Source organism: Centroberyx affinis, unplaced genomic scaffold (genome assembly GCF_046629955.1).
Source record: "Centroberyx affinis isolate AG114_WGS23_722 - 3 ecotype Tasmania unplaced genomic scaffold, CSIRO-AGI_Caff_v1 ptg004612l_1, whole genome shotgun sequence".
Taxonomy (NCBI): domain Eukaryota; kingdom Metazoa; phylum Chordata; class Actinopteri; order Beryciformes; family Berycidae; genus Centroberyx; species Centroberyx affinis.
Genome location: NW_027282223.1, coordinates 199,809 through 271,897, shown reverse-complemented (window position 1 = coordinate 271,897; position 72,089 = coordinate 199,809). Strand labels below are relative to the sequence as shown.

The 72,089-nt window shown below is 43.4% G+C and overlaps 2 protein-coding genes across 2 annotated transcripts in view; one reads left to right on the top strand and one right to left on the bottom strand.

Moving 5' to 3' along the window:
• LOC139665554 (collagen alpha-1(IX) chain-like) overlaps positions 1-10,536 on the bottom strand; it is a gene marked incomplete at its 3' end in the record, with an annotated part of 16,420 nt that extends 5,884 nt beyond the window's left edge. The window contains exons 1-14 of the mRNA XM_071544607.1: positions 10,473-10,536; positions 8,769-8,840; positions 7,692-7,821; positions 5,486-5,882; positions 5,011-5,091; positions 3,632-3,649; positions 2,603-2,692; positions 2,437-2,472; positions 1,705-1,776; positions 1,195-1,239; positions 1,048-1,083; positions 762-785; positions 589-642; positions 359-430 (exon numbers count right to left, since the gene is read on the bottom strand). Of these exons, the coding sequence (XP_071400708.1) occupies positions 359-430; positions 589-642; positions 762-785; positions 1,048-1,083; positions 1,195-1,239; positions 1,705-1,776; positions 2,437-2,472; positions 2,603-2,692; positions 3,632-3,649; positions 5,011-5,091; positions 5,486-5,882; positions 7,692-7,821; positions 8,769-8,840; positions 10,473-10,536 (1,191 nt within the window). The remainder of the gene's footprint in view (positions 1-358; positions 431-588; positions 643-761; positions 786-1,047; positions 1,084-1,194; positions 1,240-1,704; positions 1,777-2,436; positions 2,473-2,602; positions 2,693-3,631; positions 3,650-5,010; positions 5,092-5,485; positions 5,883-7,691; positions 7,822-8,768; positions 8,841-10,472) is intronic.
• Positions 10,537-25,927: 15,391 nt separating this feature from the next.
• Positions 25,928-53,942, top strand: fam135b (family with sequence similarity 135 member B). Its single transcript, XM_071544605.1, has 19 exons — positions 25,928-26,004; positions 30,205-30,284; positions 36,880-37,019; positions 39,342-39,412; positions 40,124-40,297; positions 40,934-41,060; positions 43,989-44,148; positions 44,263-44,312; positions 45,334-45,489; positions 46,822-46,895; positions 47,027-47,181; positions 47,311-49,321; positions 50,380-50,546; positions 50,860-50,951; positions 51,098-51,195; positions 52,145-52,296; positions 52,523-52,633; positions 53,170-53,283; positions 53,737-53,942. The coding sequence occupies exons 1-19, from the start codon at positions 25,928-25,930 to the stop codon at positions 53,940-53,942; spliced, it is 4,215 nt and encodes a 1,404-aa protein (XP_071400706.1).
• The last annotated feature ends 18,147 nt before the right edge of the window (positions 53,943-72,089 follow it).

Here is a 72,089-nt window from a genome sequence, read left to right as displayed (position 1 = left end):
GGAGAAGATGTCCAGGTGTGCCAATATAAGGGGTCAAGATTGACCTTTTATGTAAAAGCCAATATCGACCAATCAGTGTCGTCCACCTCTGATATGATGCAGTGTTGTTTGATTACATATTTATTGTAGAATTGATCAAAACAACACTAATACTTGGAATTTTTGGGTGTAAATGGTCAAATTCAAAGAAATTGGACATCAGCACAAAATATCATCAATCAGCAGCTTCAATCCCAAAAACATTGGTATCGGTCTCAGCCTTCAAAAACCCATATTGGTCAAACCCTAGTACAAACAACATGGAAAATGAACACTAAATTGCTACATTTCAACACAGAAGGTTGGATCCTCTCCTTACCGCAGGCCCTGGTGGTCCAGGAGGGCCAGGAAGCCCTGGGGCGCCGAGTCCTCCACTGGGACCCGCAGGACCCTGCCAGAATCACAGGGAACATTATCAAAAAACATGAAACATGAACTTTAAAGTATTTGATGGACAACAATGTCCAAGTTATACGTCCACATGTGCACAAACTTTTCACAATATGATATTTTCCCTCTATAACTTGTATCTTAAATTTGAACCCTGACCTCAGGCCCGATGTTTCCCTCGTCTCCTGGGATTCCTGGTTTCCCTGGTGGTCCCTGTCAGACACAGACACACACCAGTTGGCACAGCACATTCACTTGTACACCCATGTATGAGCTCATTTGAACCAGGTTTCAGAGTAGAGCAGAAAACCACAATTATAGCAAACACATACAGCGGGTCCTTCAGATGCTGGGCCCTGTGGAGTGAGACAGATCAAGATATGAATACTGAGAATGTAATATTTCCAAAATGAATACAGACTATAGTATCAAACAGTGTAGCTAAGCATAACCATTGGCTTGCCATGATTCAATCTTTTTACACAGCAAAATTGTCAGTGTTAATTTGACTCTGAGAGTGTAAAAATCAGCACATGCCAGGTTAGTCCTTATTATGACATGGACAATTAGCTGTGTATCCATGCATGCAGCTATGATAACAGAGATTTGTGCACTTACGGGAGCACCTGGTGGTCCAGGAAAGCCAGGAAGTCCCTGTGATCAGATAAGAAAACGTAATCAAAATCAGTTAAGATGGTCTCTGGTCAGAAAATATGACAGTTGTTGCAACTGGAGGGCTTTGAAGTGGTCTAAATGGCTACTCACTCTCTCCCCTACAGGCCCTCTGGGACCCATTGGGCCGGAGGATCCCTATAGAAAAATGACAGCAAATTACACAAACGTTGCAACCGTTTGCCCAACACTCAACACACACACTTACATGCACACACACACACATTTGTCTTGCTATATTTATGACAAGCTTCATTGACTAAATTCATTCTCTCACCCCTTACCCTCACCTAATCCAAATTAACCCCTAATGGTGCAAAATAGTAACCTCATTTAAAGTAACCTTAACCCTTACCCTAACCTAAACCTGATCCTAATTCTAATCTTACCCCTTAACCCAAATCCTAATCCTAATCTAGCTCCATGCAGAAGTGAGGACCGGCAAAATGTCCCCACTTTGGAGGTTTTTCTCATGTTTCTATCCTTGTGAGGACATTTGGACCTCATAAGAACACACACACGCACGCACACACACAGGCACACACTATGGGCACAGATTCTAAACAGTGTGTGTCAGCTAGTGGAGGAGGTGATGTTCCCTACAGCAGCTCCTGGAAGGCCAGGCAGGCCTCTCTGTCCAGGAAGACCGATCTCGCCCTGATCCCCTTTGCTGCCCTAGGAGACAGACACAACAAGAGAAAAACAGCTTTATCTTCTTCCTGCATCGCCCCGCGCTGTTGCTAAGATACACCGAGGCAGCGACAGTCAACATTTAATCAATGAAAGGTGGGCTGTTCTTGTAGATATTTAGATCAACAACAACCCGAGCTCGTGTACGGCTATGGAGATAACAAAGGCTACAGCGACAGTGAATGAAGTAAACATGTCGACCCCCTACAAATGATGCAATCACCCTCTGGGCCAATCAGTATCAAGTTATACAAATGTGAAAATTATGTTTCAAATGTGTAACAAACATTTCAAATCAGAAAACTGATTTTCAAGAAACCCAAAGTGGTGGAAAATCCAATATGCTGTAAAAGAACAGCTGGATGTGTGCACCAAATTTGATGTCATTCAAACCTGCGGAGTGGGAGATATGTTATAATTTTCAGTTTTAACCACTGATGACTGCATCCCCCTTCGGCCAATGCTCAAACACAGTGTTGATGTGCGTCATTACCCCCAAATTTAATCAAAATTCTGCTAGACATTGCGTGACAAACGGACAAACAAAAGAACGAGCGGACAGATGGAGAATGATGCAGACACCCCACGATGAAATTGAATTATGTGAGTGTATTGCAGCTACATCATTCAGCATTTAATACTTACGGCTGAGCCTGGACTGCCAGGAGAACCTGGAAGACCCTGGAGGGAAGAATAAAGCAACCAAGTCAAAGAAAGTACAAACGAAGACAGCATATTCTTTGATTTAGACAATCAAAGTAGAGTAGAAATCAGTAACTACTGTGTCCATTATAGAGGGGGAAATACTTACATCTCTGCCATCTCTGCCGTCCTCTCCCTGGGGCCCTCGGGGGCCCTCTGGGCCAGGGACTCCTGGGGGGCCTTGGATTGGTTTCTCCGGCTGAGAGAGGCGACAACCAGTCAGCACATGAGACACAGAGTACCACAGAAGACCACTCTGATATTAGTGGTATAATGATAATAATATTTTTTTCCAATCACACTTTTTTAAAACTGACAAAACTAACAATCAAATAAAAGCAAACAACATCCTCATAAAATAAATTAAAACATGTAAACACAAGAAGGCATCACAACAGAGGGTAAAAACAATATAATATTAAACATGATTGGACAAACAACATCACATACAGTAAAAGCAAGTCTATAAAATTAAGTTTTAAGAAGCAATTTAAAAGATGATAGTGATTCTACTAGCTTAAGCATTATATTCATGAAAGCCGGGCACATTTACACCTCAAAGCATCACTTAGGCTTTGCCTCATCCTACCATTTAGCTGGAATCATGAGATATTTCATATCAAATAAAATAGCAGTCTGGTAATTAATAAGATTATGCTCTGAAAGCAGACTAAAAGGACAGACTGTGGCTGGTATGGCCTCCAAACTGGGCGATTGCTGAATTTTAATGTTATCTTTATATGTATGTGATATAAAAATACCCATGAACTTAGTCTATTTTCAGCACTGGAAACTGTAGGCAGCAATAAGTAGTAAGTCCTTGAGATACTTCTCTGCTTTCACAGCCTGGAGGCATTTGTCTGCTTCTAATTTGGGCCATTTCACTTCGATTCTCTATTTCTCTACATGCTTTATGTTCTGAAATTATCCCTGGTTGCACTGTTAATTAGTGTAGGAACATATGAATGATTTACCCATACAACCCTGAAACAGCAAACAAACAAACAAACAAACTAAAACACCACCACACATGAGATACAGAACAAAGCAATGAGATAATTAGGCAACAAAGCATTGGAGTAGATTATTGGCTCAAAAACACAAAGAAAAAAAAAGAAGGGAGTAGAAAAATAAATACCTCAGCATTGGCATACATCTGAAGAAGCAAGAGAAATAAGATAAATGTAGAGTTAGTGAAAATAGTCACCACCCTCACCCAAAGTGTCAGCAGAAGCGCACCTGTTCAAAATCATAGCAGTGAGCATATCATGCTGTCATTTCAATACAGAGCCCACAGTACCAACAAACCCCATGTGCGCTCTCAGTGTCGGCTAGGCCTGAAAAGATACAGCTTGAAGCAGAAATGTTAGCCTTAAATCTAATAGAGCGCACCAGGCCAGGAAATACTCCTTTCTTAAGTGGATAGGAACATTTGCATCATGGCCGAAGTGATTAGATAAACAAAGCTATCTCTAGAATTCACAGCATGGATGACTTTACAGATGGAGATGTCAGCAGATTGGAGTTTCAGTTCTATAAACATTTCTGGGAGGCAGAGCTGCTCTGGGGGCAGAAATAATCTCATTTGTTGAGTTAACCCTAATGAGTGGAAACAAAGAACCACTGTTTTTTCTTGCTAAGTAACGTTGGCCTGAAGCCCAGTGAAAAAGACAAGAGGTAAGAGAGGAGGAAGCTAATATTATGAAGCCTAGCGCTCTGCTAGTAGCCATAAAAAGTTATCCAGGTTAGCTAGTTAGGCTAGCTGACCTTCCAAGTTCAAACTAGCCATACTAGCCTGTAGCGGGAGCATGTCTATGTTCCCTCAGTACCTCCAAGGTGATGTTTTCGCCCCTTTCGCCCCCTAACCCTAACCCTAACCCTTAACCCTAAACCTAACCCGCCCCCTAACCCTAACCCTCTGATGCTGAGGGAACATGGGGCCTAATTTGGAGGGGGGGGGGGGGGGGAATCATGAGGGAACATAGGGCTGAGGGAACATAGGGATGACCCCACCTGTAGCTATCTATGTAAGCTAGTTAACTAGCTGCTGACCTGCCGAGAAAATGGAATGAATACATTTTTATTTCATTTACATTTTTTATTTATATTTTGACCAGACTTCCTTCTTTGCCATTTAGTTAACTTGTGCTCCAAAAAACTGTGGTTCTTTGGCTCCGCCCATTGAAGATTTCTGCCTCCAGAGCAGCTCTACCTCCCAAAAGTGTTTGTACAACTAAAACTCCAATCTGCTGTCTGACAATAAATGTCTCTAGAATGGGCCAACTTGCCAAATTTGTTTTGGATGAACTGCAGCCCCTGGGTGCTACTGTAAGTGTGTACTAAAAGAAAGTGCTTGGCAGAATATTTGTTACACTCCATCTTAGCATTTCTGCACTGTTTCCTCTCAGCAGATGCAGATGCAGAGGAAACCTTGCTGGAAGCCCTATCAACCTGAACATAAACCACACTGTCAGACCGGAGCAGATGCCGAGCAGATCCGAGTCCTTGTTACTGTACCTCAGTGGCAGGCAGCTCGTTGCAGCTCTCTCTCTGGGCTCTCTTCGGGTCGCAGTGAATCAGCATCCACTGGAGTTCAAACTAAAAAGAGACATCAGCGTTATCGCGCATTCAGCAACACAATGGGATTCATTTGCATTTCAGGATTTGTAACATTTGAGCAAGAATCTGCGAATGCTTGGTCACGGCAGCAGTCATTTTTGTAGTTTTAAATCAATGCCCTCTGTGGGCTGTGTGAGTAAAAGCTCGATTTTCCACCACTGCGATTTTCTGCAGGGATTAAGGTTTTCTTTTATTCCGGTGGAACCCAACTGAGCGGCTTTGCTGTGGCAGCAGCACTCGAGAATTATAGCAGAGCTCAGCACACATATAAACCTGAAACCCTGTTTGTTCGCAGAGAGCACCACTTCACCGATACGGCTTGTAAGCAGAGTCGGTGATTAAATACAACGGGACACTCTGCGTCCCCGCTCACCACTACAGAGGCGTCGGAGTCCGTGTCCAGCCTGCCGATGAGAGTGTCTCCCTCCGTGTTGATGGGGCCTTTGCCCTTGATGGGCTTCTGGTCCACGGGCTGGCAGTCCACGTACAGGGTGACCTGGTCGCGCTCCACGCCGATCATCACTTTGTGCCACTTGGTGTTGAAGAGCACGGACAGGCCGGGGAAGGTGACGGTCTGCAGGTTGCCGTCGGCGCCCATCAGGAAGTACTCCAGGGCCTGCTGGTCCCCGTTCAGCCTCATGCCGGCCTGTTTGCGGCCGTCTTCGTCCACGATTTGCCAAACGTTCCACACCTTGTTGACCGTGTTCTTGATCATGCGGAAGGTCACCATGAAGGAGTACTCGTCAGGGAAGCCACGGGGAAAGTTCAGCCTGAGAGGGGGGAATTCATGAAGGGGGGAAAAGGGTTGGGAAGGGTTAAAATCAGGTGAGGAACCAAGGGCATTTAAGACAGGTGACTGTTGGCAGTGTGTTCAAGTTCATCCAACTCAGTCATGTTGTTAGATACTTAAAGTCACACTGAAACGATTTTGTTTCTGCCTTTTTAGCTCATTTAAACTTTCATACCATAGGCCTATTTCACAATTTATACCAAAAAAGAAGACAAAACATGTTTTCTTGTATTTTTATATCTTCCTTGAAAACAGAAAATAGTAGTGACATCATCGTGTCCCAGGAAGTTACATAAAAATTCCAACCAATAAAACCATTACAGATTTTTGAACAATCCCGCCCCTCCCATCAAATAAGACTGCATTTATCTCCCTAACTGATCTCCCATTGGTTTACACTTTTGAATGATCCCTCCCCACGTTATGTCCCGCCCCAACATCCTGTTTTAACAGGAAATGCATCACATTAAGGAAGTTTCATTGTGACTTTAAAGATACTGACAGGAACAGCTCAAACACAGCTCCTAGCCTGGTTATATTCTCAAAATAAGGTTTATGTCAAAGCGAATGCAATGATCACAACATGAACACGGCTCTCCACAACTACGATCAAACCGAGCATGAGACATGAATAAAAAAAATAGCGCTTTTAACGGTCAAAGCCTCACCGTGAGTCTCTTTTAGATTCAAATCCAAATAAAACGGGGTGAAACACTTCAAAGAAGCGAAGACTGCTTTTAAAACACGCTATTATGTTACAGATCAGACACTGTGAAAGAGGCTGCCCCGGCGCTCCAATCAACGGTTCAATTACTGCTTCCAGTCCTGCTTAACACAGGCCTGTCCACAGTCTAGTGCTCCCTGTGTTCTTAACAAGCCAGATTCTCCATAGGTGGCGTGTTCATAGATGGGCGCTGCAGCCGGCCTTTTTTTTTTTTTTTACCATCTTGTAAATCATCAAGGTGCGGCAATAAAAAAAAGGAGTTTCCTGTAACCCAATAAAACAAATGAAGACCACTCGGTGTCTTTGCCCGTTTTAGGTTTTAAGTAGAAAGAGAAGACGGACCGTGGCTAAAGCCTTCTGGCGACGACGAGACTTCAAAGCACGGTTTGCGCCACCGGACTCCCGGGGGGGGGAATAAACATGTATTTACATTCGGTGTGACAGGGCCCCTGATTGGCGCGGCGCAGGGTGCCAGCAGCGAGTTACATAACGGCTTCTGAGAAAAACGGGCCTGCTGGAAAAAAGGGATTAGACACAACAGACCAGACCAGGCCCACTGGGAAACACCACGAGATGTCTTTCAGTTATATAAAGTGCTAATGCGGTTAACCCGCACACTCACTCACACAATTCATGTGGGGGGGGGGGGGGGGGGAAGGTATGGAAACGCCTCACAGGAAGAAGCTATTGAAGTCTTTTTTTCCATGCTAAACCTTTTAATGAATCCATACAAGAGAGGATAAATCATCAAGAGGGAGCGCAGGATGACATATGTCTTTTTGCATTTCCCGGAGATATATAAAAATGGCTTCAAGTGGGGTCTACGTGCACGTGCCCCTCCCACCCCCCCACCCCACACACACACACACACACACACACAATCCCTTTACCTCGCCCTTCTCTCTGAGAGATGCCACATAGGCTCAGGCATGTTTCTCTCTCCCAATTATATGCTGCTGGCCGTGCAATAACACCTGTGCGGGACCTGTAATAATGTAACACCTGCATCGGAGACCATTCCTTTCCAACGTTTGTGTTTTTTTTTGCCGTCCTTACTGTACTTACCTGGTTGGAATTTGGAAGTTGGCCTCCCTGTCGAGCCGGTACGCCACCTGGAGGGGAGTGGAGCCCTCCACCTTCCTCACGCCTTTCAGAGGGATCACATCCAGCTGGAACTGGGTGATCAGATCAAAACCTAAACGGGGGAGAGAACATGTATGATGTACATGATGATGGTGATAATGATTATTAGGGTTAATATTATGTCATAAAATAATCATAACAACAAAAATAATAAGATTCTACTTAAATAAATCTACAAAAACAACAACAGTACCGATACTACTACTACTACTGCTACAACTACTACTACTACTAATAATATAATTATAAAGTATAATACTTTGAGATATTGATACAGTGCTGTGGATGCAAGTAGTAGCATTAGCATTCTTAGCGTTATTATTACCATTATTAGCATTAGCACTATTATTAGCATTGTTAATGTAATTTTTATTTATGATAACACATAACAAGGATTATTATGTTTCTGTTGTTGCTGTTGGCTGGAATCACATTCATGACTATGTGACTTATTCATGGTCACACTATCTCAAAAGTGGATCTTTGGACTGCAGAAAAAAAAAAAAGTACAGTGGGCCGTTCAGTGGACATCTTGGCAGCTATTATGATGAAAGAAAACACAGGCACAAAATAATCACGAATCCCACCTGAAATGAATTAGTTTTCTTCTGAAACACGCCTCCCATCCCACAACCACAGAGTCGAACATGTGCAGATGCTTTGAGGGAGCGAATGGTTTCAAAGACGGCAGTGGTGAGCAATTACAATCTTGCTGAGTTCGAATTGTTCCAACTAAAATTCTGTCAGGCTCAAGCGGAACATTTTATTTGCCTCATTTGAGACCTAAAGGTGTCTTGAGGCATTAGGCAGCCCACCCTGTTCAACTAATTAAAGTCACCACCTTCTTTGGGATAGTCTATTTTCTCTTTTTAGGGATTTAATACCGGGGCTGGTAGGTTTTACCACTGCTTCAGCTGCTGTTTTTAGTTTCGTTAGAATACACCCCCACTTCAGCTCGTTATTCCCCAAAGATAAGAGTATCAATGAAGCACATTTCACCTGGAAGGTCATCTTGTCCATTTCTCATTGGTGGGCAGACAGTATCGCCATCCAATCTGTTGAGATCTAGCTCTGATAAAGCAAAACAAGCAAAAAAAAAGTAATCTTATTATGCATGTTCGTTGCGGAATTTGACAAATGCAATACATTACCATTCAGTTTCATTCAGCTGAAGTCCTCCAGAGGACAGATACAAGGGAAAAAGCAAGGTCTCCAATGCCAGAGCCGATTAGCATCACAGCGCGGGTTTCTCTTACAACTACGCTAATATGTCACATACTTCAAAAGCACAAACACAGACTAATATCAACACGGTGTTTAGGATTTACGATGCAGAACCCGCAGACACCCCCTGTGATCCAAATATGTCATAAGAGATGGAAATATAATGTTGATAAATGTGGCGGCTACTCTCGCATGACTGCCGAGTCAGAAAGTCAAGGCCATATTTCTAATGTCTTCAGAAAGATGTTAGAGGGTGCATCTGGCAGGTGAGCCGCTTTCCTTTTTATTTATACGTGAGTGATTTATCAAGATGGAAGTCTCCTTTGGTGGAAACCGCAACCGGCAATACATCACATCGCCATTTTCTTTCGGCGTTTCATCATCCATATTTCTCAGCTGATTGAACAATCTAATTTTATTTTGGCGTGTTTTTCTGTCTTGTAAATTTATAAGACAAAAGGCTGGCCTAGTTTTTCCAGTGCCATCGAAGAACTCGGCTAACATAAATTATATGTGACTTCAAAAAAGCTTATCTTTGATAGAATGTGTAATCAGTCAATGTTTCAATGGAACACACTGCTCAATATTAAGTATACATGTACTGTAGCAGTTTCAAAGGAATTCAAAAATAAAGCTGCACCGTCACTTAGGTATTTGGGGCATTGGGAAAGGATGGCAGAGTTGGCCACTAGAGGGCGCTCTCCTTGTGTCCCTCTTTCCCCACTCTGAAGGAGAACAGCAAACCCCCGTGAAACAGGGATCTGGAAGTCATGAAAGGACGGCCGGAGGGGCTCCCCAGTCAATAACCTGAGTCAGCTCATTTGGAGCGAGCTGTGTGAACGCCGCACATCTGGAAGCCTTTCTCAGATCCCGCATAACTGCTGAGAAATGAGATACGGTAGTGAGACGGTATTTACGCTCCCGGATTTACTGCGCAGTAAACACTTATCTGACTGTGCATGCGGCCTTCAAGTTGTTAAAGTTACTGCCTGCCGTGGCAATGCGCGCAAAGACCCAGTCATTAGTGCAACGAGCGAGAGATGAACCGCAATTAAGGGCATCACATGTAGATGCACGTGCGCTGTGAGGTGAATTTCAAAAAGCAGTGCACCTATCCAAAACACTGTTTGCCTCCTCTTGTGTGTGCACATGTTTTCCTTGAGTTAGCGTGCATGCACTGCGCTGCATGTTCATACTCTAGATGCGGGCTTGTCGTCGTGATTATCAGAACGGGGGAGATTTAATCTGATTTAATCTCACAAAAGCAGACCAGCGCAGCTATTTTTGGCTTTTGCTTTGTGAGTTTTGATAAAGCGAATGACCTCACTGGAACAGTCAACATGCAGGGGGTTGGGTTTTGACACTAACACCAGTTCTGTTTGTCACTGTTTATATGGCAAACAGATTTGCTGCAATGGTGGCGTTCATACGGGTATGGTGACACTGAATGCACTGAGCATTGAACTGTGGGTAACTTACGTCCAAGTGCCGGAGCAAGCAGGAGAGACAGCAGAGCCATACAGACAGACGGGCACGCCGACATCGCCAGACGCCATGGCTGCTTTCTGTTCGGGAGAGGTGGAGAAGGTCAGCGTTCAGTCATTCATCTACATCACTTTCAGTTTCTTCACTTTCTGTCTGAATCAATAGAACATCACACCAACTTTTCAACTGATCTCTACGGTCATCCTGAGAACAAGGGGAGAGAGAAAGAACAAGCGCAACAAGCCACTCTTTCAAAAAATGTATTGGCTCTGCATTCCCACCCTGCCCCCAATAATGATGAAGAGGATTACAAATCACTGGCATGCTAAATGCCAAGTGCGTAGACGCAGCCAATGGCATCACATGGAGGTGGAATGATCAGTTTGACAAATGAAAATGATGATGATAACCCACGCAAGTTATTACTGCGATAAGGAAAAGAAAACCCAGCAATCTCTCAGGACGGAGAAAGGAATCATTGTGCCTCTCTACAAGAGCATATTGTTGTTTAGTGTTTCAGACATCAGTGCAGATCCCACATAGTCCATCATGCAGCAGATTGTACTTTAGCTGTACAGACGTTTTCTAGACGCAGAGCTGCTCTGCAGGCAGAATTAATCTCATTGGTTGAGTTAAACCTCAGTGGGCGGGGCCAAAGAACACAGTTTTTACAAGTTACGAGTACGAGTTTTTACGAGTACAAGTTAGCTAACTGGCAAATTTGAATGACAAAGGAACTCTGGTCAAAATATAAATGAAAAAATATAAATGACAATGACTTTCTTCATTACTTCGTGACCATGGTTTCATGTTCTTGGAAGGTCAGCAGCTAGCTAACTAGCTTACCTACATAGCTATAGGCTAGTATGGCTAGTTTGAATTTGGAAGGTCAGTTAGGCTAACTAGCTAACCTAGCTAACTTAGTATGGCTAGACTGCATTTTTTTTTTCAGTTAGTAGCAGAGCGCTAGGCTTCATAATATTACCTTCCTCCTCTCTTACCTCTTGCCTTTTTCACTGAGCTTCAGTCAGTCTGATGTTACTCAGCCAAAGTAACTGTGGTTCTTTGGCTCCGCCCACTCCGTTTTAACTCAACCAATCAGATTATTTCTGCCTCCAGAGCAGCTCTGCCTCAGAGAAATGTTTAACTAAAACTCCAATCAGCCATCATGTGGCTCTTTATGCTCAGGACAGGATTCACTACAGGCCTTTCAAACTGGGATGAAGTAATTTATAATTTCCTCCAGTAAAGATGGTGGTAAGCTTACTGTATGTATCTGTAGGTTTCTGCTCTGCTCAGGTCATGTCTGTATGTCTGCACAACACTGCTACATCTGAGAGACGGCGGATGATAAACGACATGAATAGCCATGCAGCTATCCCCAGGTGATCTTACACACTGGTACATGTGTCAACACAGCAGTCACCACTGACTCTCTCTCTTCCCTTGGCTTGGTTGTGTTATGCCTGCTCTCTGGTTGAGGAGAACGAGGTGGGGTGGTGGCAGTGAGGGTGTAACCTAGAGTAGCCATGAGCTTCTATTTCATATTCGCGTTGCTTGCAAGGTTGGGTGTGGGTGTGTGTGTGTGTGTGTGTGTGTGTGTGTGTGTGTGCGTGGTGCTGTCAGAGGAATGACTAATGGCTTACTCAGCAAGGTCCCTTCAGAGGAGGCATTGGGCACTAACATTATGCCCTTCACGTTAAGGGAGCATCCCCAGAGCCCCCGAGGCTGGCTGTCTGTCTTCCATGCCAATCCATGTACAGTCCAGCCTGATGCAACAATACATCAATGACGATGGGATGCTGAGTGAAGCTGAGCCCCAAACCCCTCAAACCACTACAGACTCACAGTTATTTAAGCCAGGTGCTCATATTGAGCAATGTAGTGGTAAATAAAAAGACCCTATCCTCATATAACTTACATCAGTGTGACGCTACCAATGATCTGTACTATGAATTTCCCTCATAAAGATTTATATGCCAGCGTTAAAAGGCCTGGGTAAACTCTATCCCACAAATAAAAAAAGGTGAGTAAACTGAGATCGGGCGGGTTTTTACGCTCCACTACACCCCTGCTCATATTGCACAATAACCTTATGTTGCATTTCTCGGTATATAATATAACCACCGTGCATAATATTTGAATAGGGAGGAGTGGAGGGGGAAAAGAAGGGATTAAAAAACAACAATGGCCTGAGGTAGGTTCCTTTGGCGCAAAATGATTATGGGGCTTTTTCAATTTGCATTTTGTCCTCAGATTCAGGCTGATGCAGCTACAGACCGGGGGGGGAAAACTGCTGCATCAAGTGCTTTGCATAGTAGACAAAGAAATCCACAAGGGTCAGTTGTCAGTGTGAGTACTGGCATGAAAACCATCTGAAGACGGATTGATCCGGAGAGCCTGACAGCTGACTTGACATCAGCTTTCTATATTTTTTTTTTTCCTGTCCTCCACATTGGCATGCGCTGCTGCCACATAAAGTATGCATAAAAGTAACATCTAAATGTCTGTACTGTACGTCCTGTTGAGATCACTGGTACCATAATGCAGCGGAGGAGCTGTGGTTGCCAATGTATTCTCAATGGAACATGAAACCGCCTGACATATTCATAGACTCATATGTGGTGTTATCACGGTTTTGAAAGCCCGAGTAAATTAGAAGTCGAGAGCTGAGCTGACAGATGAAACATCCGCAGGACAAAAAAAAAAAAAATGACATATGACATCTTCATTTTCCAGCCATGTAATCAATCAGTCAAATGAATTAGGTAATGGCATGTCATCCACTTCAGCCCCTGTCATCCATCAGCGTTTTGCCTCTGTGACAGACAGTATTCTAGATCAAGTATCGAAAGCAGGTTCCGTCTCCAGCGGCACCCGTATGATGACGTCCCTTAGGTGCCCCCCCCCCCCACACACAGAATGCCGAGAGCGAGCCAGCACTCCTGGCCTGACTTCTGTGCGCTCGTTTGTCTTAATTACCCAAACTGGATCGCTGCTCGACACAAAGCACTCGGCCATATGAATGAAACTCTTTAATCGGTTAGTTGATCGTTTTAAAAAAGTCCCAGGACGAAGCTTTGAGCGATAAATGCGTGTATAGCCTACATGTGTGTGTTTTTTTTTTTGCCTTTCATCACACTACAAAGGGTTATTGGTGATGCTGCAGGCCTACACACACACACACACACACACACAGGCTATTTCCAGAGGTCAGCCCAGACACACTTAACGGAAACACAATTAAGCACTGAAGGGCTAAAGAACGGAAGCCTGAAATTTAAGGCTTAAGAGCGTTTTTTTCCCCTCCTCTTGTTGAAATGCCCACCAATAGAGCTTTACAGGCTGTGGGTTAGGGTATGTGTGTGTGCGTGTGTGTGTGTGTGTGTGTGTGTGTGGGCCAGATTAGGACGCACTTTTATCTCGACCCTGGAAAACGCCCAGCTTCTTTAATCTACGCTGAGCTAAACATCTTATTACACCCGCAATGCCACTGAATCATCAGAAGGTTGCGCTCTGCAAAGAACTACAGGAGATGTTTCCCTTTTTTTCCCCCCCTCAATGAAGATAAAAATAGATAGGCAGCGCGAGCCAAAAGAAGACGGAGCGTTATTAGTGAACACCCTGAAGTGAGACGGGTCTCGGAGACAAAGGAGAAGAGACTGTTAATGATGAGCAGGGGGGAAATGATTCAGCCTGAGAGATTTACCTTGTCAAACTGGAGCTGTGGAAGGCCATGTTTTACTCCCCTCCGCGGCGGGACACAGACGGGCTCGGCAAGTGAGGAGCAGTGGGTGAGACAGGAGGAGCAGAAGAGGAGCCACCGACACACGAAAATTCCCCCCTGTTGAAGTCAGTCCTACCTGCGCATGTTGAGGACTGACTGACTGAGAGAGCCGGTGCAGGGGGATGCTCAAACTTTTTCTGAGGCCCACATAAAAGTTGCCTCTCCGGGTTCCCATTGGCCAGGAGTTCCTCGGGAGGTGGTGGCTACGTTTTTTTATTACCAACACTTAAAAAAAAGATGTGGAGGCCTCTGGGCCTTCTATGTGTTCCCCCCACCTCCCCTCCTCCTCCTCCTCCTCCTTCTTTAAGGTGCCTCCTAATGACATGTGTCGGCTGTATGTAATTCTCTTAATAATTATCGTCAGGATAGGGGAGGACGAGCCAGCGAGTGATGAAATGTGGATTTCATAATCGCGCGCGTTCGTCGCTGTGAAGAATGCGCGTCGTGCCTTGTAGTGTTGACATGAAGGAAGCCTTGTCATTAGCTGCACCTCCTCAGGCGGGCATGCTGCTTTACGCATCCTGCATGTTATGCAATTGCATGACGGGATATGACTTTTGATCTGTTGAATCAACTAGTCTTCCAGTCTCGAATCCACTGATTGCTTGGAGAAAAAGCAGCCCGATTCACGAAACACGCTGTGACATTCTTCATCGCCCAGACTTTATTCGCTAAACTGTGCAGGCACACTGAATTACTCATTGCCCCCCAAAAAGATTTGACACCTTCTATTGTACGCTGCCATTTTTGAGGTGTCAAGAACCACTACGCCCGTGGGTGCAGATCTATCCGCACTAAGCAAATGTCATTGATGTCTTACACTCGTTTAAGAGCAGCAGAATGAATGCTGTACAATCGTTGCAACACCTGCTTTAAAGGAAAAGCAGTTTTGATCTAAAAAAAAAAACGAAAAAAAAAACTGTGATAACCACTGGTATCCAGGAGCATAATGACCGCTTTGACTTGGACATATTTTTATGACCGTGCATACCGCATAGGCCTTTATGTCGTTCAATATCTTCATTCACAAGACTGTATTCCTGTGTGTGTGTGTGGGTCTGCTGTTATTGATCCTGGCAGGTGCTGAGAAGTCTACTTGTCCCTACTACATGAAATCAAATACGAGATGATCATCATGCTGTAGAGGATCAGTAACCTCGCGGCCATCTGATACTCTGCAATTCGCTACAAGCAATAATATAAAGGTCAAGGATAAGATATTTGTGTGTGTATTGTATTGCGCGGATCGATCGCGCTTTTGTAGCTACACCACAATGCTAATCTGAGAGGGTTTTTGGCTGTATGGGAAACATGATCCAGTGACTGGGTCTCCTCGGAGAGCCGGGAGAGAGATCATGTGTCCAGCGGAGATAATTGAGAGCTCGTGCTTTCGATGAGAGCGCAGGCACAGGCCGGGGAAAACTATTTGCGATTACTCATCCACACGGCAGGCCCCATGACTAGCACACTTGTGACCTAGAGTCACACAAGCCAGGGCCCTCGAGTTCAAGTGCAGCATGACGAGAGTGGGGAAATCTCAAAATAGGAATATTATGCTTAAAAAGTTACAATACGAAGCTGTGGTTCACCTGGATTGAGTGGCACCATTGCATTCTGGTAGGTTTTTGGTTGTAAGAGAAGCTTGGCAGTGTCACAAATCTCCAAGAAAACACAGCTGGCACCATCATTGATGTCCATTGGAGAATTGGCTGTACGCAAATAATATATAAACTAGAAGGGCAATCGAAGAGCGCAGACCTCCGCCAAGGTTCGTTCTATTATTGCTTGTTCGTGAGTCGGATCTGGATCCGCTCCAAAATTTAATGGGTTCTTCCTTGGCCCGTGCTACATTCTTCCACGAAGTTTCATGAAAATCGGGCCAGTAGTTTTTCCGTAATCCTGCTGTTAGACAAACAAACAGACAAACAAACGGCACCGAAAACATAGCCTCCTTGGCGGAGGTAATTAGGGATAGGTACATTGGTTACCCATTTTAAATGTAAAACTCAGATAATGCAAGTGAATTTCAATAAAAATGTTATTCCCATGATTGACTGATTGATTGATTGATATTTTATTTTGTTCATGGCGGTGTACCACGATCATCCCACTCAAGCATAACAAAGTCTGTACATACACAAAATATTCAACTCTGTCACATATATACATACCCATACCCATATACACAGACATGTATACGTACCATGTTTTAAAACTGTTTGAAAAATATTAAACAAGTAGGTAGACACAACAGTAGCCATGTCTGATTAGGTGGATTTGAACAGTCTGATAAGGTGGATTTGTTTCCAAATGTAGGCTACTGTGAAACTGTTTTGTCTTTAGCTCTAGTCTCTACTCCATCACACTCACAGTTGTAGAAGAAAAATATACTTTGTGCACAACATATGGGTCAAGAGGTGCAAGGAGGCCATCAAAGATAAAGCTAAAAACTCCACATATGTCGTTGTAACTGCACACTTAAGGCCCAGGACTATGGATTCAATACAAAAACGAATCTTTATTGAAGAATGTTATGAGCTACGCGTTTCGCTTCATCAGGCTCATGAGTTGTAGCTTGAGAAAAATCAACTCAGTTTATTAGCTAGCTAACTAGCCAGCAGGCTAATTTAGTAAAAGAACCAATGCTAGCCACTACTACTAGCTTTCACTAGATATTAGCTAGTGTGCAAATCAAATGTGTTTCCAATAAGACAGTGATGGTTAGCTTGCCAGATACTGTGCTTGCTGGCTAACAAGCTATTATCTAAACTCAAAATTGTTCTGATTTATCAGTGGAGAAATGATCAGTCCCCAGTCAAACACAACACAGAAATGAACCATTTGGAATTCTGTTGAGACGGACAAACTGTACATTTAGAAATGCAACAAGCTGTTCTCAGCATAGGGTTCTCAGCCAGTGTTGTCCAAGAGCAGACGACCTCCAATATGGCAGACAGAGGGTGTGTTACATCACCGGGAAGTCCTCTATAAACTTTAGATGGATAAAATGTCTTATGACTCACAGGTGGACAAGACCACTTTTTCAATCATTGATCTTAAGGATTTTGTGCCAAATCAAATGAAGAGCAGTCAGTCAGTAGGGTTTGACTAGGAATGCATCACTGTCCCTGTCTGTATCGTTACTTTCATAGACTTTAGAAATCATTATACGTCTGAAAAAAAACAGGTTACCTAACGATGTTGATCGTGTGAGAATTGGTGTGTTTGCTGTGCATCCTCTCTGAAATTTCGGCCAGTTTTTTCAAGACTATGGTCATCTGGGCCGCAGCCACCGTCTGCAAAAAAAAAAAATCAATAGTGCTCCTCTCTTAATCAAGAGCGCTGTGAGCTTATGGCAGAGCGCCACGAGAGAAAAGCAGCAATTGACTTTGAGATTTTTAAGGGGAAGGTGAAAGTGGGAGCGGAGGATGAAAACAGCCGTGCTCGGCTCACTTGGAATGCAGAATGTACATACGAGAATGAAAGACGCCGATAGAGAGAACAAATTTCCGTCTGATAAAAACTGTTGAATGTACAGATACTGACGCCAATAGCTTATGGGACATTTAGTGCATTTGTAGTTACATAACCCCACCCCCTCCCCCTCCTCCCCCCTTATCTGACACGTGGTTTAGCCTGTAAGGAGATGTTTAACCAGGACAGATGGCATTTAATTGCAGTACCTGACTGCCAGGAACAAGTGATACAGTGCTGATTAGTGCTGGTTAGTGCTGGTTAGTGCTGGCTCATTGTAAGTCACAGAATGCATGTATAATATAAACTTAAAGTTAGACATCATGCACTTGTCAAAGAGTTCCTTCAGGCAAATTTGGTTATTGGTGTCTGTGGAAAAAGTAGTCAGGACACAATCATTAAAAAAAGTACCACATGTTTAAACTTTAATGCGAATGATACAAGTGTTGCAGAAATAAACATTTAGGGGATAATCATGCCACCAGATTCCACTGCGCCCTGCATCATGGGGCTTGCAGGCAATTTGGTTTTGAAGTTCAGTGGGATGTCCTTTGGGAAGCTATGGTATAGACCAGAGGTTCTCAACGTGGGGTCCGGGGACCACCAGAGGTCCTTGAGGGGGTTCCAGGGGGTCCCCAGCAAAATGATGAAGTTAAACCTCGCCATTATTTAATTTACAAGAAGTGCACAATTAACGAATGTAGAAGAATGACTATTTTGATATCTCTCTATTATCTGTTATCTCTCAACCTACAGTACAGATCGTCATGGAATTCTGGATGAAATCATATCAAACAATAAAAATATTCTCAGATTTGGGTCTGAGAGACAAAATCTCATCAAATGGGGGTTCATGGCTCTAATGTGGACTAAATTAGGGTCCTTGATATAAAAAAGGTTGAGAATCACTGGTATAGACCATTATGCAGTTCTACACTAAATCATAACTTACAACAAATATCTTCTTGGATGGGGTTCCTAGACAAAAACATATCAAATGCAGATCTGTGGTTATAGGGGAATCTATTTCTGGGTCCTTGACATCAAAAACCATCAACTATACCTTTGAACTTGAGGGCGATACCTCAATAATGGACAAGAAAAGAGCAGCTACTGTTCTATTACCAACCAAAGAAAATGTGATGGAAAGAAAATCAGGTAGTGGTTACTGGTATTTTACCCCATACTTATACTCCTAATTCTGTTTTTTTTGTTGTTGTTTTTTGGATCAGTGTTGATCACAAATTTAGGTTGCATACTTTAAGGGGCAACTGTGAGGTTAATGTCATGATGTTAAATTGTATGCAACTCTCTGATGTTTGATGATTTTATTGCAAAAAAAAAGTTCATTTGTGCTTCTAATGGGCTTGTAATCCGCTTGCAATGCATCTCATGCACTTCAAGTAAAGTGTTACCTTGTATTCAATTTAATATCATGTCATTAATGTTGGTTTGCACATTGCGTTTTGTACTGTAAATCCTGCTCTGATCACAATAACATTCACGCACTCAACCTGTAATGCCCTTATGCTGCCTTACTGTATGAAGCCATTTGTAGTCAAGTGTTACTGTCATTTTCTGATGTTTGTCTGATGATCATATTGTAAGAAAAGTTGATCTCTGCTTCTATTGGTCTTATAATCTGCGACGCGCTCCACATGAAGTGGCACCCACATGATTATTACTGCATTCATATCTTGTTTGCATAATACTCCTTTGTTTCTTCGCATGGTAATTTCCTGCTGCACGGTTCACTTCGGCTTTTAGGAGGCAGGCTCTGACGTCAGCTCGCCCATTGGACGCACACACTATAGTGCAGCAGCAGCGGCAGGACACACTGACTGGGGGGGGGGGGGGGTTGCTGACCATTAATATTCCCCCTGTGAAACTATCCATACTATTATGTATTCTGTCTAAAACGGGCGGGCGCGGCGGATAAACGCAAAGCCGAATTCCGCGACAGACGCCGCTGCACTTTCCCAAATTGAAATCCCTGTCAGGAAGGAGAGAGATAGAGAGCGAATTGATAGAGAGAGAGAGAGAGGGAGAGAGAGGGAGAGAGGGGACTGCAGAACATACAGGGTCTGGATGAATAACCATGGCAACAGCAGCAGCAGCAGGAGAAGCGGTGATATAAACATTGCAAGCCGCACATCCATCCGCAACAGCGTTTTACTAAAGACTGAATCCCAATCCTTTGCGGATAATAGACTTCATCACTGCTAAGGTAAGGCTGTGTGTGTGTTTTTTTTAATGTACATGTGACATCCTCCCTCTGCTTTAGTGGGATGGTTGTCGGTTGGTTTCTCGTGTGTGAAACATGAGAGGCTTTGGGAAGCTCGCTGTCATACAATACAGTAGAGAACGCTGCTATACTGTAGCCTATGAGACGCTCTTATTAAGTGAGGCGGTGTGAATTAGGATGCTTTTATTAGAGGAAACATAGAGTCTAGCGGGGGTATTGTGGGCTAATTAATACATCATGGCTGGTAGTATTTGTTTATGAAAGCTGATGTTTGTGTGAGCTATGTGTGTGGTCAACTTTGGGTACCGTCCTTTTGTAAATAGACCCTGCGGCACTCCACACTGCCAAATATTAACAAAGGAAGTGGTAAAATAAATTAAGTTTAAATTAATTCTACAAAAATATAATTAAATTAATACATGAAAATAACTCAATTAAGTCTTAATATCATGATTCTATAAATGAAATAGAATTTAAATGAACAAACAAAGTGGACTTCTGTAGTCTAATGAATCACCATGACTGGTACAATGTGTTTATCATAAGTAAGGATATTAGTGTGAGCTGCCATATGTATGATCAACATACTGTTCTTCACACACGCAATATGAACAAACCAGGTCTCCCACCTCCAAGTGAGACAAAGCCTCCACAGTCAGATGTGCTTCCTTTGCCACAGTGCTGACACCAGGCAGGCTGGCCGTAGTCCTGCAGACGCAATGATAAAAAGGAACTAAAAATACTGCAAGCATAAATGCAGAAAATAGATGGCCTCACCTGCAGCTACAGAGTTAATAAGGCTGTTGGTAGAATGCAGCGTTCTAACTTGAGTTATACTGAGAAAAACACACAGAAACCTCATTTCTAAACAGTTTGAAACAGAATATCCACTACCATACTTTTCAACCAACTCTATGAAGAATGCACACATCCTTGTATGCACACACACAGGCAACACACATGCACACACCAGCACTGTGCTTCCATATGAACTACTATTCAACGTCCAAAAGTAATAGGAGGGATTCAGAGTTGCGAATTTTTACACCAGAAACAAAAAACGATGAAGCCGCTCCTGCACAGCAAGGACTCCAGCCTTTGCTCTGACTGCAGACTGCCTGCTGCTGTGCCAGCTTGGCAAACTGTTCCCCAAACGCCACAAAAGACTCCTGAGGTGGCAAAAGAGGGGATTTTCCAGCCGGTTTCAACTCCCCCCTAGTTTATCTGCCTCCGTGCAAATGCCCCTTTGATCATAAAGGACTGTCATGTGGGGGGGGGGGGCGATAGCGAGGGAAAGCCTGCTCACATCCGTCAAGAAAGTCTCATTCCAACTCGTCTACCTCTGTACCAAAACTCTGTGTCTCCCTGTTGCTGCTGTCAGGTCTGTCTTTGTTGGGATTTGGTGTCATACCTTTCACCGCAGAGAACCTAATACGGCCTCACGGAGGCTTTTAACAAATGCTGGATTATGTCATCACATGATTGCCGGCTCAGTGGGTTCCTGTAAAGGACACTCTACCCCCATCACCTTTTCTCAAAATCAGAAACAGTCGAAAAGAAGTATTGTTATCTTCGGTGCGACAGAAGGCGAAATGTCCTCAAAAGACTTCAAACTCGGGCCAGAAACTTACTGACTCTTCCCAGGCTTTGCTTTGAACGAGCTCCTTCGTGACATGCCTCTATTTTCAGTGATGGCGCTCTGTCTTTTATTGTGCTCTTGCTGAGGGAGTTGGATGTTAATGAATGGAATAATGCCCGAGATTAATTTCCGGCCCTCTGAGCTGTGCATACAATCAGCTTCACAGTCGCGGCACAATGACTCCCTGTGTTACAATGACACCTACGCCCGCGCCGCCTGGAAAATCTGCTCCTTCCGCACTCAAGTCAATACGAACATGTTGCCTCTTCGTCTTCGTCCTCGCAAAACCCGAGACCGGGAGCTGTCAATCAGCGCTGACGGGGCTGAGTTTGCGCCAGGAGGATCTGCTGGGGGATGGATGGGGTGGGGGGGGTGGAGGGCAGCCAGGAGTTTTCTCTTGTCAGGGTGGAGGAATGAGCTGCTGCAACCAACTGTAGCCCTCCAAGAAAGCCGGCATGTAATAGTGGCCTGCATTAAATAGTAATCGGACAGCAGATGGCTCTTTTGTAATAATTAGTATTTAATGATTTGCAGCAACCCGTAGATCACAAACAGTCTGTGTAACTGCACAAGCAGCAAATCAGAAGCCTCAGCTAGGCTACATGTGCAGATCTTTGTTGAGGCTAGCAACATTACACAGCTACAGTATGTGGAAGCACAGCATGCATTTTCACTGAGATTTGTCCAACAATGGAAAGGTGAACTGAGCTCAGCAAAACATCGGCCGTGTTAAACTTAATCCGAAGCAGCACGGATATTGTAAAGAAGCTCATTTTTTTCCACTGGTCTTACCTTTGTTGGCAGGCTAGTGCGTTCAGTTCACAACGGCCACACGCACCTCTTCTATTCTGAGAGACCAATAGATTGCTCAGCAGCCTTTCATGCCAGCCACAGCCTTTGAAATTGAGGCTGATAGCTCAATAGTGGAGCAGAAAAGCGCTAGCTGCAGCTACTGGCAAAATCCATTATTAAGCAGAGCAAAATGTGAATGGGAAGGACATAAAAGGTGGCGGTCACCCCTTAAAGATGTTGTCTTACATGCTGCGAGTCTCCTTTCGTTGATCAGGGGTTTGTTTTCTCATCATCATCACCATCATCATCATCATCGTGAACGTCATAGTCAGTATCCCGCTAATTCGGTGAATGACAGTTGCCTTTGAAGTAGTCGGCGTGGGCGTTTTTGTCCGTGACTCACTGATTTGCCTTGAAATTTCATTAACTTATTGATGAATTTTGGGCAGAGGTTGATAATCAGGTGGGGGTGGGGGGTCGGGAGGGGGTATGTTGTGTGTATACCCCAGCCGTATTGCGAGATTGAGATTGCCTCCTGGTGGGGGTGGGGGTCCTTCCACTGTGGGCCCGCATTTAATCAAGTACACAGTGTCCATTCTCCTCTTTACGGCCTATAAGGCATTGCTGGGAAAGTGAAGCGCTTCTCCCTTTGAGGTCCGTGACACACGAGGATGTCGGATAACAAACCGGGGGGGGAAAACCAAGGGGAAGGAACGACGCGGCGCTGAGGAAGCACGAGTCGTACCGTATCAGTCTGGCGGCTCGCGGCGTTCCGTCAAGTGACTCGTAATTGGCTCATGGCGTTATTATGACCGCCGTCGTCTGCGGTCACCCTGACACAGCGCAAAGCCTTTTTTTTTTTTTTTACGTTTGAACGCCGGAGTCTTCGGTGTGTGTCGCTGTGACACGAGACGCCGAGTCAGCGAGAAGAGCCGAACGGGTCGTGTCAACGTATTGTCTCTCCAGGCCTTTTTTTCAGCAGTGCTAATGTACTGGAGGAGCGTTTCTCTGGACTGGCATTTTGCTTATGTATTTCCACATTGCCATATTTTGGGCTCATGATGCCTGTTCAGTGGACCGGTTGGTTTTGGAGGGCTGAGGTTCAGAGTTACAGTACACATCCCTTTTTCATTAAAGCGGCAAAAGATTTTATGTGAAAATACACCTGTCTAATCAGCCTAAATCAAGTGGTGCTCCAACAGAGAAGAGCGTCCCATCCCCACTAATTGAAACATCGTAGATTCACCCTATTTCCCCAAATGAAATTCTGATGTCAGGTATGGACACTGATGGGGCGTTTTCTCCACATTTTCGTCCTGGACCCCATTTCCCCAACTTTTTCCATCCTTTCTGACCAAAAAACTCATCAACTGCTTCACTCTAGAGCTACTTCCGTCTTGCTTGCCTGAGTTCACGACTCTGCAAAAGCAGTCCTATAGGGCCAATGGACACAAAGCACCCAAAGTACATCCTTTTCAACACATCGGTTGCCCGCTCCGTAATGTAATAAGCAGCTCTGTAGTGAAGCCGTTGATGAGATTCTGGTCAGAATCGATTGGTATGATGGAAAATGATGGGAAAATAGGATCCAGGTTGAACATGAGTCATGCTTCAAGAGTGAAAGACAATCTGTCTCCTAAACAACTATTGCCTCTATGGTGTCTGTCTGGAGCTGCCAATGTGCAAAGTTGCCTAGTGCAGCTTTAACATGTAGTTGATTTCTAGGAAGTTCCAATGAACTTATGGAAATGAAACCAATAGATGAGACGATTAGCGGACGATTACTCTATTCTTCTTCTCTACTTACCTCTACTTACGCTGTAATTGGCAGTAACCTTTGCATTTTAGTGGCAATGAATGGACTTTACTTCTCACAACACCCCAGTGTCTTAAGCTCGGGTATAATAAAAACAGGCTTAGTCTAGATAAATGTAATACAGTCAAAGCTACGCTGCTTAAAGAAAGTGGATTGAAACAGCATTATGCTTTTAAACCACCCGAGCCGAGGACTGGTGTCGATGCTTGCCGTGGCCTGAAGTAAAGTCTTCTTCTTCACTTCTCAAAGGTGTTCCACAGCAATCATTTTGTTGGTGTAATGACACTGCATGTCATCTTTTACGACACTTAACATCGAGCGCATACGTGTGCCAGGATTATGTTTCAAAGCATGTAATGAGGGGTTATGTGATTGCACTTTACTGGAAACGCCATCAATGTTTCATCTCCCTTTGGTTGGCGGCGGCTCAGTTGTTTCAGGGCATTAGGATTTTTTTGGCCCAAAGAAGTACAAGCTAGCTAATTGTAAAGCACACATCAAGGTGATATAAGCAAGAATGAGATATAAGTAATATGAAGTAATAATTGGTAATGTTTTCCCCTCATTGTCTTTCTGGTCAGACATTGTGAATTTAAAGAATGCCTATACGATTTCCATTTAGAATCGCGCTGAAATTGAATTGCTGTTAATGGGAAACAGCGCTCACATGGGTATGAACTGAGCTTTACAGCTGCTTTTCACAGGTTCATCTCCAGAGATCCATTTTCAGTGGCTTGATCCATTTTAGCACCTAGTGTCTTTGCCTCCATTCATCTCAATGAGCTGAGGCAATGCTTGATAGGCCTCATGTTAACATGGGCCTGTAATCCCTAACACTACGAGTGACTGATTACAGGTAATTATTAGGGTTCGTTATTTCTTTTACACTGAAGCTGCCAAGTATTCAGTGTTTTCTCAGAATTCTATTCTTGTCAGGGTGGAAAAAACCTCTGAATCAGCATTTACACCATCATGTTACACTACAACTCTCCATTGAAACCCGGGATAATGCCATTCTTTTAGTGTCAGCAGCTCCACCACACCTATTCAATGGTGAAGAATTAATTGACAAAAAAACATAATAGAGTAATTAAATGAAATATGCAAAAAATTTGCCAAAAAAAACCAAAAAAAAAACAAGAATTGCAGGTTTTACAGATATGTGACATTTAATAAAAGGGCAATGCTGGCCCGAAATATCAGCAAACCATTACACTGGTCTAACCCTACTAATTATACAGGTAGTAATAACAAAGTACCCAAAGGACTGACATTTAGAGTAACAGAAGCTAACCTCAGATCAGCTCACAACATTCATTAAATATACAGATAGAAGAGAACAACTGAGCCGCTCGGATCAGTGGTTTCACTCTTAGATAATGAGATCCTATGTTGCTGTTCAGTTTTCCAGCATATACCTGGACAGTGATGATGATAACTATATTCAGACCAGGATATCTGTCTCTTCTCCACACCAGACTGCATGACTCATATCGCCTTAGCGGTGGGAGCTAGTTTTAGAAATGTCACCATTTTTCTTATCTTTCACTTTGGATTTTTGGTGTGTTGTAGCTTTCGTCTTGTTTTTTGCTTCACACAGTGTTGACAGTGTTGACTCCCTATAAAGTGATTGATATCGATATTTCATATTTATTTGTTGTCCTTTCTTTTCACAGGTGATGAGCGGGATTATATCATGTCTGAAGTACAGGGAACACTGGAGTTTTCTGTAGAGTTGCACAAGTTTCACAATGTGGATCTCTTTCAAAGGGGGTAAGCATTTTGTCTCTCCAGAAATCACATTTCTAGGTTCATGATTTTTTATTTGTTTACCTGGCTTCACAACTGGCAACTCAGCACACTCATTGAACATATTTATGGTTGACTATGCATTGAAATTCTGTAGCCTTGATGAAGCCTACTGCAGCTGAAACACAATGTTAATGTTAAGTGTCAATTCTAAGAACAGCTGAATTTTTTTTGCGTTCTTTTTTTTCCTTGGAGGAGTATGGAAAGAGATTAGTGCCAGCAGAGATTATATTTGAATTGTATAAATTTGAATGTCATTCCCATACTGAATCACTGAATTTAAAAAAAAGAAAGAATCTGTTGAATGCATTCAAACATTTAATTTGTAAGTCACAATTTCAAATTTAAGACAATGGCTTTAATTTGAAAGTAATTATTAGTGAATGTATGAACATTTTTACTCCATTTTCGAATGTGGTTTTCCTAGTTCAAGTTCAGTTATCTTCATTCAGGTGGAGCTCTCTGAGACACACCACTCACAAAGGACTTTTGTTCCCTGAGTGACGACTGGAAGGCAGCACAAATTCAATTTTTGAATTCAGCGGTTCAATATGAGCATGGCAAACACAAATTTATACAGTTCAAATGCAATCTTTACTGATCTCTTTCCATAGTGGAACCGCAAGTTTGTGACAGAAAGTTTGCCCTTTGTACACACTTTCCCTTCCACCCCTGTTTAGCCTGGGATCTCATGTTGTTAAACTATGAATGCACGGCGATAAGATAATGCCAAAAAAGATGGCTGGACACTAGACATGACTCATCCTCCAACGATGAAGGTACATTATCATTTATTGAGTAAATGAAAGTGCTCTTTCACAGCTGATGGACATGGATTAAACAATGAAACTCAAAGTAGGTCCGCACAACAGTCTCACTCCACCCCAAAAAAAAAAAAATGTCATTATGACAAACAACGGTTCAGCCGAGTCAGTTTTTGTCAGCGGTGTTTGAGAAAGTACCCATAATCCCTTGGAACAGCATGTTAGGACATCACATGGTCTACTGCAACAGCCCCATACAGATTCAGCATGGGTTGAATTCACCTGTCTTCATCAGCATTCAGACAATCGATTACAGACTCAAGGATGATAATGGAAAAACACAAATATACAAAATGCACCATAGACACAATACAGCACAAACAGATGTAAATATTGACATGATTGGAATACTTAACAGGGGAGAAATCATCAGCGCTTATTTTTTCATACCCATAAATACAGTCAAAAATGACCAAAGGAAAGATCTAACATAAATAATCTTCATTTTTACAGATTTGCTTTATATTTCATGACATTAAACAGGCCCATGTTGATGCCACCATGCCATATGATGTGTCTGCAGGAAGATTAAAACCTGTCATCTGCTTGGCCTCTGCCTCGCTGAAATGCCAGCTTTACCCAAATGATTTTCCCTCTCTCCGAACGGGGATGGGCTAAAGCTTTATCATGGTAATCCCTTCAGCTGAGTGCACTAATATGTTTGTTTTTACCGGTTGCCATGTTGCTCCAGAGATCCGATGCGGACACTTAAATGTACCTCATGTACAGATAAAGCATTTGTTTAAGACTGCGGAATAAGGGAGCTCACAGTTTACAAGACCGAACCGAGATTGAATTGCTGAAATCAATACTAATCCCTATACCAGACTGAAAAAGCACGCAGCTGTACATTTTGAGAGACCCCGACGTCGACTGATTGCATTAAAAAAAACTGATTAAGTCTGCATTTGATTTGTAAAGCAGGCGATGGCGATAAGAGCTCTGCGGGCCTTTTAGTTTCCTCTAATGGAAGCAAAGTTAGAGAGATCCAAGATTGCTTCAGATACTCAAATTACAACCCCTGCTGCTTTTTTTTCTCAATGTCATTTGTTCCAAGTCAATTGTAAAAACATCAAAATGTAAAGTATTGATCAGTCACTCCATTGTCACCCAGGCATCAATGTCTTTGACGTGTGTGCTGCCATATAGATACAGCACATAAGGGATATAGACATATTGAAAAGCTCATAAGTCTGCAATACTCTGAAATGTAACAGGTCTTACTGTGCAATAACCTCTGACCAGTCACTGAGTGCAGTTGCCATGAGCTATTTTATCCTATAATCTTCCCTATAACACTTCCCTTATTTATTTATCGACCTTCAAACCCTAAAACAGCGATGTGACGACTGTGTTCGCAGCCGCGCTCCGGTCTCTCAGATTGCCCAATGTGTCCCTGGAGAGCCAAGATGTGCTTTTACACAAGCTGCACTGACGGACTGACTTCAGCTGTCAGAGTGACCTTTTCAAAGACATGTTTTCCCATTCACATGCTCTCCAGGCCCATAGCCTGGAATGCTATCACTTTGTGCAAAACAGTATTTCTGATCAATTAAAACTGTGGGTCTCATTTAGCTTTTTTTCAGCAAAGGCTATATATAGAGGACATGTTTAATAGCAAGTAATCCATATTTAAGTAAGACATCAAGACTAACAACTGTAAATAAATTCATAGATATAAGTAATTCACAGTCTTTCCCGCTCTTACAGTCTACCTACTATGTTGAAATTGTCGGTAGCATGTTTATATAAGCCCAGAATTTTTTTAATTGTTTTTATTGTTTTATGATTTTCTATTTTAAATTCTATTCATTTGCTTATATTTTTCTGTTTCCCTGCTGAATCCTATTGGTTTTGCAGCTGCAGTGGCCTAATTTCCCAACAGCGATCAATAAGGTTTTATCTCATCTGAAATATTGTTATTGCTAATATTGTAGAATTCCAGCCCCACTTCTCATCAGGTAGGATACAGACAGCCTTTGAATGGATGCATTATTATGTCTCTTTCATTATTTATAACCATTTTATCCTTTCTCCATTAATAATTTAGTTACATTTGTACAATTCATGACTGATTTTGTTTAACATGGTGGTTGTAACCCCTAGTCCATGTCATGAAGAGCACTTTGCACTTCTGAAGCCTTAAAGCTGCACTAGGCAAGATTTTTCTTTTTTTTTTGGTAAAAACCTGTCTTATCAGCCGAAATCGCAAAGTGGGGCTGCAACAGAGAACAGCATTCCATCCCCCCCAATAAAGCCTATTGTGCGTTCATGTGCTGGTGGGAAAATCCGACATCCGGGACTTCCAAGTGGGCTGATAGACAGTGGTGCATTGTGTTGCATGTGCTGTTTTGGCGGAAAATCAAACCTGGAAGACATACAATAAACAAACATGGATGTGCTGCAGTTAAACAAGCTAATTAGACGAACTTCATTCAAACAAATCTTACGTTAATGACTAACAACACATGTGCAATAAAGGTGCATGTGTATGTGTTTTCTTACTGCTGACTGACACAAAACTTGGGTTTTTTGCCTTGTTTAAAAGATTAAAGGTCATTTGCTTTTCCGATATATCTGATAGCACATGAATGCACAATTACTTCCACAACGGCCATTTTGAACTTATGTTGTGCTCAGGGTGGGAAACCTGGGAGAGTACAGCCCAGCTATGTCCAACTGTTGTGTACCAAGTACACATCTGGGAATCAGATCATTTCAAACATTTCCCTCTGAAAAACATAAAAAATGGATGTCAGGATACAGGGAGGTTCACATTTTAAGGTAATATTTCTGGCCCAGTCTAGCCTAGCTAGCTGGTAGCTAACTAACTAGTAAACTAGCTAGCTTCCCTGCTACATTCAAGCAGTTGTTGTAGTTGTTCCCCAGATTTCTAGTTAATTTGATAACTGTAGTCGATCTGAAGTCCTCACTAATGTTAGTTTTATAAGCCAATCTTCCGGTTAGAGTTTCAAGTGTGTTTGAGTGTTCAAAATGGCTGCTGTGTGAACTGTGTGAGTTGATATCCAGTAGTTTCTCCCTATTTGCCCAAATATAATTCTGGTGACTAGCGGGAAATCTTCTGCACTCGCAGGGAGTGACGAATTGAAACTTAAGAGTGAAGTATAGTCTCCTACTGTAAACGTCACCAACGTTAGACCTTTTTCCTCTCTCGTCTCTTTGGTATCTTTGGTATAACGCATCACAGACCGGCCGGGTTGCTAAACACGAGCGAGCTGTGTGAAGTTTACTGACTTCTGGGTATTGAAGTTCAAAACTGTAGCTCTCGCTTCCATGTGGAGCCGCCATGGTACTGACTGCTGCTGTTTGTCTCCCCCAGGTTCTACCAGGTGCGAGCAGGGCTGAAGGTCTCGCCTCGCGTGCCGCACAGATTGATAGCGACAACACAGGGCAATACAGGTAAGAACAACTCATGCCTCCATCTTTACACTGTATTATTTTTTGACATTATGTATTTACCAGGCTCACTTTTAGGATGGTATTAAGAGGACAGTGTCCTCATAGTAATATGGGGATAAGCTCCCAATTTGCTATATTGATTTTCAGTCTAATCAAATAATCTGTTTTTGCACTCTCATTGAATGAGTCTGTGGGCAGTGATCATTTGAAGGCCAATACTGATATTTCTTTTTGACTGAAGCTGCCAATAGCTGATTTTGTGCCATTATTACATATATTTAAATGTAACCATTTTCATGCTTTTTATGTTATAATATTTGAAATAAAGTATATCCATGTTTCACACATAATTTTATTCTTGTCAGGGTGGAAAAGCCTCTGAAACAGTAGACAATAATAATAATAATATTACTACTAATGCTAATACTAATACTAATACTAATACTAATACTAATACTAATACTACTGCTACTACTACTACTACTACTACTAATAATAATAATTCATGCATGCCTGTACAGAATTTCATCAAAATGTTGCATTAGAATCAGTTCAGGTTAAGATCTTCCCATAGACAATCAGTGCATTATTGATCAATTCTACAATAAATATGTTATCAAATAAACTGCATCATATCCATCATATAAGAAGTGGACATCATGACTGGCCAATATGTGATTTTTAATCATAGGCCAATAGCAACAATCTGAGATATTGGTCTAACACTAGTGCCTATATTTTGGATGTTGGGTCATATTCACAGTAAGTTACAAGTGGTCCAAGTATATAAGGGGATGAGTGAGAAAATCCAGCTTGCATGACACAGGGAATCATTTCATGACTACAATCATCTTTTGCGATCCACATTCTTCGTCTGAATGACACAGATTGTGTTGGAGGCTGTTTTCTTTGAAGTCTCTGTGAAGACGGTAATCTTTCACAACCTCTTCTGTGTTACAGTGCACGCCTTGCCTCATGCCAGTGCCTTTACTGGAAAAAATGAGCAGAATTTTACAGTATCATGTGGAATCTGAATAGGTTCTAGTATTATAACTCTCTTTGGATTGTAGTTGTCTCGAAAATGTATTTTCTTATCCGTATCTACGTTTTCTGTATCATGACATCTGTTCTCGACGCAGTTTAAAGAGCTTCCATTAGAGATATAACTAGGGGTTTTCTTAAAATACAGGAATCCACTGATGTCAAGTAAGTCAGTAAACCAACCATCTATTTCTTTGACATGTGTGTTTTTTGTCTTCATCTGTGTTCAAACACAACTGGGTTTACCTCAGAATGCACCAGGATCTCTATTTTATTTGTAGATAAGAGCCTGACAACAAAAACAACCAAACAGCCTAGTTAAATCTTTGTTCAACAAGCTGCTGTGCACATTTAGTGAACGTATAGCTTTGTTCCTACCGTTCTCCCGTTATAGAGGTAATGCATGAGGACATGAGAGAATCGGAGTGGTGTCTGGCAATTGCTCTACATTTTCTCAGTGATTAAGATGATGTGAAAGATAATCAGCTCGCACACCTTCACTTGGCCGTCCTTGGGAGGAAGACTCACGCTGCAGAAAATAGCCGTCTCGGTTTTCTTAAAACAAGTGAAAAAACATGGCATCGGGGGTGAGATAATTCCACTTGTTTCCAATGCAAATCAAATTGTTTCAAGATGTTTGTGAGTGATCTGCTGTATTCTGTCTTGTTTCAAGATATTTACACTTGGAAAATTCCTGAAACAAGTGAAACTGCATTGGAAAGGAGGGGAATTTTGCACTTGTCTTAAGAAAAATAAGATTTTAAGACTGAATGTGAGACAAATGACTTTAAGTCGGTATTTTTTGCAGTGCAGGGTGCAGAACACAGCAATAGAATTGTAACAAAATGTCTAACTTCAAAGCTGTCTGTAATTGTAACTCTGTGGCCATTAGTTGAAGTGCTTTTCATTTAAGGAATACCAAAATGTTTGAGTTTTCTTGAGTAGAACTTGAATTATGATCGCTCTGTCTGAGACAAAGGCTTTCCATCTAAGGGTTGCTGCTCAATCAAATGGATAATTGCAAGCAAAAACAGCACTTCATTTAATCCTCCGTGCATCTTTACATCCTGTTATTCCTAAATACAAATGTTTGTCTATGTCTCCATCAAGGAAGACGTATTATTTACATGTGTTATGCTCTTTTATATTCATAGGTTGTGGCACACTGTTTCTGAACTTAGCCAAGCATTAAAATCTGGTTCTCTGGCAATGCAGGAAGCAGTATCACTGGCAATACTGATTCGCAGTAATAACGGCTATTTTTAGCTTGTCATGACTGGAGCGGCACACACAGAACCGTGCGTGTGTGTGTGTGTGTGTGTGTGTGTGTGTGTGTGTGTGTGTGCAAGGACACGGCAGATTGTGAAAGCACTGTGTCTGAGCCTGAGATGTGACATTGATTCATTTCATTTAGAGTGTTTTTTTCCCAGAGACACGGTGATAGGAATACCAGCAGGGAAGACAATTTCCCTACCTCATTAATCCGCGGATAGTGCAAAATCCTCACCAGCCAAAGTTTTAATGGGTAGCATGGAGATGATGAAGATGGCAGCGTAATAGACTCAGCAGCACAATTGCTCTCAATAGTCTATGTTAGTGCCCCAACTCCATGAGGTCCAGTTTTACTGTACCTAGCAGCTCAGGATATAAAAAAAAAAAAAAAAGGTTTCAGAGTGGTACAGCATCACACAGCAGGCTATAGTGAAACATAAAATCCTGTTAGAACACATCGGGCCTGTATGTTTGGGGTGATTAGATTAGAGGGAAATCTGCCTGAATTTGCATTATAGCTGCACTCTATTCATAAGCGTTAATTTGCTCGTTCGTTTGCATTCAGCAATATTATGTAAGCGGTGATGTAGTGGTAAATAACAAGGTCAAGTCAAACAACCACCGATATGAAAAGAAATCAATTATGCTGTCAGAAAAGCATTAATTTCTGCTTTTCCCACCCCTTTTCTCACATAACTTACATCCATTTGATACTAATTACTATGATATATACCACAAATTGAGGTCATAAAGATGTGTGTCAGCCTGAAAACGTGGGTTAACTAGAGTTTAGGTGGGTTTACCCTGCACTGCATCCCCGTATCCAACATGGATGTGCATATTCCTCTTTAATACCTTGCATATATCACCATCCGCCCAACCGCAGCTGTGCGGCGTACAGTATGTGGGGGACGAGGCACAGTGCAGCAGGGTACAGTGCAGCGAGTGACCATGTCCATATTGTAATTGGAGGGGCTGAGCTGCAGCCTCCTACCCCTCCCATCCCCCCCTTTTTTTTCTCCAGCTCCTTCCCACAAGGTCACGTATTCCCAACCGTAACGCGCTATCCTGACCAGCGGGGGGTGGGGGGGGCGGGTGGGTTGATGGTGGGGGGGTGGACACATCTATCATACAGAGACATAGGAAATAATCCCCCTACTGGCACTCTCTGGCAAAAGTGTACGCTTGACATTTCAATTGTCTGTGCCCTTCAGACAAAAATGAATTGTGTGAAGGATCGCGCCGCCACCATCACCGCCACCGCCACCACGCTCTCGACTCGAGCATTTAATGATTGTGATTCATGCACAACAACATGGCCATCTTCAAGTCAAGGAACGCGTTAGCCGGGGTGAATTAGAGTGCTGTTTTCACTGTGCGAGCCGAGATACCCTTTGATATTAGTATCAATAGACGAGAGGGGCGATCCAGTGGAAGTTCTTGGGTTTGTGCGCCTGCGTTGTGGAGAGAGAGAGAGAGAGGGAGAGAGAGAGAGAGAGAGAGAGAGAGAGAGAGAGAGAGGCTAACACACACACACACACACACACACACACACACACACACACGCGGCAGCTGTAGAGTATGAGTGGCTGTAAGCAGATTATTTCCAGTACCAGAATCACTGTGGCTAAAAGCTTAGGGGCATTTCTGCAGGTTTTCATGTGCAGGATGTGATAAATCCCCCAACACCTGTATTTATTGAGGACTGTAGCGCACCATAAGCAACGACTGGGTGGGTTTTGACGTATTCCTGCGGATCCTATTTAGACATGCCTCCGTTAACACAGAAAAAGTCTTCAAATCACATTTAACATCCAACAAGCAGAGTGTATAAGGCAAGAAGGGAATCAATCATTCATTTTCTGTTTCTTTTTAACAATTTCCCTGACATTATTCAAACTGATGTGAGAAAACATTCCCATACAAGCAGGTTAAAGCAAATGCAAAGGAACATTTGCAGCTACTATTGGTGTCAAGATCGCAGAAGAAGTGTCAGCAGAGGAGTTTAATGCAATGAGCTGAAAGCAGCAGTTTGTTTAACAGAAAACACCCAGTATGCCAGTTAAAGGATATGATTAGTGTGTGAGTGTGTGTGTGTGTGTGTGTAGATGCAGCAGCTTTATCCCAGCTACAATTCATTCATTTGTTTTCCTTAGCCGCTTATTCCTATTCAGGGTCACGGGGGGGGGGCTGGAGCCTATCCCAGCATGCACTCGGAAACACCGGACAGGCCATCACAGGGTTAACACAGATAAGCTGCCTTTACACAGAGCCTTTTATTCCACTAATAATCAGTTGATAGTGGCCCAATCAGAATAAAAATGCCTCATGTGACCACCTTAATCAGAATAAACCCCCTTTCATAATCTCTTTCATAATCAATGGATAAAATTTTGCTCATTCTGGTCACTTTCTTTGGTTGGAAATATCTATACTCTTTCTGAGCATGCTCGGTCCATCTTTTAAAATCCGTGCTAGAATTGTGGATTCAGCATTTTGTGCATGTAAAAACACACCATGCGATCCTTTTACTTAGCGCTCATGTAAACACTTGCGGGGGAAATCTTCAATCGGAATGATCAGAAAGAAAAAATATGGCTCATGTCATCGCAGCCAATCACATTCATGCTCATGGGCAGTTTAGAGTCTCCAATCCACCTGATTTGCATGTCTTTGGACTGCGGGAGGAAACCCAGGCCTTGATACTGTGAGGTGACACAGCCTCTCCCTCCAGCTACAGCTCCTTCCCCTGCGCAGTATACATCACTAGAGGGATTACAGTCTCTCTGCCACACATCCGCCGAGTCTTTGACCACAGTCATGCTCCCATACATCCCTCATGCTGGCTGGGGCTGCTTGATGCTGTTAAGTAGTGACAGCATTATCAGGAGGAGGCCTGTGGAGAGAGAGAGAGAGAGAGAGAAAGAGAGAGATGGAGGGCGAGAGGAAAAGAGTACGACCTCAGCGGGGTTTGTCAAAGACCTCTCACGGCTCACAGCTGGACCCCGGCTCTGCCACATTGACTGCAGCCCCCGGCCTGGAGAAAATGTTCCCGCAGCAGAGAGAGTAAACAGTCATCACGACGCACACCGGAGATGTTTCAAATCCAAACAACGCAGCTGCTTAGGCGGCTCAGTGCGTGTCCGGTCAGTGGATTCCAGAAACAAAAACCTGCAAACTAGAATAACCTGTTCTCATTCTCATTATTGTGCCTGTTGAATACCTGGAAGATGTTGGATAGAAAAGCTTTTGTACAAGCAGCTCCCCCTAGCGACACGCTGGGCTCCGGGCTCTGACAGTTTCAGATTTCCCCTTTCTTTAATAATAAATAGTGTTTGGTTAGTGTAGGGCGATAACAGCCACTGATGTAATGCTGAAGCAAGCAAAACAGCTTTTGTGGTGGATGTGTGGTTTTTTAGCGGAGAAATAAAAAGGTGATCATCAAGAGGCCAGCAACCACCAGTATAAACAAAAATCTATAATTATATATGATATTAAGTATTAATAGTAATAATAATAAATAATAAACTTTACTTATGTAGCACATTTCAAAACAAAGTTACGAAGCGCTTCACAGTGAAAAAATACAACATGAGTTACAAAAAATAGAGTAATATCAATATATAAGAAGATAAAAAAAACAATAAAAACATAGGCTATATTACAATGAGGCACCAGGAAAAAGTACCAAATGAGAACAATACAGCAAATTATAAGAAGGAATTTAAAACAAAACATGAATGCTGTTGTACCCTTATCCTCACATAACTTGCATCCTACTTACTATGGTGTCTAATGAAAAGTGGTAAATTCTGCAAATTAATAAGTGAGTTGTGGTGGGTTTACTCTCCACCACATGCCTGGTTGTTAGACTACAGGAGCATATGGTTGTAGAGGACTAAGGAAAAGAATATTGTGAATGTTAATTTATCATACTGTATAAAGGTTAACTGTATGACAGCCTCTCACTTCATTAGCTTAGTACTGTGTGTTCCTGCCTCCCTTTTCCCACTCTGCATTAACATTTAGACCCAAACTAATGCATTTCTGAGCAAAGGAATTGAACTTTTAAATGGGTAATGATAGACACATAGGAGTTTGGATCAATGCATTTCTGAGACAGTGCCATGTTTTATTGAGTATGTGTTTGGTGCTATTTTATTGTTTATAAGCACTGTATTTCATGCCATTCTAATAAGGAGTCCCACATCTTTGTACAGAGAATAAATGACACTGCCTGCATGCTGAGAGCCACTGTGCATTCTGCTCTGTCCCACATCAGGAGAATGCAGCTTCAGCTCTGCAGGGGTTTACGACGGCACGGTGTTCAGCCGGATATTTCAGATCCTGTACAGGAATGAGGAGATTGCGGTGAACGACTGCATGAGCTTCAAAGTCCACCTGCTCCTGGATGGAGAGAGGGTGAGTCACGCCGGTGGTATTTGCTCCACATGCACTCCCGGCAGAACGGAAAATGTCATGTGGTTCGCCTCGCCTGTTACCCAAAATCATATCTGTACAACGCGTGACAAATAATTACAGATAAAGCCACTATGTAACAGCACAGTTGTGGCCATGTCTTTACACGTTCAGCATGTTAAAGGGGCAGTAAGTAATCCCACCTCTTTTATCGACCTCCATTGGCAACCAGAAGGAACTGCAACAACATCGGCTCAACTGATCTCCTCCTACACAATCCTCTGGTACAGCCATCTTGAAACTTCAATAGGTGTATAGACTGGAAAGTGAGCACCTGGCCAAGTAATGGTTGAGTCATTTGGTATTGAATAACAGCCCTATCAAACCCCTGCAGGTGTATTATGGTCTTTTTTTGGTATGGGGCAGTAAAAAGCTCAGCTACACCGGTTGTGCTTCTGTTCCGTCCCTTTGGAGATGAGCATGGCTTCTATTTTTGCCAGACTAAGCGGCAGTCTGTTGCATATTTGAGCCATATAAATGTATAGAAATGCCAAGATTTTGCTTATTATAGTCCATTATCGCCATGTCAGTAAACAAAATAGAGCAGTGATTCTCAACCTTTTTCATATCAGGGACCCCTAATTTAGTCCACATTAGAGCCACGGACCCCCATTTGATGAGATTTTTATTAGATATGTTTTTGTTCAGAATTCCATGACTATCTGTATTGTAGATGGAGAGATAACAGTGACACTATGATCAAAACAGTCATTCTTCTGCATTCTCTAATTGTGTTAACTTCTGGTAAATGAAATAACGCTGAAGTTTAACAATTCATCAATTTGCTGGGGACCCCCCTGGAAGCCCTTCAAGGACCCCTGGTGGTCCCCGGACCTCACGTTGAGAACCCACTGAAATAGAGGATACATGAACCAGTGTTGGAGATGAGATTGTCTATGGAGCCGCTGAGAAACGCCTACACTCTAAAAAAAAAAAGTGACATATGTGCCCTATATGGTACATTATTGTCCCTCACGGTACAGCTTGAGTTGTTTGTGGAAGAATAAGCGTAACTAGGTAATCAGTGTTCACTTACACATAGGTGAAATGTAGATAGGTGTAACAGAACCAGCTGGTGGAACAAGGCCGGACCTGGTGCAGCAGCTTAAAATGCCTAAAGTGTTACACAAATACATGCTGTGCAGTTTAGGCGTCAGCAGTTCAATGCAGCGATACATAGAAACACAATATTGAGCTCCTTGCGTCTCTCGGAGTTAATTGTCTGTAATAGGTGGACGAGCTTGATTTGCATGTGCCCCAGACCGACCGGGGGGGGGGGGGGGGGGGGGGGCAGCGCGACCGATCAGGCGTGTAAACCTGCCAGACAGTTATTGATGTACTGTCCTCGCCTCGTTCCGCCGTGGGGGGCGCGACCCCAGAAATCCACTGCGGTTGTTTTTTGTTGTCGGGGTGGGGTGGGGTGGGGGGGGGGGGAGCCACCGGAGCTCAAATTGATCAGCGGTGACAGCGATAAGACGACGGGCCTCCGAGGCTCCGATGAGTCAGAGCTAAGATGCCCCCCCCCCGCTCGCAGCTAATCATCCATATCATAGCCATAGCTCACACTTTGACATGACTCCGAACTCCATCGCTCAGTCGCTCCCTGACACATTTCTAGATACCTAAAGCTGCCGTGGTTTCGGTCAGAACGTGGATCTCGGCAGATTCTCCCTAATTTTAGCATATTTCATTAAACGCAGACGTTCTCGTGGAGGTGGAGGTGGCGGGCGGAGGTGCTTGAAGGCGTATCGGGTTTCAGCCATCGGCGCTCCCAAAAGGCTCCCGCTCATTAACCTTCCGGAGGTTATCTGCTCCTCGCAGCCGCGGATAGCGCGGACGAAAATAGCCCTCCGTCTCCACGGCGTACGCCCGCATGTGTGCTCGATCAATCCAAACATCCATACGTCCCACAAAACTGCACAGATTTGCGTGTTTATTGTATGTGTAAGGGGGAAAAACAGAGATAGGGGAAGAGAGAGCTGAGTATAGCCTCTTATTAGTGAGTATTAGCACTGGGTCTCTATCTTCAAAAGAATCCATTACTTCTGCTGACACCGCTGTCTTTTGTAGTTTGCCCACACCTTTTTGTTTGTACGTGTTTTTTTTTTTCAAATTCAAATAGACTCTCTTTATTATCATCTCCCCCCCCAAAAAAACATTATGCTATGGCTCTTTGATCATGAGAGTAACTCACTTCTGAAATGTGCTGCCTTGCTCTTTTAATGTTAATACACTCACAGCACTGTTGTTTGCTGTTTTTCCCAGGTGGAGGAAGCCTTGAGTGAAGTGGACTTTCAGCTGAAGCTGGATCTTCATTTCACCGACAATGAGCAACAGTAGGTTTTTGATGTGTGGATGAGTTTAAATATGTGTGTGTGTGTGAGAGTGACTCCTAGACTTTTTCCTCATGCAGCTTTTATGCATATGTGCAGAGAGTGCACATATACATAATTAGTGTGCGTGATTAGTGTGCTTTGCTGTTGGCTGTGCATATGTACATAAATCGCTGGTAGCTTTTACACTTTGTTCAGCTCAGTGAACCCTATAGCCTTGCCTTGTGTTTTGCTAATTAACACATTTTAACAGTTTGGATGGTCTTACTTTAAAGTAATAATCTGCAACATATTCCTATAAATAAATGTGTTTTTTGCTATTCTCTATAACCAACTGATATAACAGAGTAGTGGTTCAACCTATATACAGATCATGAAAGCTTTTATATTTTCTGTTCTAAACACCCAGTGTCTGGTAGCTCTTTCCTGGGAAAAATCCTCTGCTGCACAGGAAGTGATGCATTTAACGTTTCCGGTTTGTTTGGAATAAATAGAAGAAGAATTGGGTAGTTAGCATGAGCAGTGATAGCCACCATGGCTGAACAGACAAAGAACAGAGCGCCACCTACAGAAACTCAAACCGCATCAACAGAAAATCCAAGCTCCGCCTACACTGTTTGATTGACAGGTGAAGCGTGGAGACACAATACAAAAAACAAGAGTCTTGCAAATGAGCATGTGACACATTTCTCCCTCTGTCCCCCTGTTCTCCAGGCTGGCAGAGATAGCGACCGTCCCGCTGATCAGCAGCCGGACCCTCGGCCTCCACTTCCACCCGCGGCGAGGCCTCCACCACCACGTCCCCGTCATGTTCGACTACTTCCACCTGTCCGTCATCTCCGTCTCCATACACGCCTCACTGGTTGCCTTACACCAGCCGCTAATCAGGTAGAGTGAGGCGAGGCTCGGTCCTTGGAATAGACACACAGTAGACCATAAGGGATAAGGGACCCCATATGGGAAATGTTGATGTGGTATTGAATTATAGAACTGTCTACACTGGGGAAATAACAGTGGTTAGAGTGAAGCTTATAATTACAATAGCCATTCTTACACATTCTCTCATTGGGATCATTTCTAGTGCTATAATAACAGTTAAATTAACCATTCCTCATGGATTCCTCACCCCTGGAACCCCCGCAAGGACCCCTGGAGGTCCCCGAACCCCATGTTGAGCCCCGCAAATCTACAGCACAGTAACAACTTAGGAGAATGACTACTGATTAACCAGCGCAGCTCTTTCCTCCTCCCGTTTGTTTTGGCAGTCTCAATTAAGAGTGTATCCGCTCGCTGCCTGAACGAATAGTTTTCCAAACACTTATCTGATGAATCCAGCTGCCAATATCATAAACTCAGTGTTTAGCCATGCATTACAAAGATTACAGCAGCGCGTGATTGATTACATTAGACAGCAGCTCCCCTCTTTCAGCTTATCGCTTGGTCTCCCTCTCTTTCTCTCCCTCTCTCTCACACACACACACTTACTATTTGTCTCTCCGTGCCCCCTCTCTTTTCTCTCTCCAGCTTTGCGCGCACTGGGAAGGGCTCCTGGCTAGGGAAGGGCTCGCCAGAGAGTGGGAGCGACCCATCTGCCATGTCTGTAGAGAACCTTATGTTCGGAGCTGGCTACTGCAAGCCTGTCATCTCTGAGGTACGTTAACCTTTTTGCGGTTCGGCGGTGTTAGAAAACCAAGGGCCCCCTGGTTCCTCGCGAACGCCTCAAAACGACCCAGGTCCACCTCAAAACGACCCTTTTGTCCCTTATAAAGCGAGGCGATGTCAGGCTGCCAAATGCCCGGCGATGACGTAACCGCGATCTCCGGCTGATGGATTTAGCCGTGATTTGCTTCGGGCATGTCATCCAGAAGCAATAGGATTCGAGCTCCGAGAGTTGAACACGGGGGTTATTCTGATCTAGGATTACAAATCCCGGACCCGTCGTTCCCCTCACACACACACACACACACACAGAAGCGGTCATTTTGTCCGGGGGTGGGGTGGGGGGTGGGGGGGCGCCGCGGAGCCTCGAGAAGACTTAAAGACAGACGCCAACATAGAGATTATTTGCCACGGTCTCTCATGATAGCCGATTAACCCTCCTGCCCGGGCACGCGGAATACAGGCCTAGCACCTGGAAGCGATACCGGCTCTCGTTGGGGATGCCGGTGCGGGTCTTCTCACCTCCGTCCCGTTGACAGCGCAGTTAGCGGGACAAGCTAGTCACAGTTGTTGTCAGTCATTTTATGGCATTACCGGTGTAGAGCTGTAAAAGCTGTTGGTTCCATTTTTCCATCCGTTCGGTTTATAACACGCATCTCCCTTGCGGACGTCACAGGCTACGCTGTAAATCTTAATGAGGACCCATGTTGCCCCCCCACTCCCAGCCCCCTAGCCCCCCCCCCCCCCCGGCTCCTGGTTTTTTTTACGCCCACCCCTGACCGGGCGCTTTAATAAGCGCTGCGTTTAGCCGAGCAGGGGGGCTTCGTTTGATCACAGTAATGAGTTCTGCTCTAACCGCCACGTACCACATAGCCGCAGGTGAAATCTGCACACAGCGATGCCGTCTCCTTTTACCTTTATTTATGTAGAGCCTGTTTTTTTTTGTTTTTTGTTTTTTTTACCTGCGGGCCTGAAGTACATTTTCAGCACTTTCCCCCCCTTAACAGCGTGGCATTTCCTCTAAGTGTTATTTTTGTTATTATTGCAAAAAAAAATAAAAAAATAAAAAAATCACATGTTGGAGATTTCCATTGTTACCAGCTGAATTGCGGCGGGGGGAAAGAATTGAAAGGAAAAAGAATTGGAAGGGGGGAAAAGAAACTCAGTGCTACAGAAGCAAAGGATCCCAGAGTGGGATACTTTCAGAGGAAAATGAGGCCATTAGAAGTGAGACGCCTGAAAGTCTTGGGTCTTGGTGACTAAGGTAAATTGAAAAAAACCTTTGAAAACATGACAAAAATATGGTCCTTTGAGAAGTTCTTGTGTGGCAACTCTTCTTCTTGCCCTCCTGCTGTTAATTGTTCTAGTCTAGATTCTAAATTCTGTTTGCTCCTGGTGTTGTAATGCCAAACTGGGGACCAGCTATGCAGCAATGTTCAGAAGCTCCATGGCATCAGGGGTACCAAAACACACATCCCTTCATCTGTCTCTCAGGCTGCCGGTTTTGAACAGGGACGCTGTACTGGAACAGTTGCTTCTAGAGCAGTAAAAGAGAGTTTGCGCATGAAATATGGTTATAAAAGGAGAAACTCTCACATCAGGTGAGTTAGAACTGGGACACTTCCCAAGCATTGTCAGAGGACGGGGGAACTATTGCTTTAGGATAATGACTAGTTCATAGTGAGAAATAGCTATTTTTCTTTGCCCCTCCGCTCGCAGACTCATCCCGGCTGGGCCTCTATAAAGGTAAAGAGAATTATGAAAGTAAACATACAGATGTTCCTTCCTGGTCGGGGTATACTGCGCCGCTGCAATTACAGAGCGCGCACAGGTATGATGATAGGGCCGGCAGCTTCGCTTGGCCCGGGGCAAATTACAGTACATCCCCAGATACACGGGCATTACAAGCCTTTCAAACCTGCGAGCCCCGCTGGCGCTGCCGAAACATCCCAGCCACGGGAGGAACTCTGCAGCTCGCTGTGTCGGGTCAGGGGCCCGGTGGGCGAGGGCAGCCACCGGCCACATTCAGGGCCTCCGGACTCTAAATCATGACTGCTGAATGTCTACAATGATAGTTGTTTGGGGTCGTTGGGCCGGTAGGTAAACAAATGAAAGACACTGTGGGTCATGGTTTAAGTGATTTGTAGCTGTCAGCTGTTGTTGGGACAGAAACTGGTGTCACACACAAAACATACTATAGAATGCAGTGGTGAAATTCTATTAATATTTTTGCTCCACTGTTAGGGAGCCATCTGCTGGGAACATGGTCTGTACTGCACATTATGCATTCAGCTATTCCATTCCAAAGTAAGGCATAGTATACTTAGGCTACAGTAAATATTTCCATTCTCTTTGACTTTATATTCTGCTCAGCTGCTCAATAGAACTGGTAGGAAACTTTGGCTTTTGACCTCAGTTGTAGTCTGGTAATGTGCCAGCGTCTAATTTTAACTCAAAACAGGTTTGATTTTCAGTTTTTTTTATCATTTCATTCAAGGTTACATTTGTTGGTCTTTCCCTTACTCACCAAGCCCGAGACAAATGGTGACACCCCGGACTGTGGGTCAGCGAGGTTCCTGTCCTTGGGAACTTGTAAAGGTCATCACAGGGAAGCGCTAACATCCTCCTACGCCGCGCACACATATCGATCTGCGTTTACGACTCGCGGCAAGCTGTGTTTAGGGGGCCGCTCGTCTCGAACGTCTCATTTGATCTTGCGAGTAATTATCGGGGCTTCGCCAAATGCAGAAACAAGCTCCTTTTTTAACACATATACTCAAGGTCAGCGACAAGCCCGCACAACTCTGGCCGTAAAGTGCAAGCATGTGTACATGTCCGTTATTAAGGCAGAGCGTTTTGTGAGAGGTGACTGCTGACCTACATAGCGGCTGACATTTCCTCTGTGTCTCTCTCTCCCCAGGGAAGCTTTTATGTGCCCAGTGAAAACTGCCTGCAGAGAGCTCACACGTGGCACCGAAGGCTCTGTCGCCTCCTGTTGGTCGCACACAGAGGCCTGCGCACCTACTACACCGCCCTGGTGAAGGAAATCCCCCAGCTCCAGCAGACTCCACTAGACTTAGGTGAGGATATGCAAAGCCCTTTTTTTTTTGGTTTTGTATTCAAACGTTTGCCTTTTTCTTTCACTCGGTACAGACACTAATAAAGAGCTTTGCCAATCACTGTTCTCTCCACAGAGGTACTGCCTGTAGAAGAAACTCTAAACCAGCTCACAATAGAATTGCAGGTAGGTTTATTTAACAAGCCATATCCACATATGACAGACATTATTGTTATAGCCATAGCCATATTGTTTTGGATTCTCTACCACTTAAAGAGAGTGTCAGTGCACTGCAAAAAAAAGCCATCTTAACTTAGTCATTTAGTCTCATATTTAGCCTTCAGATCTTATTTTTCTTAAACCAAGAGACCATTTCAGCCAGTGAGGTGAGATCACTTCACTGGTTTCCAATGCAGTTTCACTTATTTCAGGAATTTTCTAGAAATGAGTGTCAGTGCCTTGAAACAAGTCAGAATAAGGCAGATCACTGCACTGCTATCAAGAGAACATGACACTTGCTTCCACAAAATTCTTGAAACAAATCGATTTGTATTGGAAACAAGTGAAATCATCTAACCCCATTGGCTTATTTTAAGAAAAAATTATTGTAGGACTCAATAATAAACTAAACAACTTGTTAAGATGCAGATTTTTTGCAGTGTGATTGTGTTTTGCTCATTTGAAATATATGGGACCAATATATACAACCTTTAACATTTCTGTGATTTAGAGATGATGTCAGTAGGTGTTTTTGTTATTAAAATACCACTATAACTAATACCTAAATGCAATCTTTGCTGGTTCCAAACAGTAACTATGAATATGACAAATGAAGCAGTGGTTTACTCAAGAGGTCTTTGACAGCAGAATTCATATTTTTCACACACCAATGATGTGGATCAATTGGAAGGAGCTGTAACTGTTCAGATTTTGCCATTTTAGCTTCTTACCTCTTAGTTGTTTCAGTTTTAATGATTACTTACAAAACAAATGGGATGTTCCAAGGCCTTTCTAGTGTTGAAAAATATGTAATAGGGTTCTACAGAGGAACTATGTGAAATGCATAAGGGGAAATGAGCTTTCACAACTAATGCAAAAAAAAAGGCATTCAGTAACTATCTTTCCATTCAATAACATAGACCTATATTTGTTACTAAGAGTGTTTACTTAATACCACCAACCCTCCTCCTCTTCCACCCTATGGTAGCTGCAGGAAGGCCATGAGAAGGTAGCGGAGCAGATCAGCAGGGATGTGAGCCAGCTCTGCTCCCAGCTGGCCGCTCTGTGGAGCCGGTTCCTGGAGGCTGCTGTGCTCAACCCCCACATCCTCTCCTATCTGGCCCAGGAGCACCACACACTCAGGGTGAGGAACACACTCCATCATCTACTGTGTGTTGCAGGAATTACAGGAATTCTAGGCAGTGTTCATATTAGGGTTTTTGTAAGGCGATATTTTTGGATAAATGATGTTTTCTTTAAATCTGTCCAAAGATACTATACTACAAAGATTCAGTGTTTCTTCCTAGATGTCATTCTTGCCTTGGTGCAAAAGCTGCTGAGACAGCATTGACACCATCATGGGACACTAAAACTCTCCACTGAAAGCCAGACTAATGAAATTCTTTTAGGTGGGTCAGCAGCTCCTTAAGGCAGGATGAGGCAGGTTTCATTGCAGGTTTTACAGACCGACACCCTTGAAGCTAAAATCCTCCCACACCACATTGGAATGATTTCTTTGATCAGCCATCTGAAATACAAATATTTATAATAGCAAAAACATATTCACCAGTTGTGGTCAGGGAGGAATATAACTGTTTAATTAGAATGCAGTGGTTGTGTCATATGCACTAGAACTAGAATTTAGTGCTATTTATTGTTGTGACTGGGCAAAAGTCGCATCAAATTTCTGCTCAGTTGTTTTTGTCACTTGAATATGCTCAGAACCAATGAAGTGTGAGAATGGTATCATATGAAGTATGATTCAAAGGTCAGTGTCGTGACTTGTACTGACCAAACTTTAAACTCTCTGGAGTGTTTTGTGAGCTCTGAGAATTACAGAAGGAATTAGTGAAATGATAAGATGCCAGTCTAGACCTCAGCGGCTAAAACCTGGCTGAGCAGGCTAATACAATTTCCAATAGAATTTCTATCTAATCATTGGGCTGTTTAATATTAATACAAAGCCATTTTCAATCTGCTTCACAGCGGAGTAGCTCTCAAAGCTCTCATATTTGACACTGTTTCGTCTCAGTTGTCTGGGAATAATGAACATGTTTGCTTTGGTATTAGATTACCCTGAGGGGATATTGTCATGCCTCCACCCACCAGTGGAGTTAGGATTTCAATTAACATTTATTCTGTAATTATCATGGGGTGAAAATACAGTAGAAATGGTGTTCCTGGTAATTTGCCTGTCACGGCGGCTGACTTTCAAGGATGATGCATTTCTAATTGGAGTTGGAGAAGGGGAAAATATTCAATCAAGCTTCTCTGACGAAGTGGAAGAAGTGATTTGAATCTCTCTGCTGTGAGCGGACCTTGGGTGTTTGACTCAAGATATGCATAGGATTGAACTGAAAAACAGGCTTTTATTTTTGTAATTTTTAAAATATCATCCTGTTTGTATAACTGCATTAAAGATGAGGTTGAAGCTCCTTTAAGGTGAGGTTTTTTTTTCTGTATGTCGAAATCTCAGGTCAGGAGATTTTCCGAGGCGTACTTCTTCACCGAACACCACAAAGTGACATCTTTGACGTTTCAAGAGGACCTGTAAGTATGACCTTTCCCAGAAAGATAATTATGACACTTTCTTGTATTGCTCTTATCTTAAACTTTGGATAATTTGGATAAATTTGGATAGAGAGAAGTTTATTGTCTATGGTATTATCCTCCTCCTTCAGAATTAACAGACATGGACAGATAGCTGCAGAGGTGCGGAGCTCCGACTACCTGACCAGAATGCCTCCTTTACCTGTTGAGTGCCTGGACATTGATGGAGACTGGAACAGCCTGCCCATCATCTTTGAGGACAGATATGTGGAGTCTCCACAAACAGGTAATCCAAAATGTGAATTCTCAAATATGCATTTCCTGGAAGAAAGTCAAATATTTTGTCATTCACACAATTTGTAGCAAATGACCCAAAACTTTCCATTGATTGATTGCCACTGGTGCTTGTTTCCAGAATGGGTATCACATGTGCCAATGCTTGCAACTACCAATGAGCAGACCAACTCGGATCCTGCCATCACCTCTGCCAATAGGACTCACGAAAGAGGACAGGGCTCCCAATCACCAGCAATACCCCAGGAGCCCTCGGACAGTGATGACTGCATGGACCTGCCCACATACGTCTCACTCATAGCAGAGCAGAGTAGGACCAGCACCAGCATCAGAAGTACCAATAGCCTCATTCTTAGCGAGGAGAGCCCAGAACCCTCTCAAACAGAAGCAGAACAGGCAGAGGAACCAGCGGAGCAAGCCCAGCTTGAGGAGATCTCTAGTCCAGGCCCGAGGTACATTACTGTCAGGCCTTCAGATGTCGACCCATACAGAGGAGAGGCAGTCCTGGTCCTCTCCTCAAACCACAATCCCCTTATTGACTCGAATACTTCTAACAGTGCTGACGAGTCCCCTGTTCACCATGCAAGAGAAAATGCCACAGAACTTAGTGACGCCACAGAGATTCTCAAACACAGCGACGCAGGAGAGAATGAGTACAACGAAGAGGAGTCTGACATTGCCATGCCGTTGAATCACTCAATGGATGACGAGAGTGAGGATGTTCCTCTCATCAGCCTACCCACTGCCTATGCTCATCCGGTCACGCCCCCTTTTACTGGCGAGCTCAGAAGAGAGCCGATTCACCGCGGAGGCCTGGTCGGCTCAAAGATCATGAAGCGCTCCTCCTCGGTCATTTCCGACTCAGGCATCGAAAGCGAGCCCAGCTCGGTGGCGTGGCCCGTGGAGGCTGTGCTGCGAGGCCGCCCTCCTCGGGACTTCTCCAGCGAACGGGAGATCCCGCAGCAGATGGTGCGACGCCACCCGGTCCACCGCAGCTCTCTCGAGGGTCTGCAGATGGAGAGCAACGGAAGCATACCAAGCGGAGGCATACAGGCCTCGCTCACCTCAATTAGCTCCCTGCCCTATGAGGAGGACCAGCAGCAGAGGCAGCTCAGCAAACTGACCAAGTCGGTCTCCGCACCGCAGATAAGTAGCCCAGAAGACACAGAGGAGGACCAAGGGGTGCTCAGCCAGGAACTAGATACAGAGAGATTAGTACACCAGGAGTCATCTAGGATCAACCACTCTTCTCTGAAGAACAACCAAGACGGGGAGCAACCTGAAACAGTCTCACTAGACAGGGGTTCAGCCACAGACCATGGTCATGTTCTCAAAGAGACTATCAGCTCTGAAAACACGAACCCTCCACAGTTCATGTCTGAGACACACAAAATCAAGCAAGTGTTAAGTGGTGTCCCTGAAGGACTGCTTTTACAACAGTCTGTAGAAGGCCCTCATGTGAAGGAGAGTGCTGTTATTGCCAGCCAGGTGGAGAATATGAACTATCAAGCAGACATCAGTAGAGTAAGAGAAGCAGTGGACAACGTGCATCTCTTTGAAGTGGAAGAGGCGCCCTGCAGCTGTGGAAACAAACCATGTGTGCATAAAAGTACAGCAGATCAGGAGAGTAATAAGGTTGAGGATGGAAGTTTCCATCAGATCCAGCTGCTCGACCTTGAGGACCAGGAGTGTCTGGATCCCCCTGAGGCCTCAGCGATTGAGAACTCCCACGACCTCCAGCACATCCCCAACAGCACCAACACCACACAGAGGCCTAGTGACCTCAGAGGGCTGATAACCAATGATGTTGCTTCGCCTGTTGACCTCAATGGGCTCCCGGCCGGCGAGAGAGAGCCTTTGGACTGCCAGAGTAAGCCAGCTAAGATCCCCAACTCGGGCCTGGCCTTCATGAATAAGAAGGTGGTGGAGGTGGTGAATATGTCGGTGTCCTGCGCCCCCACCTGCCTGCCCTTTTCCTCCGTTCTGAGAGACTCTCCGTCCATCAGTGGCATGTCCGCTCGCCAGACTACCTCACCCATTACCCATCAGCCCCTCGGCTCTTTTGGTATCATCTCCTCGTCTTCGCTCAATCCCCTGAGCATGGATGACGAGACCAACGAAAGAATGCTGAAGTGAGTTTACTGTATGTTTTGGCTAAACCCATTGTCAGTCTGAGGAAAGGACAAGATGTAATGTATGTGTGTTTAAGGGCATGTTCACACCAAGAATGTTTGCGGCAGGTGAGAACAATGTAATGTGAACTCAGGTAGCACCAAATTAATGCACCGAAATGCCTATAAATGCAGATGCAGGTATCAGTCCTCTAACACAGTGGTTCTCAACGTGGGGTCCAGGGACCACCAGGGGTCCTTGAGAGGGTTGCAGGGGGTCCCCAGCAAATTGATGAATTGTTAAACTTCACCATTATTTCATTTATAAGAAGTTAGAGAATGTAGAAGAATGACTGTTTTGATCATAGTTTCACTGTTATCTCTCTAACTACAATTTCTGGATTCTGGATAAAATCATATCTAACAATAAAAATATTCTCAGGTTTGAGTCCGAGAGACAAAATCTCATCAAATGGGGGTCTGTGGACTAAATTAGGGGTCCTTGATATGAAAAAGATTGGGAATCACTGCTCTAACAAGTGAACTTGGAAGCAACCCCAAAACGCAAGAGTTTAAGAGTGTAAGAAGATGGATGTTGACATCTGATAGCCAGCAGTTACTCATGCTTGGAAAGCCTAGCATAGCGCAATGAACTGAGGATCAAGATCAAGTCAAGTGAAATAAACTTACAGGGATTGGAATCAGATTTGTTTTGACTCCCCCGGCCACCAAGTTACTTGTGAGTCCATGTGACTGTTGTTTACAAGCCCTGGTTCACTTGCTAATACAAAAATGCAATAAAGTAAACTTTTCAGCTATGGTCTGGGCCAAATAAAGCAGACTGTAGGTTTGATTGCACCCTAAGAGACAAATCCAGTGTCAATATTCGATAAACTTTCTGTAAAAATGGCAACCTTGCATTTTTGTATGTGTGATGGTACATGGTATGTGATGGTACATGGTATGTCTGATTTTATCATCATTCCATTTTTATGTTATTTTTTCATAACATCCAGAATACAGTCAGTTACTGTTACTGCTTCCTGTGCTTCTCTCAATGCCCGTTCCCTTTACTCCAGTTTCTACAAGGCCAAAGAGGAGCTGTTGAAAGAGTTGAGCTTTCAGGCCAGCTTGTACAGCGACCTTCCTCTCCTGGCATCAGATCTGCCCTACTTCCCCCCCGAGGAGGACGATGAGGAGTTTGACGACGGCATCCACCTTGTAGTGTGTGTCCATGGCCTTGATGGTGAGTTAGTGTACAACATAATGCTCTGGTGTGTGATACAGTACAGTGCAATTTCACCACATGAACATATAGCTATTAACTGATACATCCTAATACTTGCATAGCATGCTGTATATGTCCTTTTTTAGATTTCAGTAGCTTATTAGCAGTATAAATGTAATGTCGTCTCGGAGAGTCATGTCCTACAAACTCACACTAGAGTCTGAATACTAATTTCTTAAAACATATTGCAGGTGTCTCTTGAATGATTAATGGGCACTCTTCATAAAAGCTGAGCCAGATACTGTATGTATAATTTCCTCTCTGCTTCCAGGGAACAGTGCAGACCTTCGGCTGGTGAAGACGTTTATTGAGTTAGGGCTGCCAGGATCCAGGCTCGACTTCCTCATGTCTGAAAGAAACCAGGTAGGAGGCGCGGTGATGTGTGCGGACCTTTTTAGATGACAGCGATTAGAGCAAATTGATAACATGTACAGTCATATTTTGGGAAAGCGCTCCAAGGCGATTTGCGGAACGCTGACGGCCGTGCTTTTCTTTGCTGTTCGCTGCAGACTGACACGTTTGCAGATTTCGACACCATGACGGACAGGTTGCTGGATGAGATCATCCAGCATATCCAGCTGTATAATCTTACCATAGGCAGGATAAGGTCAGTCCCTCAGCTTCCCTACTGTACAGCATACAAGTTACTAATTCCACTTTTGATTGGTTTTTATTGATTGGAGATCATCATTTGAGGCACAACAAACAGGGGCAAAATCATCAACCTAAGCAGTATTTTCTTTGGTCACTAGATGGCAGCAGAACCTGTAAATTAGTGTTTGGGCTCAGCATGAATCCCTTGTTAAACTTGTCAGAGAGGCTTGATAACATGCAGTATAGATAGCACAAGCAGTAACACAGCATCTAAACATGGATGAGAAGCTGATACCACACACTGCCAATACGTTTCTTGACTTTTACGTGATAGGCTGCACTGCAACAGTGTGCTTCCTCGTTCAGATCAAGTTAAGCAATCCATCTCCCGGCTTAATTGCCCTCAATGTGCCAATTTGTTATTCTTTTGTTATTTCTATTCAAGTTTGTTAAGTTTCTCCAGCCTAGTGTATTCTCTGGAGAGTGAGTATCAAAGACTAAAGCAATGGACTGCCACAACAGCATCTGGCTCCTACCACATTACCTCTATATTTAGTTTTGCAGAAGACAGATGAGAAGGAGCAGACGTGGTGGTGAGGGATTTTGGGCAGAGCTGTAACAGTAAAGTAATTAGACTAAGTGACAGACATAGCTTCATGAATCTAATATTTCCCACTGCTGGGGCAATGCTATTAATTCTTATGGTATACTCTCTACTTTAGCATCATTAAACTGTCACATTGCCTTTAGGAACATTCCTATACTGATGAAGAAACTAAAACTATGTTGCAGCAACAATATACAAATAAGGTCCAGTTCCTATCCGTCCTTAGAGAAGTGTCTATTATAAGATATGGCGCAGTGTCGCAGGTCAGCTACAGCGTTGGAGGCTCTGTTTTTCCACCCGCCCACTCAGGATGCGAGTTTATCTCCCTGAAAGTTGTTCTGTCTTCGGCCAACAGCTTCATCGGCCACTCCCTGGGGAACATCATCATCCGCTCGGTGCTGACGAGGCCGCGCTTCCGCTGCTACCTGCCCAAACTGCACACCTTCCTCTCGCTGTCGGGCCCGCACTTGGGAACGCTGTACAACAACAGCACACTGGTCAGCACAGGTGAGGCCACCGCTCAGCTCGGGGGGGGGGGGGAACAAAACACGTACAGCGCAGATGTGCTGTATTTATCGCACAATCCACGATGTTTTCTGCTCCTCAGCAGCCTCTTGTCCTTTATCTAAGAATATCATCTGTGCTGCTCTCCTTCTATGCTGGGTCTTCAAAAGGGAGGGAGCCTGATTGTGTGTGTGTGTGTGTGTTTGTGTGTTTATTTTTCTCCACTCAGGTCTATGGTTAATGCAGAAGCTGAAAAAATCGGGATCGTTGCTGCAGCTCACCTTCAGAGATCACGTCGATCCACGGAAAACATTCTTATATCTCCTGAGTCAGAAACCAGGTACTATATGAAAAAGGCCAAACTCGAGGTACAGAGAGTATATAGACTCCCTTACTTTACAGACTATTACCTGAAAGACAGTCTAATCAAATATTCATGAACATTTTGTCATCTTGTCTTTTTGTCAAATTTCTGTATGTGTCAGCTCACTAACACTCCAAACCCTGCCAGCTAACTGTGAGAGGCCTCCCCACTGTGTGAGTGGAACAAAGCAGTCGTTTGTCAGAGGCTTGAAGAAGATAAGCCTGAAAACGCTTTTTTTTCCCCCTCCAGAGCTGTAGCAGGCTGACAAAATGATCCAAACCCTGTCATTGGAAACCCACCAGTGCACTCTCTTAAAAGCACACTGACAGGAGACAAGAGAAAAAACATAGTTTTATCGCATCAAGCCTGTCATTGTACTTTGTGATTGTACTTTGCGTTTTACAACCCATTCGCCGCCTTTCCTCTCTCTCTCTTTCTCTGTCTTTCTCTCTCTCACACACACACACACACAACCGCAGTCTCATTTACTCATGTGTCTCTTGTCCTTTCAGGGCTCCAGTTCTTTAAGAACGTGGTGTTGGTGGCGTCTCCACAGGACCGTTATGTTCCTTTCCACTCTGCCAGAATAGAGATGTGCAAGACTGCGCTCAAAGACAGGACCACAGGTCAGGAACAAGATATATTAACTAGCTATTCTGACGCATCTTGTGGCTTCTGCGCTCTCTCTGTGTGTGTGCGTACGCTGTTTTTCATGTCTGGTGAGGTTTTTGTGGGCTGACAGTCGATATTTAGTGCTGATTTTCAATGTCTTATGACTATTTTTATGCCCCCCTCTCCAAAAAAGCATCCCAAGCAATTACAGGGATTCAGTGTTTCCACCAGCAAGTTATTCTTGTCAGGGTGGAAAAGCCTCTGAAACAGAATCTAAATCCTGCCCCAAGATGGTCTAAAATGTAGACCATCTCCATGGAAACCCATAGAAATGACACTGTTCTTTTAAGTGGATTGGCAGCTCCTTAAGGAATACATCAAGTTTTAGGGAGACTGATGGGAGCTCAAAATCATCCGCGTGTCCCCTCGTCGATCACCGACTCTGTTTGTGATTTTGGCCCTTGAAGGTCCTGTGTACACGGAGATGATCAACAACCTGCTGCAGCCGCTGGTGGAGGCCAAGGAGTGCCGCCTGATCCGCCAGAACGTGTTCCACGCTCTGCCCAACACGGCCAACACCCTGATCGGCCGCGCAGCCCACATCGCCGTCCTGGACTCCGAACTTTTCCTGGAGAAGTTCTTCCTGGTGGCGGGACTCAATTACTTCAAATAAAGGTGCTAGTGCTGTATATACCCCGACTTGAAGCGGAGCCGGCGGATAGGGCCCTTTCCTTGACTATGTACAGAATATGTAAAGTATATAACTCCGGTATCTAAGAGGTAGGGCCTGTATAACCTATACATTAGGCTTGTAAGCAGCCATCATTAAAAACATCAGTGTAACGTGACTGTTTTAATCGGGGACTCAGAAGTTGTCTAAGTTTGACGTGTAGCCATGCAAAGCAAAACATCTGACATCACAGGATTGATTGTAGATGATTTGTTGGCCTTATGAATAACCCCCTCACCCAAAGCACTAACAAAATGCTAATTGTGGTCTAAAGCATTTAATTATTTGCCCTTTAGAGTTGGGTTAGACTCTTCAGTCAATATCACTGGTTGGTTGAATTCTACTATGATAGTCTTAAACTGTCCTTAAAAGCGAGGCAATAGATGCGCAGCATTTATTCCCCTTGATTGTACATTAACAAGGATTTTATTGTACAAAATATAGACGTTTCTTTTTACAAAAATGAATATATCGTTTGAAATGATTTATTTTTTATCTGCTCATGAACCTACAGTATGGTTAGTCCATCTAAATGTGATGTTCTGTGCGTTCATGTGTATCATATACTGTACATTTACATCAAGCGACTTTCCAAATCAAAGTAACCGTGTCTATAAAGTATACGATGCAGGCGGAAGTGTTAACCCATGTAGCCTAGAATTTAATATAGTGCATATCTGAAGAAGTGTGCTTGTTGGAAGCACTTACTGTACGTTTCCCTCACTGTAGATGAGCTCAGCCTCACTCTTTGACCCTGATTCACAAAGTATTACAGCCAAGGTGAGCTTTGCACTGTTTTTGATACCAAATGTATAATATGGCTCTACCTGCAGTGTTAAATTCTTCAGTTTTTTAAGTGATTGATTGAGAGGTTGATTGACTGAATTCATAAATTCATTTGATACATGATTTTACAATATGCCAACAAAGCTACAGCATTGTTACTAGCAGAATAACACAATTATGGCACATGACTTATTCCCATTGTCAATTATGTGACAGGCAGGCCGACAGAAAACAAGCTTACTGATGTAATCAACAGCAAATATACCCACCATGTGAAAAAGAGATATTATCCACAACAGTGCAACTTTATGGTCCAACAGCCATGACATTCTCAATGTTTTGCCCAAGAGCTGTTTTCAATTGTCTATTCAAATCCTCTAAAGTAAAAATAGATCTGATTTCATGTGACAGTTTGAAGTAGTTTCATTTTTATTTTTATTTTTAAACGGTGTAAACACTTTGTGAATCAGGGCGTCATTGCTTTTTTTGTGTTCTGGAAAAAATGGATGACTTTGCATATTATGGACCAACCTTTCCTGCCAAGACTCCCCCCCCCCCCCCCCCACACACACACTGTCATTTCCTAGAGACCAAGTGCAATATGATGCGTGACGATAGGAGGAAAGCACCTTCCCACCACAGTCAAATACTGCAGATTCTCCTCTAATTTACACTTCCATTTTAGATCAAACTTATTTCCACACCTCACTAAGCTACGCTGTATGAATTATTTTGTGCAAACCAAACCTTTGCTGTCCCACGAGAATGTAAGCATGACAAGAAAGGTGTCATTTTCCAGCGCGGGAGGACAGCTTCCTCACCGGTACGCTGTCCATCAAGAGATGTTTACATTTTGGCATTAGAGAACTGTTATCATAGTGTCACCACAGAGTTATCATATTCAGCGGTGGTCGGTGCATCTGCTGCATATGTAGTTATGTACATACAGAGAGCTATATTTATCCTTTGCACTGGTTTAATTAGCAAGTGCACTTTATCGATGATCTTGAAACAACCTCCGCTAGCTTTACAAACTCCAAACAATCATTCTGTCTGTGTTTTTTTTTTGTGTGTTCTTACATGCACTGTGTAAAGAAAGTGTTCTAGTAAAGGAAAAATCCACCCTAAAACACTTTTACACTGTTAAAAACAGCTGTTGGTGATAGCAAAGTTTGATAGCAAAACATCAGCGGTAAACGTCAGGTTTTTGGTGTCAGTCCCTCAGAATCAAAGAGCGAGGGCTTCTTTCTAGAGCCACCATTTTGCACCAAGCACGTTCAACAATCATACAGGGAGAAATCCACAGATAAGAATGGCGATGTGACAAAGTGCGGTACAAGTGCGAAACACTATTCATTTTCTATGGGCAAAACAATAAATCAACCTTTTCTGTGGCTGATTTTTCTGTGTTCGATTAATTTATGTGCATAAGATGTTTTTTCATGGTTGTCAAACAACAGCAAGTTCATTAAAATATGTTTTCTTGAAGTCTCAAAATGCTAGCATGACTGCTCTCTTGAACGGAAGTTTGCACTGAAATTTGCTAGCTTGTTAGCATTTTTGTGACTTCCAGGGAAAACCATTTTAACGGTGGTGCAGCTCTTTGATAACTGTGAAATGGTAACACATTATTTACACCATATACATTTCACATAAATGATCAGAATACAGAAAAATCAACCACAGAAAATGTTGATTTCGCTTGTACCGCACTTTGTGGGCATGGCCCATTTGAAACGTCACGCCATTCTTATCTATTGTAGAAGAGGAGAGAGACCAATTTCTCCACCCGCAGTAGCAGAAAATAAACCAGAATGCAATGCGGCCACAAGACGTGCTGCGTTTTGAGCAAAGGGCACGACTATAATCGTAGACGTCCCAATGTTCACGAACTAGTCAATCTCGGAACCCATCGTCTATCGGTCTGGCGACGATTAGACTCTGGGGGCGACGGCCAATATTTCGGGGTTTCCGGTGTAGCCAGCGGACATCCGGGCCAAGACTTCCTCTTCCGTGCGCTGGTCATTGTTTACAGTCCCATTAGCAACTTGAGACGCGAGAATGGAGTTGGAGTTGAGAGACGACGTCTACGACCGGATTATTTCACAAGTTTTTTAGGTCCAGACGACATTTCGGCTAATCTCTATAAACAGATATCTGCATATGAGACGTCATCTCTCAACTCCAACTCCATTCTCGCGTCTCAAGTTGCTAATTGGACTGTAAACAATGACCAGCGCACGGAAGAGGAAGTCTTGGCCCGGATGTCCGCTGGCTACACCGGAAACCCCGAAATACTGGCCATCGCCCCCAGAGTCTAATCGTCGTCAGACCGATAGACGATGGGTTCCGAGATTGCGAACTAGTTGACTTGATCCCACTTGACCCACCTTTGATCGAAACATAAGAAAATCACCAACTGAAGCAAAAGTTGAACGAACACCAGAACCGGTGACATCTAACAGTGTCAGCGCATCCGAGAGTGGATTTTTCCTTTACGCGTCCCCGCTCTTGTTGTTAAAACTTGACCTCAGCTGTCCATCCCGGGCCCGTCTCTTGTTGTCTTTCGAAGTGCGCCGTCTGCCTCCCGAGTACGAGCGGTGACACCTCAAAGTGCTCTTTTCTGTGTGGAAGTCCTCTGTGTGTCTCCCGGTGTTTGCCGTGTGGCCCTGCATGGTAAGCAGAGTGTCACTGCGATTGACTCTAATCAAATGGGCCCCTTTAGGACACAGGGATCGCTCTCCAAAGCCACTAAGCGCGCTGCGTAAGCAATCTGTGGGAGCTGCCACGCATCACGCATCATTTCTCCGCTCCCCCGACGCACACACCCACACACACACACACACACACACACACTCATACATGGATGTGGCTTTAGCTTGTTTGCTTATCCCCAATAGGGCTGTGTCTGTTTACCCAGAGGGGTCGCTGAGAATCGATGAGGGAGGGAGAAATGTTTGTTGCGTTGAGATCGGCCTCTTCAAGGGCAAACGCGGGTCTGCTTCGTTGATATGTAACGGGGTTTTATTATGTTATAAAATAGGTGGCTGTCCTATGAAAGGCTTCACTCGAAAGAACAGTAGTATTCAGAAACCCCTGTGCTTGTATTTCTGTTTTGTTCGACCCCATTCATGTAGAGTACAAAGTGTTTTATTTTGTCTTTGACACTGTTAATCGTGCATTTTCTGTCATTGTCATTAAGGAGAGTGAATTCATAAGGAATGCTGGAATCTTAGTTTGTTTTTATGTTTGACCCGCTACCATAGATCTGATAGATCCTCGCAAGTGTTTTCAACCCTCAAAAATATCTGACTTGAACCTTTTTGTATTTGATTGCCCTTTACCGTACTGAGAGTGGTATTCCTGTTAGTGTGTAGAGTGTATGTGTGTGTGAAGGAAGGTGCGTACTGTGTGTGTATGCTTCAGTTTCAAAGGCTCCGAGGCAGCTTTTCTGTCATGTGTGTGAAATGAGATTTACTTCGATTATTTTACCATTGTCTGCTCTTCTTGGAGTATTGTGCTGGAATATGACACAATTCCAAATGTTTGAAGTGAATGTAAAAAAAACAAAAAAAGTCTGACTTCACTGTGAGGAACATGTATTTATTTGATTCTGCGTTTATTTTGCTAAATGTATAACATGTAAAGTACAGTAAATAGTACTTCATCTGTGCCAATACTATTCTAATATTTTTCTATGTTGCTGACTGTATGTATTCCTCAGTAGCTTGTGTCCCATGTAAAAATATAAATATATATAGCATAGTATTATGATAACAAATAACTGTATGATGTTACAATAAAAAGATGTTTCTTTTGCATAATTGTTTTGTTTGCTGTTTGTGTTTGATTAGCCTACTCTCAGTTTGCTGACAGCTTCAAAACATGTTTAAATGTGATGGCATTAGGCTTCGACGGATAAGGATTTCTGAGGGCCGATACTGATACCAATATTTTTGGGATTGAAGATGCCGATAGCCAGTATTTGGTGCTGATAACTGTAAAAAAAAAATGTAAAGTGGTCAGTGTTTATCTCAAAATGTTATTCTTGTCGGGGTGGAAAAGCATCTGAAACTTTTAGATCATACAGGTCTTCTAGTGATACAAAAACTCTCTATTGAAACCCAGGATGATAATAATACTAATACCAATAATAATGCTACTAATAATACTAATACTATTGCTACTACTACTAGTTATTAAACATATTCCCGCATACTTGTGTGGAATCTGATCAAAATGTCACATTAGAATCAATCAGGTTAAGGGCTTCCAGCAACCAGTGTAGCAATGATCAATTCTACAATAAATATGTAATCAAATCAAACTGCATCATATTCATCATATCAGAGGTGGACGACACTGACTGGTAGGGAATATTAGATTTCATTATATTACTTTGTCTGTTTCCAGAAATTTGTCTTCCGTAAAGTGGCATAGACCATTAGAAAACATAAAAACATACAAATATACATAACAAAGATCCAGATGCAACAGTCTTGACATTGATCCCAGTGAATGGCATGCTCCAGCTGAGGTGCATGAAGGAAAGGATGCCGTCCCTTTGTCCCCCTTCCCCGCTCCCCATCCACTAGTCCTTCAGTCTTCCTCCCTGCCTATTCAGAAGTGTGATGGACTGTGGCACAAATGAGTTTTTGAGTCTGTTTACTTTGCAGACTGGGAGACTGAACCGCCGGCCCGTTGGCAGTAGCTCAAACTCCTTGTGGAGGAGATGAGATGAGTCCAGTGAGAGCTTATCAGCCAATCTCAGTTCTGGAGGTTCTGATGCCTATGCCTATGGTTTTAGAGGCCCATTGTCAACATGCGTGTCACCTTGGCTTTTGAATGTACAGTCACACTGCTGTTTCACATGGACGTGTGCTACTGAATAACACTCAGAGGTGTGGAACACAACTCTGTGCAGAAAGTACATACACTGCTGTACTTTAGCACAAAGTCTAGATGAACAGAGCAGCTGAGGTCATGAGGGCATATCTGGCATCATGAGGACATATCTGATATCATGAGGGTATATCTGGCATCATGAGGACATATCTGGCATCATGAGGACATATCTGGCATCATGAGGGTATATCTGACATCATGAGGACATATCTGGCATCATGAGGACATATCTGGTATCATGAGGGTATATCTGACATCATGAGGACATATCTGGCATCATGAGGATATATCTGGTATCTTGAGGACATATCTGGTATCATGAGGACATATCTGACATCATGAGGGTATATCTAACATCATGAGGGTATATCTGACATCATGAGGGTATATCTGGCATCATGAGGACATATCTGGCATCATGAGGGTATATCTGGCATCGTGAGGATATAGCTGGTATCATGAGGACAAATCTGACATCATGAGGGTATATCTGGCATCATGAGGGCATATCTAACATCATGAAGACATCTGGTATCATGAGGACAAATCTGACATCATGAGGGCATGACATCATGTGGGCATATCTGGTATCATGAGGGCATATCTGACATCATGAGGACATATCTGGTAGCATGGGGTAATATCTGGCATCATGAGGGTATATCTGACATAATGAGGCCATATCTGGGAGCCCCGGATATTTATAGGTGTCTCCACCTGCCTGATGGAATTGTTGTGGATGGTGACAGGCGGACGGTCAGCAACAACCTGAGGATCAAAGATCAGTTCCTCTGTCTTGGTCCAGAGGTGGGACTCGAGTCACAATTTGAATTTCTTGAGACTTGACTTGATGCATAGAGAATACTTGAGACTTGGGCCCAGACAGCGCACAGGGCATTTGCGCCTGAAATCATAGGTTGATCTGTCGTTTTTTGCGGTTTGGTCTAATTGCATATGCATTTGTGGTGCCGAGGTGCAAAATAAAGGGAGGGATTTATGGAAATTGGCAGTGGACGTGATTTGTCATGAGGCGGTGGCCGTTAACACCTGCTGATTGCGCATGGAAATTAAGACCTAGGAAAAGCATGTCTTATTTGCCAGGTCACAGAGAGTTAACAACACGGAAGTGCCTTAGCCAATCAGAACGCAGGTCCGCAGCACTGTAGGCAGGCTAGACAGCATACACTAGTCAGACGCTGGGTGACACTGTAGGGAGAGGAGATGCAGCTGAACGGTGAAAAAGTAACTCAGATAAAACAGTAAAAAGGAGGTGCTAGGCTAAGCTAGCGAGTTCAAGTGAATAGGCCTAGAGCTAACAAAATTAGCATTAAGTGATGAACAATGCAATTAGCCGACTGTTGTAGTGCTCAACTAAAGAAAAGCTGTTTGACAGGAATATAAAAACGTGACATAAAGAGTGTTTAATTGCTCCATGTTTTCTCTGGCTGGTAAAGCTACTGAACTGTTTAATACTGAAGTAACATAAGTCATGTTTTGTCAGGTATTTTATTTCATTGGTATAGTGAATCTGATTTAAAAAGAACAGAAGAACAATATTGCGTCAAGTTGGTTTGTAATTCATGTAACATTGTTTTGCTTTAATTTAAAGAATATATACAATGTTATGTTAAAATAGAAATTTAGTTTCACTTTACTCAGGAATTCATTTACTGTAAAGGTTATTTAAAATATGTTGATTGTACAATTTACATTATATGTACATATTTTGTTGAAGTTAAAGGATTAACAATTCCTGACAAATCAGAAAGGCAATTGAAAGGCAGTTGATTAATGAACAATTCTGGCCATGTCAATAACTGCAGGTCAGGTTTTTTGAGTTGATTTGACGTTGATGGCGAGCCAACCCAGTAGGGCTGGGCAATAATTCAATATTATCGTTTATCGTCTTTCAGTGGAATCATATCGTGATGATATAAAGATATTTTGATATCATGACACACATTTCTGCTATCTGAATTGATGATGATAAGCAAATTTTACTTAAAAACTCCTAAAATGAGGTATGGTAGGAATATTATTTGAAAATTTCAGTTTTGTTTGACACCACACCTAACATTACCATTCGGTTCAATGAGATGAACATTCATTTGATTATTTAACATGATTTTGCATACATGAACCATATCGTGATATATATTGATATAGAGAAAAATCCTTGTGATTATCATGATATTGATTTCAACCATATCGCTCAGCCCTACAACCCAGACAAGACCTCTAGATCCCTGGACAAACTGCACAAGGCCAGCACCACTCTTACACTCAACTCCCAGCACCACTTGCACAACCTCAAATCCCAGACTCTGACTTTACCCTTTTGTTTGACTTGACTTGGAAAAGACACTTACCTTCTTCATGCTTCGTCAAACACATTCCCTGTGCCTGTGGAAGGACTGAGTAGTAACCATCACTGGTTTAAGTGACTGAGTATTCATATTATTGATATGGTGTATTATTGTGCCTTGGTTATGGTGATTTTGTTATTGCTGATACAGTGAATAGTGAACTATTTTAAGGTTGAAGTGAGTTGTGAAGTGATAATATTGAACCGGGTATTGTTTTAATATTGTTACCTACCTAATGTTGGATCCAAATATTGAGAGTTCAGATTCCGAATGACCTATATTAGGGTGCACCCAGTGTGTCAGAAAAGTAGTTGAAAAGAACTCAGTGGTTCAAAAGCAAAGAAAGAGTGACAAAAGAAATAATTTGTTGCTGAGTTGAAACTGAGGAGTTGAAACTGTGGAATTGAACTGTATACTGAAACCATGGTCATTTATTTTATTTTGTTTATTTTCAAAAAATACAAGGTACCAGTTCATAGCTCTTTGTCTTGTGTGATCATTGAATATTGCAATTAGCCTTTGTTGCCCCCTGTTTGAGCCTGGTATCCTCTGATTCTGGTCCAGTATAATTGTAATCTTTACTAACTAATTATTGATTTACTGCATTACCTCCACTACCAGTAGTATTAGGAGCCGTGTGCTACATGTCTCTGGAACCGGCTCTAAGATCAAAGTGACACAGTCATCTACACAGCATAACATGCAGTCATTAGATCGCAGGGTTTAAACAAGTATGCTGACTTAAAAAAGTACAATTTAACCCTCATGACTCAACATGTAGACTATTACCTAAATATACAAAAAAGAAAAGTTGCACGCTATTCTCTGGATTTGCTGACACTTATTATGAGCCATTGGCTTGATGAAAACAATGCAGCTAAAACATGTGTGCGTAATAACTGTCACGACAGTGGAGAGGTGTGTGCGCGGCTTCTCCAGCTAAATGTAACCATACCTTCACCCTCTCCATCTCCCATCCCATCCTCCCACACCTGGCACCTGTGTCTCAGTCAGGCTCTCTTGCACTTGCTCCTCCAAGGTTAAGGCTCCTCTTTGGCTTTATTTATGGTCAGCATTTTGGTTCACCTTCTCATATCATACCAGCGATTTTTACCTCCACTAAATCGTGCTTGTGGTGCCCAACTGCATTCACTTTATGTCGTTCCAGAGTGACTTTTTACATGCGGGTAAAACATCTCTTCTCTGCAGCTCTTTGGGGTTTTCTCTCCCACGAACACTTCCAGCTCCACTGGAGAGACATGTTAGTAGATCCGGGCCTTGACTTTGGGTGATTTCTGGTGAAACTTTGACTTGTACTTCGATGACTTGAAAAGGTTTTTAAAGTATGGACAAAAGTGTCTTGTGTGTGTAAATGACTTCGATTGAAAGGGAAGGGAAGAGCAGTGTGTGTTACTAACCTTTGCTGACTGTATTCTGTCTGTCCAGTATCGGCCCGAAACACCTGCAAACCAATACATCGGTCTAAGCCTAGATGCCATCTTGTCCATGTCTAAGTCCCTAAGCTGTGCTTGTGTGCTGTGCTGATATGCGGCCGGTTCCAGCAGCCTAGTCCAGCCTCCCGGAGCCAAAGTCCACAGAGGCAGATTTGTCACGGCCTTTAACTTCTGTCTCTGTATATTCTATTAACGAGCCGTGTTGTGGGACAACAATGACTCACCATTAGTATTGTCCGTCTGTGAGACACGCAGTAAACGAATCATAGCAGCAATCCCCCGCTGACCCCCCATTTCAGTTGCATCAATTCATGACTTCCAGGTTTGGGATACCCCGAAGCCATAAATCCAGGCCGCTACAATCCATAGTCAATTTGATTTCGGGGTGTTCTTTCCCATTCCACCGTCCATTTGTCACTGCATGTTAAACTCATGATCCAACTGAGACTAGTTGGAGTCCCTCTACCCTTTTTTCCCTCTTTCTTCCCTTCCTCGAATCAATAGAGCTCATTTCTCCAGTCCACCCCCTAAAGAAACCACCCTCAGTCACAGAAAACTGATGAGGGAACTATGCTCACACATAGTAATGCGTTTGATTTGCTGCAAGTTAACAACAATCGGTCGGTCACATTCACTTATCATCAAATACAATGAAATCACAACAAATAAAAGCCGCGCTCTTGTTTACCGCTCTGGTCTCACGCAAAAACATCCCCTCCGAGACCCATCTCATTCTGCATGTGTCGTTTCTCCTTGGCCATAAAGTGGAGGAAAAATGATTTTGTCATTAAATCCATCACTCTGAGTTGATTGAAGCGGTGTTCATTCCATTGTTTGCCTTGTGAAGGAGGGAAATCATTAGTCCCCGAGTGATACTTTGAGCAGGCGTCGTCAATAAGCAAGCCGCCAGTGGGAGTAATTATGGCTGCATGTATCTGTCGGTGCTGGAAGGTAATAAGATCTCACATGGTCTCATTATCTCCCATGACACTGATGAGGCGGATTTCACACCTAAATCGCACGAAGACGAAGGAGCGAAAATGCTGCAGAAGTATTGGTTTGAATGACGGCATCGCTCGTCTTTCTCTCTTTGATGTGTTTTCATCTGGAGGTGTACGAACTGCCACAGGGGGAAACCAAACTGCTCCAGATCTTACTGCCTACCCATGTTAGCACACTTTGCTCAGAGAATGACTCTTTGAAATCTCGCTGCAGCCAAGAACAATACAACCATCGCTCAGAAAATACCTACAGCAAGGGCAGGGAAGAGTAGAGTCATCCTCATTAACGGTGCCATGAGTAAGATTTTTATTGGCCCATAGAACACAATGACCGTAATCTATCTGCTGTTGATCAATACCAATGACTCAACCGTTACTTCACCAGGTGCTGAGATGTCTGGCTTTCAAAACTCACTTTCTGTCCCGCACTCCGTTCTGGAACAAAAACTCCCTGCGGCCAGTGGAATTTCAATATTTCAACAGAGCAGCAGATTTGAACCTGCGATGGCGTTAAGATGCCAAATCTGCTGCTGCTGCTGCAGGGGCAATGGAAGAGAGACTGATTTTGATGAACTCCCACAAAGTTTGTTTACACCCAAGCGAGCGTTGTTCTGTGGTGGTGATCGTGGCTCTGGACCAGGAAATGTGCCCGTATCCCCTAGAAAGCCACCTGGGTGCTCCGGGTGCTATGTGTTTACCATCTTTCCCGACTCGTTCTCTCTAGATTTTTATATCTTGACATCCCAGGTTCAAGTCTTCGTTCTTTTTGGCTGCGGATGATGCTTGGTTATGGTTACAAATACTGACTGAACTGTCCTAGAGCTTGGAATTAGAGTTGAGCAATTAATCGAAAAAAGAAAAAAAAAAATTCAAAATGGCAAGATGAACTTCCAAAATGAATTTCTAAACAAGGTGTTTTAGAGCTGCAGGTAATTTTTGAATCAAGTACAATATTGGTGAAAACCATTCATCATACCAAATCCTGCACACTGACATCTGTTTATTTTAACAAAATCAAGAAAAACTTGTGATGGTATAAATCACAGTTCAAATCACAATTGCAATATTCTGCCAAATAATCACAATAGAAATGTTTGTGAATATCTTTCAGCCCTACTTGGAATGGAATATGAATAACGTGGAAGTCTTCGTTCACACTCGGCAGATGTGTGACATCTATGCCTATGCACATACACCCACAAGCCACACACACACACACACACACACACCCTATCCTAGATACAGACATATAAAAAGAATACTGTATTTTTGTATTTCTTTTCTGAAGAAAGCCTAATAATGAAGCCACAGCAAAAGTTTAATCAGGACGACTACTTTTCCAACATTGTCATTTCTGGCTTCTTTTATTTTGATTTAACCAATCAGATCTCACCGTGTGTTCCTTGAACCAATCGCCATGCGGCCGCCAGAGTTACATAGAAAGTTTACCGGTCACCTGCAAGAAGTTGTTCATCTCTACGGTCCTCTCACCAGCAGCAGCATCTAAATTCCATCTAAGGGAAAACCCCTATGAAGATAATTTCATGATGGTGTCTAATCGCCAACGCCTTTCCTATAAATTCTAGACTCCTGTAAATTCAATCATGCAATAAAACTTTAATTAGTCTCTCCTAATTGAAATAAGATTCACTCAGCTTGCATCCCTGGTGATAATCAGCAATAGATGGAGGCAAATCTCTAATACATGCATCAGTAAGAGCTCACATATCGTGCAATATAAAGCCTCATTTCATATTATTCTCCCATTAATTCGCCCCCATGCCATCGATTTCCAGTCATGACGCGTCTCCCCAGCAGATGGCGCTACAAACCCTCTGTTCCCGCCCGTCATGTGAGACAGACTGTGGTTATTATTAAATGATTTAGCAATGAAGCCATTTTGTCAGTAATATGAGTAACAGTATTACACAATACCCCTTGCCAGCCTGTTCACATTATACCGTGATAGATTGTGCTCTTAGTGTGCCGTGTTTAGGCAGATCCTGTTTGTGCACATTTGCAGGAGTGGAATGATGAGCTGTGGAGTGCGTGCGTGTGTGTGTGTGTGTGTGTGTGTGTGCTGAAAGAAGCAGGCTTACAGGTATCTCTATCTGTAGCCGGTGAGGTGATGTAAGCCTATAGGTCAGACACATCTCTAATGAGGAGTGCAGCGCGAACGCCTCGGTACAGTGCAGAGCTATGGGCCGCGGTATTGATCCAGAGACATTTAACATTTACTGTAGCATCCTCGCTGGCAATAAAGTGTCAGGATGCCTCCTATCCTCCTAAGGAGTTAGAGAACAGGGGGCGGGGGGGGGGGGGGACTTCCGATCCCTCCAAAGCTACACTAAAAGAGGCTGGAAAACATATAATCCGTCGGCAGCTTTTTTGGAAACCCCAGTTCAGAGAGCGCCGGCTGAAGTTTCATCCCGCCACAATCCCGTCTCCCCTCTCAAGGTGACCAGGCCTTTTTCCTGGTGCTCGGTAATAACAAGCCGACTTCCAAAGTGATTCCGGCAACACCCGCCAATTTTTCGCCGCTTTCGCCGGGCGGAACGCACTCACAACAGACACGTCCATATCATTTCTCCTTTGGGGTGGGCTGTAACCGTAGAGGTCAGTGAAATGGGAAACCAGATATATCTGTGTGTGTGGCGGGGGGGGATGAGAGGCCGAGAGAGAGAGAGAGTGAGAAAGAGAGAGAGACCTATTTCTTACAAGCAATAAGTGTAACATTACAGTTTCACATAGCATCTAATACGATACTACTTTTTACACACACACACACACACACACAGCTGGATCTAGCCAAACGTGCCTATTGGGTGACAATGAGCTAGATTCTTCATGTGACATTGCACAGTTCTTTTCACCCTTATCATCCATGTAATATGCCAATACTATAATGACACCAGAACATGACCTTCACATTTACTCATTATAGCTCCCTGCATTGTTAATGATGTGTTGTTTCCTACATAGCGCAGCAACTGTATCTCCCTCAAAGCCTCAGGGAGACAGAATGAGCGACAGTGTGAGACAGAGGGGGAGAAAAAAAAAAAAAAAAACTTCAGGGAATTTTTGCCGGCTTGTTTGGTTTATTGGTGTTAAAGATGTAAAAATGTTTTCATTTTGTCACTGAAAAACGTGGCTGGAGGCTGTGAGAGATCTTCACTATTGGAATAATCAAGGATACACAGTAATCACACGTTTTGGCCGTGCTGCGAATGTGGAAATGAATTCAGTAAAAAAAAGAAAAAAAAAATTGCTTCATTTTCAATCTCCGAGGAACATTGAGGACGGTGCGATTCGACGTCTTACCAAAAACTGCCGGATGGAAAAGATAAAGGCAGATCTGGCACAGGGGTTTTAAAAATATGAAGTAATCTCCCTGTAATCCTAAGAGATTCCAGCATGCAAAGAAATGGTAATCCCATGTAATGATGGATGATCCTCACAAAGGTCCACTCTCTATCATACAAAAGAAACACTACGCAGGAAGGTGAAAGGGATATACTGTACTGGAGTAATATCCATAGGCTTTGCGTCCGGACTCTGAAGTAAGTCGCCATGCCTTTTCTCCCTTCCACTAAATATGCTGCATCGGCAAAACCGCACGCAAACATGCTGATAGACAGATATGGCGCCCTGATATGTTCCTCCATTTCATTTTTAACCACAGATTAACCTCGATCCCGCATATCTCGGGATTATCCACTCAGTGACAAGTGCATATGGTGTGCTTTTCTGAAATGCATCCCGATCCGGCGTCACAGACTTTTTCTTATGTTCCATTGCACGCACACGCATATGTATTAAAGGCATACTGAGTAGGAATTTGCCGGGTTGTGGTTGTCCTCCCTAGCTCAGCAAGACGCGAAGTACACGGCTTCCAGAATGGTACAAAACGGTCAAAAAGTACAAAAAAAAAAAACAGTACAGCGAGGCGAAACACCAAGCAGACAAGGCTCGTTCCAAAATGAGAGTGAATCCGGGGTTGGCTTTCACCTGTTGGAGAGTATTGAGGAGAGGAACAGCGATGCGGAGTTGGCCTGTTTTCTGTTGGACAGGTAGCTGCCGGTTATCTTGGCTATCAGTTTTTCCACTACAAGCTACGCTAACGACGGTAGCTAGCTGCCAGCTCACGACACACACTAGCTCTGACCAGAACTCCAGTTACTCTGTATTAGAGTTCAGGACCGCTACTGTAGCCAGCGAGGCTTTTAGATATAAAAGGATTCAGTGGTGGTTTTTGTTGCAGCCGGACACACCCACTGCCAAAAAAGTTGATGCCCAGAAACGTCCTGAACATTCAGAAATAAGGATGTGGGGGAAAGTGGGCCATAAGTAATGATTGAGTGGGATCATTTTTGGATGAGTTTATGCTATTTCCCTGCTCAGTATGCCTTTAATTTCTCCATGGTTTCTTCTAATATTGCCAAGCAAGGATGTGTCTCTGAATCTGCAGCGGTGGCGGTGGGACTCCTGGGAGTTCCAACGCAGTCTTTACATGTCAGGGGCCCCACTGTGATCCTCCTCTGCAGGCCCCGAACATCACACAGCAGCCCCTCAGAGGCAGAATCACATGCTGCTCCAGCATGACATTTGTCCTCCAGACTGCATTCTTGTTTACTCTGTTTCTCTCTGTGCCATTTCACCCTTTTTCTTCTCCAGCAGTCCGGAAGCTGCCAAGGTGTAAACTCATTTAACTCGCCTATATGGAGCCGCAGCAATCCTGGAGCCCCCGAGCCCTGTAGGCCAGCCTCGGGCTGCGAAGGCTGCCAAAGAGACAGAGTGAACAGAGGAATGGATGGGGGGATTTGATTCGATTTGGGCTATGGAAAAACATGTACCCAAAAAAAGCCCAAAAAACAATTCATTCATATTTGACCCTATGGGATAGGGCTGGGCAATATATCGATATTATATCGATATCGTGATATGAGACTAGATATCGTCTTAGATTTTGGATATCGTGATATGGCATAAGTGTTCTCTTTTCCTGGTTTTAACGGCTGCATTACAGTAAAATGATGTCATTTTCTGAACTTACAGACTGTTCTAGCTGTTCTATTATTTGCCTTTACCCACTTAGTCATTATATCCACATTACTGATGATTATTTATCAAAAATGTCATTGTGTAAATATTTTGTGAAAGCACCAATAGTCATCCCTACAATATTGTCGCAATATCGATATCGAGGTATTTGGTCAAAAATATCGTGATATTTGATTTTGTCCATATCGCCCAGCCCTACTATGGGATAGCATAAGATGTGTTACTTAAAGCTGCACGAGGCAACTTCGCGTGTTGGCGGCTCCTTAATGGCAGCGAGACGCAACTGTTTGAAAAATCTTTACTTTAACGGCCAGAAATCGAGAGAGGAAAAGATCTAACCCTGCATTCAAGTCATGTTGTGTCGTACTTTTCTCCGAAGTCGGGAATAAGTTACAACTCAGCCATCCAAGTAGTTTGCGTTCATGTGTTTTATGGTTGGAAAATTGTAGAACATTTCCTCAACTGTTTACGCACATTGCCAGCCTTCTATGCTAACGTTAGCAATGGAGCTAGCAATAGCATAGCTAGCAAGCAATCTTCGGCTATTTCAGGGATTATGAATGTAAATACCATAGGAAATTGAATGCTGTAGCACTATAGTTATCGAGGAATGTTCATGTCTCTTAAATTTGTACTTTTGTACTTTTTTGGCTTTATTGTATGAAATTTCTTAAGTTCACGTATGACTCTGTGCTCTGCAGCTATGTTGGAAAAAGTGATTACTTCACAACTTCGTGCTGCATCTACAATACAGATTTCTCCAACTTGATCATCTGACATAATAAGGTGTTCATGTGGCACTTGAATGCAGCATAATGGTGATGAGTCCAGTTCGATTCATCACTTGTGGGTGGAGAAGTGTAGATACGTAACACCAAAATTTCATTTGCACAAACAGGGCGAATCTACAGCGTCTCAATTGGTGAGGATGGGACACTGTTGTCTGTTGCAGTCCCACTTGATGATTTACATGATTCATGCTGATAAGGCAGCTGGATTTTAATATAAAAATCTTGCCTAGAGCAGCGCTTATTTCCATTGTGATTCTTGATGGAAGGCAAAATAATAACTTGACATACAATACAAAATACACAAAAAAACACAATCAAAAGGTCACAGGATATACATGGCCCTAGCTCAATTTTCTCATAACTGGCCACTTCTCAATTTGTAATGCTGTGACTTCCTTTTTAAACATGGCATTGGCAGGGAGGAAGGGAAGAAGGAAGAAGGAAGAGAAGGGCAGAGTGAGATGGAGGGAGGGAGGGATGGATGGAGGGGAGTGGGGATTATGGGAAGGGGTGGAGGAAGAGGAGGGGGGGCCGCCAGACCTTATAATAAACCACGGAGAGGCTACGCAAATTTGCACATCTTTATTTATGCTTTCCCCCTCATAATCTATGAATATTTTGCTGCACATATGCAGGTAAATAATTAAGCATCAAAGTCTAATTCAAAGTTAATTAGCAGATTAGTAGATGAAGGTCATCCTCAGAAGACTGCACTTGCCTTACAGTTTCATTACGGAGAGGAAGAGGAGCAACTGGGATCCATCAATTCCAAACATGTAGCCTCCCCTGCTAATACAGTTAATTGGCAGTTTGATTAAATTTCAGAATTGAATTGAGTTGAGAAGTTGGCTATTCATCCTTTTCATTTTACAGAGATATAGTTTTCTCTCCTCAGACTGCGAGGGAGAGAAGTCTATTAATAAAAAGTAATATGATTTCGAGCTAATTTTTAAAACTACTGAGCCGTTTAATCGGCAGCAGATGCGGTTTAGTGGTAAAGATAGTCGAGACAAAAGATTTGACCAGGGATTACTTTTAAATGTCACCTTATAGTGCGGTGTTGGTCTTCAACGGAGCAGTTTGTGTTGTTGGCAAAGTGTCTTGCAACAGGAACAGGAGATATTGGCCCCAAACGCTGATGATTTTTAAACATGAGGCTTCACCCTGCCTCAGTGCAGAGATCCAGCGGAGAGCTTTGCAAAGAGGGCGGGATAGACGACTTTATGAGGGATGAAAGGGATAAAAAAAAAAAATAATTCAGCAGAACGGAAAGCTTTGGTCTGTTCTTTGCAGCCTTCGTCGTACCTTCATCCTAAACCCTCTCAGAGCAAGGCTACCTGCTGGACCTGTTGGGGTGGGGCGGCCTTGCGTTTCTTTTGCATACGGCACGAGACTCCCGTAAGCCACGTTACCCGGTCTTACACGGGACGGACGAGCCCGACGTGGACGGCGGCCCGTCGTGACCGCTCTCAGTGTCCATTATCATTTCGAGCCCGCGGTGCCGCCGACGTGCGGTGCTGGAGAGTAAGAAAACGGGAGTAGAGCGAGAGGCGGTCAAAGAACCCCGCAAGGTGAATTAATGAGGAGCGGGTGATGAAAAGGTTACGGAGAATTCGCGGACGCGGGAAGCCCCGGCGAAGAGCAGCCAGGAGTCGGCTCTAATTGAAAAGAGGGTTTTGGTTTGGGCGGGAGCGACGGCGCCGGCTTTGATGTCCAAGCATCTGCT

What these genes read in the sequence shown, in the direction of transcription:
- fam135b (XM_071544605.1), top strand. Translation starts at nt 25,928, where the DNA reads ATGTCTGAAGTACAGGGAACACTGGAGTTTTCTGTAGAGTTGCACAAG. An exon ending in TTGACGTTTCAAGAGGACCT is followed by an intron (nt 46,896 to 47,026) that starts GTAAGTATGACC and finishes CTCCTCCTTCAG; the next exon opens with AATTAACAGACATGGACAGA. An exon ending in GCTCAAAGACAGGACCACAG is followed by an intron (nt 53,284 to 53,736) that starts GTCAGGAACAAG and finishes TGGCCCTTGAAG; the next exon opens with GTCCTGTGTACACGGAGATG.